The 72,089-nt window shown below is 36.8% G+C and overlaps 2 long non-coding RNA genes across 2 annotated transcripts; one reads left to right on the forward strand and one right to left on the reverse strand.

The window, feature by feature from the left end:
* The first annotated feature begins 15,609 nt into the window (after window positions 1–15,609).
* On the forward strand, window positions 15,610–41,600 carry LOC134484612 (uncharacterized). The gene is made up of 2 exons (XR_010062125.1): window positions 15,610–15,830; window positions 41,506–41,600. It is a non-coding gene; the product is annotated as an uncharacterized LOC134484612 (long non-coding RNA).
* An 8,314-nt stretch (window positions 41,601–49,914) lies between these two features.
* Window positions 49,915–58,656, reverse strand: LOC134484614 (uncharacterized). Its single transcript, XR_010062127.1, has 3 exons — window positions 57,975–58,656; window positions 52,180–52,354; window positions 49,915–50,526 (listed from the first exon to the last, which is right to left on the reverse strand). It is a non-coding gene; the product is annotated as an uncharacterized LOC134484614 (long non-coding RNA).
* Window positions 58,657–72,089: the final 13,433 nt, after the last annotated feature.

Consider the following 72,089-nt stretch of genomic DNA (forward strand, 5'->3'; position numbering starts at 1 on the left):
TTCCTCAGTAGAGAATTCTTTGTTTAGCGCTATACAGCATTTTTGAAAGGACTATTTGAGTCTTTGTATAGATTGATTTTAGCCCTCTATCATATGGAAGATTGGTAAAGATCTTTTCGTAATTTGTTGATTGTACCTTTTTCCAAATGCCACAGCCCTAGCCCTACAAGAGCTTTATGAAGTCCCATTTGTAGATTCTTGATCTTGGAGTAAAAGCCATTGGTGTTCTGTACAGGAAACTTACCCACTTTTTCTTCTATTAGTTTAAGATTATATGTCATTTTTGTGGAGAAAGTGAGGGCAAGGAAGGATTTCAAACCATAGTCAACTACATAATTGTGGACATTTGTTCCCAAAATTGTGGGTTGTTCCCCAGGACGATAATAGCTGGACTGAATCCACCTTTTATCTATACAAAATGGGGAAGCATGGACCTAATGGGAATAATGAAGACAAAAAAATAAAAAAAATATCACAAAAGCGTAAACTAATAGAAGCAAACCATTACCGCAAACTAGCACAAACAATTTTATGTTCTAACCAGAAAAGGCATCAAAACTAAAGTCACATTTGTGCACCCTACGTAAAGACAAAAGTGAGTGGGGCATGGTCTTTTTTCCCTTTTTTGTTTTTCAAGTACCTTACAGAAACAGGAATCTCATACTGCTTTTTCCATGACTTATTAAAGGTTTTTAAGCCCTCATGTATTAAATTACCATTTGAAAGTATTGATAGCTGCTGTCTAGGTTTTTTTTCAAGTTCACAAACTTCTTGGAATAATGTTCCAAAATGTAACTAGGCCCAACCCTGAGCTATAGAACTATGACAAGACGATAATAACAGATATTTTCAAGGCGCAAGCACTATAGTACTATACAATTGAGTACAGTAATCCAAATTAATTCAAATAGCTCAAGAGAGAAGGAAGATACATCTAAAAAAGGGTTAGAAAAGTGGTGAAGAATGAACTCCTTCATCGTGTATGCCAGCATTCATGGTTCTGCAGTAAGTCCTACGAGGCAGTATCCAAGTAGCAATGAGAGGAAAGAACTCAGGACAAGACAGGGAGATAAACTAGCATGGTGGGAAATGTTAGTGAAAAACTTAGATATGAAAATGTCTTGTAAAATTAAAAAGGGATTTTTTCTTTATTTTCTCATTCCAATCAAAACAGACATCCCTGAATGATTCTCCTCTAAGACTTCCATAAAAGAGGTAAAACAAAAGCCAACATAAATATTAAACGATTGAAAATGAAACAAAAGAAAAAAAAAAAAAACTTCTGTATGTTTCAGAGCAGGATCACAGGAAAATGAGCTGAATCTGGTCAAGAAGAAACCTAGAGTGGCAAGCAGGAACTAGAATTAAGAGCTGCAAGAAATAGGGAGGGGAGCAGTGACAGGAACATGGCCATGCCTGAGAGATAAGGCTGTGCCCTTTACAGGGGCACAGAATGAGGTAAGAAAATATTTCAAATAAAGCAGCATCTTTCCTTTCTGCTCACCTCAAGTATCCCATCCTCGAAAAACCCCCATTTAGGGAATAATACAGAAGAGTTGTGGTATGTATGTAACTCACTTCCCATTTCCTTTTAACCCTGTCTCCGAAGTCAGGAAATATGAGCATTTTGTATTTCCAAGAACAAAAATACCTCCCCAGGTATAAGGATGTCCTGAGGACCATGTGACAAACTGAAATATGTGAGGGCAGAGAAGGTGGAGACGTCTCATTCCACAGAGCAGAAATGTGACTGCCCAAGTTAAAGGGATAAGGCAACCATATCAGGTAAACCAGGTCTCATAACATTAACCTTATTTATATTATTATTAACTATTCTTAGTTCAAATCCCTTTTCAGCTCAATCCTCATTTTGAATGAAGCTGATTTATCCTTCAATGTGTCTGTACCATCTTCTCTTCCTAGGATTGACTTTCATCATGGGGATAATAGATGATTGTGGCACGATAGGTGTTGGTTTTATCCCTATATATCACTTCCTTTATGTACTATATGTGTAGTAACATTTAATGACTTTCATTTGGAGGTATAAATGATTGAGCTAATATATATGCTTTAAACCTCTATTGACATTATTTAGAAAATATCAGTATCCATTCTCTGTAAATAATTGCTTCTCTCATATGATAAGGAAACAATAAATTTTATTCTAGTCAAAATAATCTCTATAATTTTAATATCTAATGATACAGAAGAACATTAAGATAATGTGGAATATTTAATCAGCTGAACTGCATATCATTTATTTAAGAATAATGAGAATCATTGATATGTTTCTAAACATAATATAAGAACAAAAACCAAAGCATTAAATAAATAGTGGCAGAAGATCAGGGTCAATTTGTTAAATGTAGCTTACCTTCAGATCCACTGTTTTCTTTTATTTAGTAAAAATTTAATTTAAATACTCTTCTTCAGTATTTTTCATCCTGTCATTGACTCTATTTTCAAAGCTCTATCCGATAACTATCACGATTGTTAAATTTAAAACCAAGAATTTGCGTGTGTCAATCACTTTCTGCATTTTCTTATTTGCGGTTTACTCTGTTCCCAATGTCCATGTTCGGTAGAAGTCATGAAGAATTTCTGGCTCTTTTAATGAAAATTTTCAGAAAGCATATACTATTCATAGTTGTAAAATGCTGTGCATATGTTTAATAGTACTGGATATTATAGTTAAAATCATCTGGATTCAGAATTTCTGCATAACACACTAAAATACTAAATATGAAAACTAGAGGGGTTGGTGATTTAGCTCAGTAGTACAGCGCTTGCTTAGGAAGCGCAAGGCCCTGGGTTCGGTCCCCAGCTCCAAAAAAAAAAAAAAAAAAAAAAAAAAAAACTAGAAGAGCTAGAATTTATTACATATTTTTTTCTCTTCTAGGGTCTGTAAATTTACAAAAACTGAGCAAATGACTTCTTTCTGTGAAATTCACATTCATGAGCTATTAAATACTAATGAAACAGCCGTGTCAACCCCCATAAACTTGGATTAAATTCTAATTGCAATCTAAAATGTTTGTAGTAAGTAAATGGGCAAATAATTTGCTGAATATACTAAATAAACATGTAGTATAATCATAGGTTTGCTCTTTATTAAATAAGAACTCCCAGATATAACTTAATAAATACAGATATTGAATTAAGTTTTTTCTTATATAACAGCTAATAATGCTCTGAGTAATGGCTTAAATCACAAAACCATGTACAGTAAGTAGAAATGTCTAGTGAGTTACAGGTTCTTTCAAGCATCTTGAAGTAAATCGATCTAAAATAAATTTCTTTAAAATTCTCCTAAACCCACTTATCATGAAATATTTCAAATCAGAGTAAATAATCCCAACACCTTTTCATTTGCTCAGAAAAAAGACATGAGCTTTATTTGACTCCTGCCCTCCCCACCCTCATTCTTCTACCAAAAACATCAATTTCCAACATAGCTCTCTGATATGACTCTTTTTCATTATCACTGACACTACTTCCAGTTAGACTTCAAAAACAGCCTTCAAATCATTCTCGGTATCATTTCATAATACATAAGTAACCAGAGTCCCTTCCTATATACATACTGAGTTAAACAAACTTATTTAAAACTATTCAATTATTTCTAAGATATTTTCCATAAATAAAAATTTATATCTCTTATATTGTTTCTGTAAGCTCATATGCTTTATTTGCCTAAGCTTCAGATTTATTTCGTCCTCTCTTCCATCACTTAATCTATACAACCTTCTTTCACATTTACTTTTTGTATATGTCAAGGTCTTTTTCCTTTTATTTACCTTATATTTATTGTAATATTGCCCGAAATATAGTTCAATATTTTTCATCTTATTTAACTTAACTGTCACTTTCTTAGGACAGTCTCAATGAACTTATTTCTAAATTAGATTCTTGAATTATTTGCATACAATCACCTACAACACACTGATTTATGCATTCACTTCTTTCTTTTTTCTTATATCTTTATGCAATTTTTATAAAAGAAAGCTCATAATACTTTTTATTCATTCATAATCTATACCACTATTATGGATCCCGGTACATTAATGGAGACTTATTATTTATTACATGATTCAGAAAGTTGTAAAAATAAACTTTATGCTTTTCTTCGTTTTAATGAATATGCATTCCATGCGTTGGTTAAACCATCATGAAGTAATTAAGTGAGTTGATAAATATATTAAAATTCAATTACCTAGATGACATTGTCTAAACATTTTATTTTTCAACGATAGTCTATTTCATATTCAACAGCAATGCTTTGTTGACTGAGCAATTATCTCAGTTAGGAATACATTTGACATGTAAGAATATGATACCTTATTTTAATTCATAGCGCCCATGTAAAAATGCCAGGTGCCACTCATGTGTTGTCCAGTCTCTGAAGATACAAAGGGATGATCATTCCTAGGGGCTCACTGGTCACAGAGTCAAATTTCATTTGTGAGCTGTTCCAGTGAAAGATTAAAAATCAAGAGGACCCAAAACTATGTTTCCAGAGCTGAACCTGTACCTCACCTCTCTGTGCCCAGACACCACCAGGAAATGGCTGGATTTCCAGGAGTACTGACACACTCAAGATCAAATTAGAGACTACCACTTCTCAGAGTCCTCAGAACCCAGGAAGAGAGGGGCAGTCTGCTACAGGATACTTTTGATTTCTATCTATTCCTTGTAGCTGAACCTGTTCCACAGCTTTGGTACACAAGATGCTTCAGGAAAGAACTAGTCTCCATGGAGTGCTGACACACAGGCTTACAGGAGGATCATTCCATTGTCAGAGACAGTAAAACCAGCTAACCCCAGAGATAACGAGATGGCAAGAGGGAAGTATAATAGCCTAAGCAACATAAACCAAGGCTACATGACATCATCAGAACTCAGTTCTCACACCAACGCAAGGCTAGGATACCCTCAACAGAACAGAAAAGAAAAAGAAATGTTTGTACTTCAAATCACTTAACATGATGATGTTAAAGGATTTTAAGAAAGACATAAATAACTCCATCAAAGAAATACAGGACAACAGATGTAAAGAGATAGAAGCCCTTGTAGAGGAAACACAAAACTCCCTTAAAGAATTACAGGAGACCATAATCAAACAGGTGGAGGAATTGAACAACCCATCACGAAAAAAAATATTTAAACAGCAACAACAACAACAACAAAAACACACAAAAAGAGTCACTCTGGATATGGAAAACCTGGGAAAGAAATTAGGATTCAAGAATGCAAGCATCAAACAACAGAACATAAAAGATGAAAAGATTATCAGAGACAGAATGTACCATAGAAAACATTGACACTACTGTCAAAAAATGCAAAACACAAAAACTCCTAACCCAAAACATCCCAGAAATCTCAGACAAAAGGAGTCGATAAAACCTAAGGATTATAGGTATAGAAGAGAATGAAGACTCCCACTTTGAAGGGCCAGTAAATATCTTCAACAAAATTATACTACAAATGTTCCCTAACCTAAAGAAAGAGACAATATATGAGAAGTAAATAGTACTCCAAAAAATTAGACCAGAAAAGAATTTTCTCCCATCATATAATAGTCAAAGTATAAAGTCCACAAATCAAAGAAAAAATATTAAAAGCAGTAAGGCAAAAAGGTCGACTAACATAAAAAGGCAAACCTATCAGAATTCCACCAGACTTCATAAAAGACACAGATCCTGGGCATATATCACACAGATTCTAAAAGAACAAAAATGTCAACCCATGCTACCATAAAAACTCTTAACAACATAGATGGAGATATCAAGATATGCCACACAATAGCAAATTTAGAAAATATATTTCCACAAATCCAGTCCTTCAAAAGATAATATATCTAATGTTCCAGAACAAGGAGGGAAACTACACCCCCACACAAAGCAAGAAAATAATCTACTTTGAAAAAACACTAAAGAGTTAAAGAAGATAGCCACAGAAACATAATTTGATATCTAACAAAAAAATTAACAGAAAAAAGCAAATATTGGTCCCAAATAAAACAAAACACCAAAGGACTCAATTCTACATAAAGAGTGTGTGTGTGTGTGTGTGTGTGTGTGTGTATGCATATATATATATATATATATATATATATATATATATATATATATATATATATATATATATATATATATCCCAGCATTTTGCTGCTTAAACAACACAATCCAATGACAAAGACAAATATATGTTCAGAATGAAAGGTGGGAAAAAAATTTTCCAGCCAATGTTCCCAAGAAAGAACCTGGCGTAACCACTCTAATATCAAATGAAAGAGACTTTCAAGGAAAAGTTATGAAAAATGGTAATGAAGGACATTTCATACTCATCAAATGAAAAATATACCAAGAAAAAATCAATACTGAATAATTATGCTACAAAATGAAGGGCATACTCATTCATCAATTAAACTTTACTAAGCTCAAAGCATACATAATTCCATATACAATACCACACTGTCATAAATGCACAGATCATGGAAAGAGAAACTAAGCAAGGACACAGAGAAACTAACAAGGTATGAACCAAATATTTTTAACAAATACCAATACTACCTTTCATCCTAAAACAAATAATACACCTCCTTGCCATGGGCCAGCCCTAATATTGATCTTCTTTCTCCTGTTCTTTCTTCTTGAGGAAGCTGAGGATGAAGGGTGTTAGCTGAGGGTAAGACTTTGTCTTACGAAATATGTGGTAAGATTTTGTCTAACAAGATATTTTGGGTTGCTGTATAATAATAAGTTTACTTATCTAAGTTTAAGTTACTAAGTTTCTGTACCTGATTTACTTATCTATGTCCAAGTCACTATGCTGTGCTAGTGTAACTGGTCTGCCTTCTGAGACCAGAAACTGCAGTCTCTGGCACTTACCACCTCATTCTGAAACAGCAGGAGATAAAGTAGAGGATTACTTGCTGGAGCCTTTTCCATTTTGTCCTTATGCTTTTTGCTTGACAGGCTAGGGAGAAGCTTGGAGCCATCAACATCTATTAAACCATGAGAAGTGCATAGCAATTACAGAATTAAAAACTTTTACATAGACAAATATGCATAAATATATAATTTCACACCTGGATTCAATAAATGTGCATTGATACATTTCCATTGATTTTCAGCTGGGCCCAAATTTCATGCAATCTCACAATTACATTATTTTTTTCTTTTTTATTAACTTGAGTATTTCTTATATACATTTCGAGTGTTATTCCCTTTCCCGGTTTCCGGGCAAACAACCACCTCCCCCCTCCTCTTCCTTATGGGTGTTCCACTCTGAACCCTCCCCTCATTGCCACCCTCCTCCCCACAGTCTAGTTCACTGGGGGTTCAGTCTTAGCAGTACCCAGGGCTTCCCCTTCCACTAGTGCTCTTACTAGGATATTCATTGCTACCTATGAGGTCAGAGTCCAGGGTCAGTGCATGTATAGTCTTTAGTTAGTGGCTTAGTCCCTGGAAGCTCTGGTTGCTTGGCATTGTTGTACATATGGGGTCTCAAGCCCCTTCAAGCTCTTCCAATTCTTTCTCTGATTCCTTCAACGGGGGACCTATTCTCAGTTCAGTGGTTTGCTGCTGGCATTCGCCTCTGTATTTGCTGTATTCTGGCTGTGTCTCTCAGGAGCGATCTACATCCGGCTCCTGTCGGTCTGCACTTCTTTGCTTCATCCATCTTGTCTAATTGGGTGACTGTACATGAATGGGCCACATGTGGGGCAGGCTCTGAATGGGTGTTCCTTCAGTCTCTGTTTTAATCTTTGCCTCTCCCTTCCCTCCCAATGGTATTCTTTTTCCTCATTTAAAGAAGGAGTGAAGCATTCACATTTTGATCATCAGTCTTGAGCTTCGTTTGTTCTAGGGATCTAGGGTAATTCAAGCATTTGGGCTAATAGCCACTTATCAATGAGTACATACCATGTATGTCTTTCTGTGATTGGGCAGGATGATATTTTCCAGTTCCAACCATTTGCCTACGAATTTCATAAACTCGTTGTTTTTGATAGCTGAGTAATATTCCATTGTGTAGATGTACCACATTTTCTGTATCCATTCCTCTGTTGAAGGGCATCTGGGTTCTTTCCATTTTCTGGCTATTATAAATAAGGCTGCGATGAACATAGTGGAGCACGTGTCTCTTTTATATGTTAAGGCATCTTTTGGGTATATGCCCAAGAGAGGTATAGCTGGATCCTCAGGCAGTTCAAAGTCCAATTTTCTGAGGAACCTCCAGACTGATTTCCAGAATGGTTTTACCAGTCTGCAATCCCACCAACAATGGAGGAGAGTTCCTCTTTCTCCACATCCTCGCCAGCATCTGCTGTCACCAGAGTTTTTGATCTTAGCCATTCTCACTGGTGTGAGGTGAAATCTCAGGGTTGTTTTGATTTGCATTTCCCTTATGACTAAAGATGTTCAACATTTCTTTAGGTGTTTCTCAGCCATTTGGCATTCCTCAGCTGTGAATTCTTTGTTTAGCTCTGAACCCCATTTTTTAATAGGGTTATTTGTTTCCCTGAAGTCTAACTTCTTGAGTTCTTTGTATATTTTGGATATAAGGCCTCTATCTGTTGTAGGATTGGTAAAGACCTTTTCCCAATCTTTTGGTTGCCGTTTTGTCCTAACCACAGTGTCCTTTGCCTTACAGAAGATTTGCAGTTTTATGAGATCCCATTTGCCGATTCTTGATCTTAGAGCGTAAGCCATTGGTGTTTTCTTCAGGAAATTTTTTCCAGCGCCCATGTGTTCAAGATGCTTCCCTAGTTTTTCTTCTATTAGTTTGAGTGTGTCTGGTTTGATGTGGAGGTCATTGATCCACTTGGACTTAAGCTTTGTACAGTGTGATAAGGATGGACCGATCTGCATTCTTCTACATGTTGCCCTCCAGTTGAACCAGCACCATTTGCTGAAAATGCTATCTTTTTTCCATTGGATGGTTTTGGCTCCTTTGTCAAAAATCAAGTGACCATAGGTGTGTGTGTTCATTTCTGGGTCTTCAATTCTATTCCATTGTTCAATCTGTCTGTCTTTGTACCAATACCATGCAGTTTTTATCACTATTGCTCTGTAATACTGCTTGAGTTCAGGGATAGTGATTCCCCCTGAAGTCCTTTTATTGTTGAGGATAGCTTTAGCTATCCTGGGTTTTTTGTTATTCCAGATGAATTTGCAAATTGTTCTGTCGAACTCTTTGAAGAATTGGATTGGTATTTTGATGGGAATTGCATTGAATCTGTAGATTGCTTTTGGTAAAATGGCCATTTTTACTAAATTAATCCTGCCAATCCATGAGCATGGGAGATCTTTCCATCTTCTGAGGTCTTCTTCAATTTCTTTCCTCAGTGTCTTGAAGTTCTTATTGTACAGATCTTTTACTTGCTTCGTTAAAGTCACACCGAGGTACTTTATATTATTTGGGTCTATTATGAAGGGTGTCATTTCCCTAATTTCTTTCTCGGCTTCTTTCTCTTTTGTATAGAGGAAGGCAACTGATTTATTTGAGTTAATTTTATAACCAGCCACTTTGCTGAAGTTGTTTATCAGCTTTAGTAGTTCTCTAGTGGAACTTTTGGGATCACTTAAATATACTATCATGTCATCTGCAAATAGTGATATTTTGACTTCTTCTTTTCCGATCTGTATCCCCTTGATCTCCATTTGTTGTCTGTTTGCTCTGGCTAGAACTTCAAGAACTATATTGAATAAGTAGGGAGAGAGTGGGCAGCATTGTCTAGTCCCTGATTTTAGTGGGATTGCTTCAAGTTTCTCTCCATTTAGTTTAATGTTAGCAACTGGTTTGCTGTATATGGCTTTTACTATGTTTAGGTATGGGCCATGAATTCCTATTCTTTCCAGGACTTTTATCATGAAGGGGTGTTGAATTTTGTCAAATGCTTTCTCAGCATCTAATGAAATGATCATGTGGTTCTGTTCTTTCAGTTTGTTTATATAATGGATCACGTTGATGGTTTTCCGTATATTAAACCATCCCTGCATGCCTGGGATGAAGCCTACTTGATCATGTTGGAAGATTTTTTGATGTGCTCTTGGATTCGGTTTGCCAGAATTTTATTGAGTATTTTTGCATCGATATTCATAAGGGAAATTGGTCTGAAGTTCTCTTTCTTTGTTGTGTCTTTGTGTGGTTTAGGTATAAGAGTAATTGTGGCTTCGTAGAAGGAATTCGGTAGTGCTCCGTCTGTTTCAATTTTGTGGAATAGTTTGGATAATATTGGTATGAGGTCTTCTATGAAGGTTTGATAGAATTCTGCACTAAACCCGTCTGGTCCTGGGCTCTTTTTGGTTGGGAGACCTTTAATGACTGCTTCTATTTCCTTAGGAGTTATGGGGTTGTTTAACTGGTTCATCTGTTCCTGATTTAACTTCGATACCTGGTATCTGTCTAGGAAATTGTCCATTTCCTGAAGATTTTCAAGTTTTGTTGAATATAGGTTTTTATAGTAAGATCTGATGATTTTTTGAATTTCCTCTGAATCTGTAGTTATGTCTCCCTTTTCATTTCTGATTTTGTTAATTTGGACGCACTATCTGTGTCTTCTCATTAGTCTGGCTAAGGGTTTATCTATCTTGTTGATATTCTCAAAGAACCAACTTTTGGTTCTGTTGATTCTTTCTATGGTCCTTTTCGTTTCTACTTGGTTGATTTCAGCTCTGAGTTGATTATTTCCTGCCTTCTACTCCTCCTGGGTGTATTTGCTTCTTTTTGTTCTAGAGCTTTTAGGTGTGCTGTCAAGCTGCTGACATATATGCTCTTTCCTGTTTCTTTCTGCAGGCACTCAGCGCTATGTGTTTTCCTCTTAGCACAGCTTTCATTGTGTCCCATAAGTTTGGGTATGTTGTATCTTCATTTTCATTAAATTCTAAAAAGTTTTTTAATTTCTTTCTTTATTTCTTCCTTGACCAGGTTATCATTGAGTAGAGAATTGTTCAATTTCCACGTATATGTGGGCATTCTTCCCTTATTGTTATTGAAGACCAGTTTTAGGCCGTGGTGGTCCGATAGCACGCATGGGATTATTTCTATCTTTCTGTACCTGTTGAGGCCCTTTTTTTGACCAATTATATGGTCAATTTTGGAGAAAGTACCATGAGGAGCTGAGAAAAAGGTATATCCTTTTGCTTTAGGATAGAATGTTCTATAAATATCCGTTAAGTCCATTTGGCTCATGACTTCTCTTAGTCTGTCGACATCACTGTTTAATTTCTGTTTCCATGATCTGTCCATTGATGAGAGTGGTGTGTTGAAATCTCCCACTATTATTGTGTGAGGTGCAATGTGTGCTTTGAGCTTTAGTAAGGTTTCTTTTACGTATGTAGGTGCCCTTGTATTTGGGGCATAGATATTTAGGATTGAGACTTCATTTTGGTGGATTTTTCCTTTGATGAATATGAAGTGTCCTTCCTTATCTTTTTTGATGACTTTTAGTTGGAAATTGATTTTATTTGATATTAGAATGGCTACTCCAGCTTGCTTCTTCTGACCATTTGCTTGGAAAGTTGTTTTCCAGCCTTTCACTCTGAGGTAGTGTCTGTCTTTGTCTCTGAGGTGTGTTTCCTGTAGGCAGCAGAATGCAGGGTCCTCGTTGTGTATCCAGATTGTTAATCTATGTCTTTTTATTGGGGAGTTGAGGCCATTGATATTGAGAGATATTAAGGAATAGTGATTATTGCTTCCTGTTATATTCATATTTGGATGTGAGGTTATGTTTGTGTGCTTTCATTCTCTTTGTTTTGTTGCCAAGACTATTAGTTTCTTGCTTCTTCTAGTGTATAGCTTGCCTCCTTATGTTGGGCTTTACCATTTATTATCCTTTGTAGTGCTGGATTTGTGGAAAGATATTGTGTAAGTTTGGTTTTGTCATGGAATATCTTGGTTTCTCCATCAATGTTAATTGAGAGTTTTCCTGGATACAGTAACCTGGGCTGGCATTTGTGTTCTCTTAGGGTCTGTATAACATCAGTCCAGGATCTTCTGGCCTTCATAGTTTCTGGCGAGAAGTCTGGTGTGATTCTGATAGGTCTCCCTTTATATGTTACTTGACCTTTTTCCCTTCCTGCTTTTAATATTCTTTCTTTTTTTTGTGCGTTTGGTGTTTTGACAATTATGTGACGGGAGGTGTTTCTTTTCTCGTCCAATCTATTTGGAGTTCTGTAGGCTTCCTTTATGTCTATGGGTATCTCTTTTTTTAGGTTAGGGAAGTTTTCTTCTATGATTTTGTTGAAGATATTTACTGGTCCTTTGAGCTGGGAGTCTTCACTCTCTTCTATACCTATTATCCTTAGGTTTGATCTTCTCATTGAGTCCTGGATTTCCTGTATGTTTTGGACCAGTAGCTTTTTCCGCTTTACATTATCTTTACATTACAGTTGAGTCAATGACTTCTATGGAATCTTCTGCTCCTGAGATTCTCTCTTCCATCTCTTGTATTCTGTTGGTGAAGCTTGTATCTACAGCTCCTTGTCTCTTCTTTTGGTTTTCTATATCCAGGGTTGTTTCCATGTGTTCTTTCTTGATTGCTTCTATTTCCATTTTTAATTCCTTCAACTGTTTGATTGTGTTTTCCTGGAATTCTTTCAGGGATTTTTGTGTCTCCTCTCTATGGGCTTCTACTTGTTTATTTATGTTTTCCTGGAATTCTTTCAGGGATTTTTGTGTCTCCTCTCTATGGGCTTCTACTTGTTTATTTATGTTTTCCTGGAATTCTTTCAGGGATTTTTGCGATTCTTTCAGGCATTTTTGTGATTCCTCTCGGTAGGCTTCTACGTGTTCTCTAAGAGAGTTCTTCATGTCTTTCTTGAAGTCCTCCAGCATCATGATCATAAATGATTTTGGAACTAGATCTTGCTTTTCTGGTGTGTTTGGATATTCCATGTTTGTTTTGATGGGAGAATTGGGCTCCGATGGTGCCATGTAGTCTTGGTTTCTGTTGCTTGGGTTCCTGCGCTTGCCTCTCGCCATCAGATTATCTCTAGTGTTACTTTGTTCTGCTATTTCTGACAGTGGCTAGACTGTCCTATAAGCCTGTGTGTCAGGAGTGCTGTAGACCTGTTTTCCTCTCTTTCAGTCAATTATGGGGACAGAGTGTTCTGCTTTCCGGCGTGTGGTTTTTCCTCTCTACAGGTCTTCAGCTGTTCCTGTGGGCCTGTGTCTTGAGTTCACCAGGCAGCTTTCTTGCAGCAGAAAATTTGGTCTTACCTGTGGTCCCGAGGCTCAAGTTCGCTCCTGGGGTGCTACCCACGGGCTCTCTGCAGCGGCAGCAACCAGGAACACCTGTGCCGCCTTTTCCAGGAGCTTCAGTGCACCAGGGTTCCAGATGGTCTTTGGCTTTTTCCTCTGGCGTCCGAGATGTGTGTGCAGAGAGCAGTCTCTTCTGGTTTCCCAGGCTTGTCTGCCTCACTGAAGGTTCAGCTCTCCCTCCCACGGGATTTGGGGGCAGAGAACTGTTTATCCGGTCTGTTTCCTTCTGGTTCTGGTGGTGTCTCAGGCACAGGGGTCCTGCCGTTCCTGGGCCCTCCCCCATGGGAGCCCAGAGGCCTCATACAGTTTCCTCTTGGGCCAGGGATGTGGGCAGGGGTGAGCAGAGTTGGTGGTCTCTTCCGCTCTGCAGCCTCAGGAGTGCCCACCTGACCAGGCGGTTGGGTCTCTCTCTCACAGGGTCTGGGGGCAGAAAGCTGCTGTGGGCTGGAATCCGCGGGTGTCCGCATTGATTTTCTTATCGCATTGAAAGCACCTTCAGCTCTTGTAATCCTTTCTCAAAACCTACCAACCAGAGATGTGTTTTCAGTTCACTGGTTTGCCACTACCATTCACTTCTGTATTTGATATGCTTTAGCTGTGTCTCTCAGTAAAGACCTATATCCGTTTTTTCAAGTCATGCAATTATAAGCTTCATCAATCTTATCTACTTTTGGTGGTGATATATATATATATATATATATATATATATACATATATATATAAATATATATATATATATATCTGTATCTGTATCTATCTATATCTATATCTATACATCATATACATCATATACATCATATACATCATATACATCATATACATCATATACATCATATACATCATATACATCATATACATCATATACATCATATACATCATATACATCATATACATCATATACATATACATATACATATACATATACATATACATATACATATACATATACATATACATATACATATACATATACATATACATATACATATACATATACATACACACATTACATATACATATACATACACACATATACATATATACATATATACATATATACATATATATATGTATATATGTATATGTATATGTATATATATGAGGTTAGATGGAATTTTATCTGGATTCCTGGAAACATGGTCAAGAAAGTAGAATCCACAAGTGGCAGTGCCAAATAGACTCTCTTCTGTCCTTATGAATGTAATGAAGCTGAGGTTTCACTGTACCTCAAGCCATTCCTAATCCTGCACATGCTCCTGAATCTTGTTTGGCCTGAAGAAAGAATCATACTAAAACATCCAAATCTTTCAAGTCTCTTCCTGGGAACTCATGAAGGTAGATATTAGAGAACTGATATACACTGGGACTAAAAAAAAATTTCTTTAGCCCATGCTTTCCTTTGCTTTAATGATGTCTTGTAATTTTTGGATAAAATAAGAATTTGGCAGATTATGATTTGAAGAAGGTACACAATATTTACACTTTTATATTCACTCTATAGCTGTGCCCCCTTTGTTGACAAAATTATTGCAAAAAATCAATTGGAAAACAGAATTTTTGAGTACATATTCAGGAATATATATAATGTCTGAAGAAAGAATCATGGTAAAACATCCAAAACCTTCAAGTATTGCCCTGGGACCACAGGAATGTAAATATTAGAGAACTGATATCTAATAGAACTACAGAACCACATTCTATAGTCCATGTTTAGTAATGTCTGGTAATTTTTGGGTAAAATAAGGATTTGGGAGTTTATCATTTGAAAGAGGTACACAATATTTACACTGTTATATTCACTCTATAGCTGGGCCATGTTTGTTGCTAAATTCATTGCAAAAATGGAATTGGAAAAAATGAAATTTTTGAGTACACATGCAGGAATATATATAATGTGCACTGTCAATTAATGTACAATCAGAAAATGTAGCACAATATTCACTCATTAAAGGTCTGTAGGGAAAATACTGGCACCTGGGGAACAGAGAAAACCTAGGTAATTGAACTTATTGTCACAGGATTGGACTTGAGAAAAATTTAATATACAGAAGAATCTCCTTCCTTACGTTTTCCTAGATCATTTCTAACCATGACGAGCCCCTGACTAACTTTCTTCATTCAGAACATGTAACCACTAATGAAGCAGAGAGAAGTCTCTAGCTTTAGAGAGATGTAGCATGTAAAGGTTTCTACTGTGTCACAGGAGACACTCCTGGAGAGGCCACCTCCAAATCTGGTCAATGTAAGGAAAGCTGTTCGGCAGGTAGGCCATGGCAGTTCTCAGTGACTTCATCATTAGGCCCTGCCTGAAAAATCTCTGGTATCATGGAGAGCCCTAGCTTCATCTGTGATGTCACAAGTGTTGTCATGTCAGCCACTGCCTCTCAGATATTCCTTCCATATTTCTATGGTTTACTAATTGGCCTCTAATTCAGAGTAAAGAGCCATTTGGAAGGGAGGACAAATAGGATGAAGAGATCAGAGATGGGGAGAAGGAAGATGGCCTTCTGTCATGGTATAATAGAAAAGAAGAAATATGTGTTTCTTGGGAAAACACCCTGGTAGGATGGCTTTAGTTCTTTTTTTCTCTAGGTTAACCGAGCTCTTGGAGTAGTTGCTGAACATCCTAAAGACCTTTGGGCAGATGGAAAAGTTTCTTTTTAGATTTTGATGTTCCTGGGGATTTTTTGGCTGATGGTAAATGTTTCCCAGGAAAAATGCTAGAACCAGATTGTTTTTTAGATGCTTTAGAAGACAAGGAATTTTTCTGATATACTTTGGTTAATGGCACAATGTCTAATTGATTTTTTTTTCAGTGTGGGCTTTCCCTCAGACCGTTGGATATATAAAAAAGTTTTTGTATTTTTGAAATCTAATTTCCACAATGACAAATTACTTTGAGGATGTAGAACACTTTCTGGAGCCCTCGAGAGTGGTGAAGAAATTCCCTGAAACTCTAGGGCAGACAGTGAACATACCTTTTTGGTTGGAGGAGGAATTACGAGAGCATCTTGGGAAAATATGGAATGTCCAGCATACTCTTGTAAGGATTGGAAACTTTCCAAAATTATTTCATCATTTTTGGAAAATTTCAAGGCCCTTTGGATAGATTGAGAAGGTGTGGGACCAAACTGAGGAGTAGTTGTATCTTTTGGTGTATCTTTGAGAACAGAAGATGGCACAAGTTCCCTTTTAGCAGAAGGGAGAAAGTTGAAACTGTCTTCCTTAGAGGAGAAATTTCTCAAGACTCTTTCAGTAGGATCAAATCTTAACCCTTTGTTTCTAGAAACTGGAGGCCTGTGGTCGACTTTGGTAGAGGGAGATAGTCGACTATTTCTTCCCAGAGTGGACATGTGAAATAAATCTACTTGGGTAGATGGGCATAGTTGTAAAGCATGGTGTTTAGATGCAGTAGATCCTAAGACATCCTTCTCAGATGAGGAAGGTCTTAATGTGCTGTGTATATGTGTAGAAATCCTGACTGTGATGTCAGAATGGGGGTTAGGTATTAGAGCTACTTCTGAAGATGTGACCTCTCCTAGAGCATCATGGACATATGTGAGATGTCTGAGAGCTTCATGCAGCAGATAAGGATGATTCTAGATATTGTTGTGTAATTGAGGAAGTTCCATGAAAATTTTCTTCTACTGGAGAAGAGGAAACAGACTTTTGTATAGAAGTGTCAGGATCCCTAGGCTTCTTGATAGACAAAACAGGTTCCAAGGAACCTTCAGAAGATTAGGTAAAATCCAGAACCTTTTGGGTATTTGGCAGATGTTCTGAGTCTGCTTGTGGGTATAAAGGAGGACTGACAACCCGTTGTGCACATTTGGAAGAGTGTGAAACATCTTCTTTAGTTGGGGAAGATCTTGAGGAGATAAGGAAGTTCCTATAGCCTACTGTGAAATTTGCGGTGGTTTTATGCATTCTTTTGCACAAATGGAATCCAAGGATTCCATTTCTTCAGATGTCGAGGATCCTACAGACACTGGTGTTTGCTTACCATGTTTCCCGACTCTCGTTCACATATGGTTGGATCCGTAACCTTCTCTTCAGATGGAATATGTCCTAGAACATCTTTTGTACATGTGTCACAACCACAAGCCATTTCTAAAGATGTGACTGTGGGTAGAATTCCTTTTGTAGATGTTTCTTGTCCCACAGTCTCTTTATAAGATAGCGTATTACTCAGGGAATACTGGTCAACTTTGGGAAATTCTAGCATCTCTGATGTATATGTGGAACATTTTGGAGCCTCTCCTTTTAGGAAAGAATGACTCCAGTCCACTGAGGAGGTAGGGAATGGTTTATCTTCTCTCTACATTGTATAAATATGGAGTCTGCATGGTTCATTGACTGTGTTTTGTGATAAACTTGACTATTTTGGCCCTTATGAGAAGTCGGGAGGATCCTTTTCGGTGGTAGAGGATATGTGAATAAATCCCTGTTTTATAGGGACATTAGAAGTACTGGGTGAGATGTTGAGGGTGCTAAATCACATTTTTATGTGCAGAAGGAAGAAGAGTCTCTTGAGTGAACTCAGAATTTTGTTCCACATCTTGAGTGGGTGTGGAACTCTCAAGAGCCCCTTCTGAAACTGGAAATGGTCCTTGATCTAATGGTGTACATGCAGAAAGTTTTGTCTCTGCTTGGTCTTGTACGTGTCTTATGAGGTTCACGTGGGGATTTGTGACTGTATTTTGTACCCCTTGGACCATAAGTGATGAATTAAGCCCATTTTTAATATTGGAGGACTCTGAAGCTCCTCTTGGTTTAATAGGGAAGCTCTGAATTCCCCTTAGTCAGCAGAATCAGGTTTCAAACTCATTATACCCGAAGCAGATTGCAGAAGGGACTTTGGTGCAGATGGAGGATATCTTTGACTATCTTTGTGAGTGGACATAACTCTCTGCCCTGCTTTGACAGCTATCAAAGGTAGTAAAGTCTCATATGGAGAGGGGGCAGGACTTAATCCTTTTGTAGAACATGAGAAATCACTGAGATTACCTTTAAGACAAGAACTTTTGCAGCCCTCTTTGTCTGATGGGGCCTGTTTTACATCCCCTTGACCAGAGGGGTCTTCTCCAACACACTTTGGAGTAGAATTGGAAAGACTGGAGAACTGTAGGATAGGGAATTAACATTTGAAACAGCTTTGGAAACTCTGTGGGACAGAGAGCTGATCACCCAGAAGAGTGGGCAATACTGAGACCATAGGGAAGGAAAGATTGCCACTTCTGACCACCGGTGCACACATCCCTAGCCCAAGAGGAAACTGCAGAGTGCCTCTGGACACATGAATATAGGAGTAGTCAAGCTGCAGGAGCCCTGCAGTCCAAACTGCACCTGGATCTGAACTTGTCCAAACCGCATCCTACACCCAAATTTCGTGTGGGGTGGGGAATACATAGACCATCAGAGGGGCAGAAACCCCTGAGAACTCTGTTCACATTTTTGACTTAAGAAAAAAAAAAACAAACACCTAGCTCCATCTCGGCCTCCTGTGCATAGGGACCTAGGAGCAGTAGGGGCAGAACATTTCTGGTTGCAGCTCTCATAGAGAGCTGAAAGTCAGCCCGAGGAGCGTCTTCAGGACTGAGACCAGAGGTGAATCAAAATTTTCTACTCTAAGTGACCTGATTGGTGGACTCAGGACACGAAAAAACAGAACTCCTCTGGGAGAAGGCATTTCCAGTTTCTAGCTGGCTCCTGAGCTTTACTACTCCTGACCCAGAGCTCCCTGCTCCCAGATGCTGTGGGAGAGAGAGCTGATCACCCAGGGGTGGGGGCAATAATGAGCCTACAAGGCACAGAGACTGCCACTTCTGCCCTCCATTTCCCACATCTCTGGCCCAAGACAAAAGAGCAGTGCCTCTGGACACAGGAATATAAGAGGAGTAAAACTGCAGGAGTATCATGTGCCAGACTGTGCCTGGATCTGAAAGGAACTGGTCAAACAACTCCCTGCCCCCAAATCCTGAGAGTAGGGAACTAGACCTTCAGTAAAGCAGACACTCCTGGGAAAAGAGAGGAGTCTACACTCTGCCAAGTTCCTGACTCAAGAGGAAAACACCTTGTTCCTTCTATGCCACCTCACCAAACAGAAGGTCCTAGGAGAAATATGGGAAGTTCCTTCTGCTTCCTGCCCACAAGGACAGCTTAAAGCCAGTGGAGAGGAGTAACTGCACACATGAGAGCAGAACACTCTGTTCCCATAACAGGGTAAAAATAAAAGGAAAAAAACAAAAAAGCAGGAAGTCAAGCCACTGTCAGAAAGAGCAAGACAAGCTAAATTCAGGAGCAACCTGATGGCTAGAGGGAAGCACAGGAAATCAAACTACATAAATCAAGACTACTTGGGTTCATCAGAGCCCAAATCTCCCACCAAAGCAAAAACTGGATATCTAAAGACACCAGAAAAGAAAGATCTAGATTTAAGTTCACATTTTATCATGACGATGGAGGATGTTAATAAGGTCATAAATAACTCCCTTAAGAAAATACAGGGCAATAGAAAATACAGAAGTAAACACGTAGAATCCCATAGAGAGGGAACAAAAAGGTACCTTAAAGAACTACTGAAAAAACAACAAAACAGGAAAAGGAAATGAACAAAACCATCCAGTATTTAAAAATGGAAATAGAAACAATAAAGTAAGCACAAAGGAAGACAACCCTGGAGATGGAAAACCTAGGAAAGAGACCAGGAGTCATAGATGTGAGCGTCACCAACAGGATAAAAGATATGGAAGATATAATCTAAGGAGCAGAAGATTCCTCAGAAAACATGGACACAACTGTCAAAGATAATGTAAAACAGAAAAATCTCCTAGCCCAAAACATACAGGAAATCAAGGACACAATAAGAAAATCAAACATAATAATAACAGGTATAGAAGAGAGTGAAGACTGCCAACATCAAGGGACAGTAATAGCTTCAACAAATTTATAGAATAAAACTTCCCTAATCTGAAGAAAGAGATGTCCATAAACATACACAAAGCCTACATAACTCCAAATAGATTGGACCAGAAAAGGAAATCCTCTCATCACATAATAGTTAAATCACCAAATGCACAAAACAAATAAAAATTAAAAGCAGTAAGGGAAAGGTTAAATGACATATAATGTCAAACCTATCAGAATTACACCATAATTCTCACCATAGACTTTGAACGCCAGAAGATCCTGGACAGATGGCATACAGACACTAAGAGAACAAAAACGCCACCCAAGGCTACTGTATCCAGCAAAACTGTCAATTAACATAGATGGAGAAACCAAGATATTCCATGACAAAACCAAACTTACACAATATCTTTCTACATATCCAGTAATACAAAGGACTCTAAGTGGCAAACCCCAATACAAGGAGGCAAGTAAAATCATAGATAAAGCAAGAAATTATTCTTTTCACAACAAAATAAACAGAAGCACACAAACGTAAACTAACGTCCAATTATGAAAATAAGAGAAAGTGATCATCACTATTCCTTAATATCCATCAACTTCAATGGACTCAATTCCCCACTAAAAAGACACAGATTGACAAACTGAATACGTAATGAGGACCCATCGTTTTGCAATACAGGAAACACACCAGAGATAATGACAGACACTAACTCAGAGTAAAAGACTGGAAAACAACTTTCCAAGCAAATGGTCTGAAGATCTAATATCATATAAAATCGACTTTCAACCAAAAGTCATAAAAATCCATAAGGAAGTACACTACATATTCATCAAAGGAAAAATGCACCAAAATGAACTCGAAATCCTAAAAATCTATGCCGCAAATACAAGGACCCCTACATACATAAGAGAAACCCTATTAAAGCTCAAAGAAAGTATTGCATTGCAAACAATAATAGTAGGAAATTTCAATATCCCATTCTCATCACTGGACAGATCACAGAAACAGAAATTAAACAGAGACATAGACAGACTAACAGAAGTTATAAACAAAATGGACTTAACAGATATTTTAGAACATACTATCATAAATAGAATATCATAAAACAAAAGGATATAACTTCTTCTCACCACTTCTTGGCACTTTCTCCAAAATTGATCATATAATCAATCAAAAACCAGGTCTCAAAGTATACAGATAGATAGAAATAATCCAATTCATCCTATCAGACCACAATGAGCTAAGGTTGTTCTTCAATAACAATTAGGAAAGAACACCCACATATACATGGAAGTTGAACAATGCTCTACTCAATGATAACTTGGTCAAGGAAGAAATGAAGAAAGAAATTAAAGACTTCTTAGAATTTCATGAAAATTAACGTACAATATACCCAAACTTTTGGGACAAATGAAAGCTGTGCTAAAAGGAAAAATATCTCTGAGTGCCTGCATAAAGACAGGAGAGAGCATACATCAGGAACTTGACAGCACACCTAAAACTCTAGAAGAAAAAGAAGTAAATATGTACAGGAGGAGTAGAAGTCAAGAGATAATCAAACTCAGAGCTGAAATCAACCAAGTACAAAAAAGGGGACCATACAAAGAATGAACAGAACCAAAAGCTGGTTCTTTTAAAAAATCAACAGGATACATTAACCCATAGCCAGACAAACCTGAAGGCCCACAGTGTGTGTCCAAATTAACAAAATAAGAAATGAAAAGGGAGACATAACAGCAGAATCAGAGCAAATTAAAAAAGTCATCAGATCGTCTTACAAAACACTATATTCAACAAAACTTGTAAATTTGGAGAAAAATGACAATTTTCTAGACAAATGCCAGGTACCAAAGCGATTTAACAGAAAAACAGAAAAAAAAAAAACAGAAAAACCGTTTAAACAACCAATAACTGCTAAAAAAAATACAAGCAGTTATTACAAGCCTCTGAACCAAAAAGAGTCCAGGATAAGATGGGTTTAGTGCAGAAATCTATCCAAAATTCAAAGAAAATTTCATACTAGTACTCTGCAAACTATTCCACAATATTGAAACAGATGGAGCACAACCTAATTGCTTTTATGAAGCCACAATTTCTCTCATACCTAAAACACACAAAGACCCAACAAAAAAGAGAATTTCAGACCAATTTCCCTTATGAATATCCTTGCAAAAATACCGAGTCCAAGAACATATCAAAACAATCATCCATCATGATCAAGTAGGTTTTATCCCGGGCATGCAGGGATGGTGTTGTATATGGAAACAATCAATGTAATCCATTATATAATCACACTCAAATATAAAAACCCAATGATCCTTTCATTATATGCTGATAAAACATTTGGCAAAATTCAATACCCCTTCATAATAAAAGTACTGGAAAGTACATGAACTTAAGGCCCATACCTAAACCTATAAAACAAATACATAGCTAACATTAAACTAAGTGGACAGAAACTTAAAGCAATCACACTGACATCAGGTCTTAGACAAGGCTACCCAGTCTCTCAGAAATTATTCATTATAGTTCTAGACATCTTAGTCAGAACAAGCAGACACTGAAGGAGGTCAAAGGGATATAGATTGGAAAGGAAGAAGTCAAAATAGCACTGTTTGTAGATGATAAGATAGTATACTTAGTGACCTCAAAAGTACCAGCAAAGAATTGCAAAGCCTGATAAATAATTTCAGCAAAGTTGTCGGATATAATAATAAGTCTGCACATAAGTTAAACAAGCGGAGAAAGAAACTAGGGATATGAAACCCTTCACAATAGCAACAAATAATATAAAATATCTCAGGGTGACTTTATCCAAGCAAGTAAAAAATATAAGCATATGACCAGAACATCAAGTCTCTGAAGAATCTGTAGGAGATTTCAGAAGATGGAAAGATCTCCCATGCTCATGGACTGGCAGGATTAATATAGTAAAAATGGCCTTTATACCAAAAGAGATCTACAGATTTATTCCAATCCACATCAAAATTTCAATCATTTCTTCATGGAGTTAGACAGAACAATTTATAAATTCATCTGGAATAACAAAAAAACACAGAACAATTAAAACTACCATCAACAATAAAAGGACTTCCTTGGGAATCACTATCACTGAACTCAAGCAGTATTCCAGACCAACAGTGATAAAAACTGTACGGCATTGAGACAGAGGCAGCCAAATAAACTGGTGGAATAGAACTGAAGACCCAGAAATGAACCCATACACCCATGGTCACTTAATTTTTGAGAAAGAAGCCAAAACCATCCAATGGAAAATAAGATTGCGTTTTCAGCATATGGTGCTGGTTCAACTGGAAGTCAGCATGTATAAAAAGGCAAATTGATCCATTCTTCCTGCCTTGTAGAAACCTTTAGTCCAACTGTATCAAGGACCTCAACATCAAACCAGATACACTAAACTAAGAGAAGAAAATGGGGAAGCATTTCGAACACATGAGCACTGAAGAAATTTTCCTGAAGAAAAAACCATTGACTTATGTGCTAAGATCAAGAATCGACAAAAAGGATCTCATGAAACTGCAAAGCTTCTGTAAAGCAAAGAACACTTGGTTCGGAAAAATGGCAACCAACAGATTGGGAAAAGATCTTTACCAATCCTACAACAGATAGAGAGCTTTTATCCAAGATATACAAAGAACTCATGAAGTTAGACTGCATGAGACAAATAACCCTATTGAAAAATGGGGTTCAGAGCAAAACAAAGAATTCACAGCTGAGGAATGCCGAATAGCTGAGAAACACCTAAGAAATGTCCAACATCTTTAGTCATAGGGGAAAGGCAAATCAAAACAACCCTGAGATTCCACCTAACACCTGTCATAATGACTAAGATGAAAACTCGGGTGATATAAGATGTTGGTGAGGATGTGGTAAAAGAGGAACACTCCTCCATTGTTGGTGGGAGTGCAGACTGGTACAACCATTCTGGAAATCAGTCTGGAGGTTCCTCAGAAAATCAGACATTGAACTACCTGAGGATCCAGCTATACCTCTTTTCGGCATATACAAAAAAGATGCCACAACATATAAAAAAGACATGTTCTCCACTATGTTCATAGCAGCCTTCTTTATAATAGGCAGAAGCAGGAAAGAACCCAGATGCCCTTCAACAGAGGAATGGATACAGAAAATGTGGTACATCTACACAATGGAATATTACTCAGCTATCAAAAACAATGACTTTATGAAATTCGTAGGCAAATGGATGGAACTGGAAAATATCATCCTGAGTGAGGTAACCCAATCACAGAAAAACACACATGGTATGCACTCATTGATAAGTGGCTACTAGACCAAATGCTTGAATTACCCTAGATCCCTAGAACAAACGAAACTCAAGATGGATGATCAAAATGTGAATGCTTCACTCCTTCTTTAAAAGGAGAACAAGAATGCCCTTGGCAGGGAATAGGGAGGCAAAATTTAGATCAAAGTGAGAAGGAACACCCATTCAGAGCCTGACCCACATGTGGCCCATATGTATACAGCCACCCAAATAGACAAGATAGATGAAGCAAAGAAGTGCATCCAAACAGGATCCGGATGCTGATCTGTCCTGAGAGACACAGCCACAATTCACAAAATTCATATGCAAATGTCAGCAATAAACCACTGAACTGAGAATGGGACCCTTTTTGAAGGGATTGGAGAAAGATGTAGAAGAGATTGAAGGGTTCGAGACGTCATATGAACAACAATGACAAGCAACCAGAGCTTCCAGGGACTAAGCCACTACCCAAAGACTGTACATGGACTGACCCTGGGCTCCATCCTCATAGGTAGCAATTACTATCCTAGTAAGAGCACCAGTGGAAGGGGAAGCCTTTGGTCCTGCTAAGCCTGAACCCCAGTGAAGATGACTGTTGGGGGTGAAGGTGATAATGGGGGAAGGTTTGGTAAGGGAAGACCATATAGAAGGGGAGGGTGAGGCGTTAGGGGGATGTTGGCTCTGAAACTGAGAACGGGAATAATAATCGAAATGTAAATAAGAAATACTCAAGTTAATAAGGATTTAAAAAAAAGATTTAATGCCAGTAATGAAATAGACTTGCTAGCAAGACAGAGCAACCAGGATAAGAGCAACTTCCATGTCATTATATAGGCTTCCTTTAGGAGGAATTGCCAACATTGTAGCTGGATTAAATACCTGGATTCAAGGAGTGTTTTTGTATTTCAAGTATTCAGAATAGAAGTAGATCTTCTCACTTTGAATGAAAGTGGATTACCTCAGAGGTAGGGCCATTATTTTATGGTTTTAGATAATTCCAGCTTTAGTCAAGTAGGCAACCAAAAATAGCCATCAAAAGTCTATTTCTTGTCAACTTAAAATTACATCATATATCCTTATGTTGTGAATAATTTGTAAATGAAAATAATAACCAGATTATAATGGTGCCTTGATAAAAGAGAATGATCCTACATCCAAATAGAAATGCAATATATATTTTACAATATCATAGATATACTGATGTGATATAATCATCAATTCTACAATCTAAAACACGATACATATTTAGAATCGATGGAAATGTGTTCTACGGCACATTCTTTCAGTATCTCAAATTTGAAACGAATATGAAAACCATTGGTATCGTCTTAATTGGTATTATATTGCATGATGAAGAAATTGATGAAAGAAAACACAAAAATCTATAGAAAAACTTTGTTAACAAAATACAAAGGAATTATTGATTTCAATTATTAATCATTTTTCTACAACTGGTTATGGTTATAAAGACAACCATGTGTAAATACCTTCTTCACTACCCTGTCTTATTTGCTTCACCCATAAGAAGCACCTCATTAGATAACAATCTACATTCCTGATGGATTTGCACCCTTTGTCATTCCGCATGGGTTTAGCTATTTTCTTTGTACATTGAGTATGTGGGCAAATATTTCTCCATCTTTTCCCACATGCATCTGTCTCTGGTTTCTACCTCTTGTCCTAAAAAGTTTTGTGGGAGAGCACACAACTCTCTTCTAGAAAATGAGAGTCAAAATGACCTAGCTGACTGCATATTCTTTACTCTTATTAAACTGCATTCTTGTTTTCCCTTGCATCAGTCAAACAGGATGTGTTTTTTTTCTTGTATACATTGTCTTTACAATGAAATCTGGTAATTTGCAATTAGAGTTAGTCTATTGAAAATGTTTCTCTCCAAGCCTTGGTCATATTCAATGGTCTTTCAATTTTTACCCTATAATATTGTTAAGCCACAGCATCATCTATTTGAAATCCTAACCAGTTTGAGCAACTTATACATTTCATCATGGACTGTGACCCTGATGTGTGGAGATTTCTTCCAAGAGTGCAACCTGAGTCATTCAACTGGGATCCAAACAAAGAAACTCAACTCAGCGGTTGAGGCCCCTGTGATACCCTGGTCTAAATTTCCTACAGAAATTGTGAGCTAATTACTCACTTCCAGAAGCAATACTGGGTATAGGATATCCTTGGACTTGAACTTTGAAGAAGGAGTTAGAAATTGTTCAATTGGCACAGAGCTATATAAAGACCAACAGTTAGGGTAACATCATTTCTTAGAACGATTTGTGTTATGTATAACCTACTTAGTCATAAAGGAAATGCAAATCAAAACAACCCTGAGTTTCCACCTCACATCAGTCAGAATTGCTAAGATCAAAAACTCAGGTGACAGCAGATGCTGGCAAGGATATGGTGAAAGAGAAACACTCGTCCATTGTTGTTGGGATTGCAAACTGGTACAACCTCCCTGAAAATCAGTCCTGAGTTTCCTCAAAAATTGGTCATTGCAGTTGCTGAAGACCCAGCTATACCTCCCCTGAGCTTATACCCAAAAGATGCTCCAACATACAACAAAGACACATGTTACACTATGTTCATAGCAGCCTTATTCATAATATCCAGAAGCTGGAATTAACCCAGATGTCCTTCATCAGAAGAATGGATACAGAAAATGGCCTATATTTACACAATGGATTAGTACTCATTTATCAAAAATAATGAGTTCATGAAATTCATAGGCAAATGGATGAACCTAAAAAAATATCATCCTGAGGGTGGTTACCCAATAACAGAAAAACAAAGTATGCACTCATTTTTAATTGGATATCAGTGCAAATGCTCAAGTTACCTATGATCCAATGCACAGACCACATGATACTCAAGAAGGAGGACCAAAATGCAGATTATTCACTCCTCCCTTAAAAGGGTAAATAAAATATCCATAAGAGGGGTAAGGGAGAGATTGTTCATAGGAGACTGAAGGAATGGCCATTCAGAGTCTGCTGGACATGTGTCACACACCCACCCACCCACCCACACACACACACACACACACACACACACACACACATATGCAACAAAACTATTTTGGATAAAATAGGCTTTCAGAGATTATCATTTGAAGTAGGTACACAATATTTACACAGGGACCTAAGAGAATTCAGCTGAAGGACATTATTGTTTTCTGGCTGTGCTGAGAGCTGAAAACCAGTTGGTAAGGGTGCCTACACACTTGAAAGCAGAGATAAGACCAACTTTTATGCTCCAAGTTACCTGTCATTTGGACTCAAAGACACAATGAGAAGATCAAATGTTACAATTAGAAGTATAAAAGAGAGTGAAGACTCCCAACTTAAAGGGCCAGTAAATATCTTCAAAAAATTATCGAAGAAATCTTCCCCAACCTAAAGACAGAGATGCCGAAAAACATGCCAGAAGCCAACAGAGCTGTAAATAGATTTTACCAGAAAAGAAATTCCTCACATCACATGATAGTCAAAACACCAAATGCACAAAATAAAGAAAGAAGTTTAAAGGCAATAAGGGACAAAGTCAAGTAACATATAAAGTCAGACCTATGAGAATTACACAAGGTTTCTCACCAGATACTATGAAAGTCAGAAGATCCTGGAATACTCTAGACCATAAAAGAACACAAAAGCCATTCCAGTCTACTATAGCCAGGAAAATTCTCAATTAACACATATGGAATTACGAAGATATTCCATGACAGAACGAAATTTATACAGTATCTTTCTACAAATCCAGCCCAACGAAAGATAATAGGTAGAAAACTCTAACACAAGGAGGGAAACTACATCCTAGAAAAAGCAACAAACTAATCTTGCAATGAAACCAAAAGAAAAGAGACACACAAACATGACTCTTCCTCTAACAACAAAAATGACAGAAGCAACAATCACTATTCCTTAATATCTTTTAACAAAATGGAGTGAATTCCCCAATAGAAAGACATAGACTAAATGAATGGATACATAAAGAGGACCCAGTATTTTGTTGAATGTAGAAAACACAACTCAGAGACAAAGACAGACACTACCTGAGAGTATTAGGCTAGAAAACAAATTTTGAAGCAAATGGTCTGATAGAAGGAAGCTGGATTTGCCATTCTACTATGGAATATAATCGACTATCAACCAAAAGTTTTCGAAACAGGTGAGGAAGGAAATTTCATATTTATCAAAAGATTATCCCACCAATAGTAACTGTCAATCCTAAATATGTATGCTCCATATACATGGGCACCTCCATTCCTAAAAGATACCTTACTAAAGCTCAAAGCACCCATTTGCTCCTCACATAATAATAGTGGGAGATTTCAACACCACAATCTCATCAATGGACTGATCATGGAAACAAAAATTAAACCAAGATCTAGACAAAGTAACAGAAGTTGTGAATAAAATGGACATTACAGATATTTATAGAATATTTAATCCTAAAACAAAATAATATATTCTTCCCAGCATCTCATAGTATTTTCTCCAAAATTGATCATATATCAAGTCACAAAACAGGACTCAACAGATCGAAGAAGACTGAAATAAGTCCATGCATCCTATCAAACCGTGACAAACTAAGGCTGGTCTTAAATATCCACAAAAACATCAGTGAGCCCACACATAACTGTAACTTGAACAGTGCTCTACTCAAAGATAACTTGTCAAGCAAGAAATAAAGAAAGATTAAAGACTTTTAAGAATTTAATACAAGTGATGGCACAACATACATATGCTGTACTCAACAATAAAAGAACTTCTGGGGGAATCACCATTCCTTACCTCAAGCAGTATTACAGGGCAATAGTGATTAAAAAGCAAAGAACAATGACAAAAAATTGTATTTGTACAGATTCCTGGGAATGTTGATAAGTGGAATAGAATTGAAGACACCAACACAAACACACACATAAATGGCCACTTGATATTTAATAAAGAGGCTAAAACCATCCAATGAAAAACGATAGGATTTTCAACAAGTGGAGGGCAGCATGTAGAAGTATGCAAATCGATTCATTTTTATTGCCCTATACAAAGCTTAAGTATGAGTGGATCAAAGACCTCTACATCAAACCCAATAAACTGAAACTTATAGAAGAAAAAGTAGAGAAGAGTCTTGATCACATGGGCACTGGGAAAATTTTCCTGAACCAAACACCACTGGTTTGTACTGTAAGATCAAGAATCAGAAATGAGACTTCATAAAACTACAAAGCTTCTGTAAGTCAAAGGACACTGTTATTAGGACAAAACAGCAACCAAATGATTGGGAAAAGATCTTTTTCAATCCTACACCTGATACAGAGCTAATATCGAAAATATACAAAGAACTCAAGAAGTTAGACACCAGAGAGCCATACAATCCTATGAAAAATGGGGTGCAGAGCTAAACAGAGAATTCTCAACTAAGGAATAACAAATAGCTGAGAAGTATGTCAAGAAATGCTCAACATCCTTAGTCATCAAGGAAATAAAAATAAAAACACTCCTGAGGTTCCACCTCACACCAGTCAGAATGGCTAAGATCAAAAACTCAGGTGACAACAGATGTTGGTGAGGTTATGGAGAAAGAAAAACACTGTTCCATTATTGGAGGGATTGCAAACCTGTACGATAACTCTGGAAATCATTCTGAAGTTTCCTGGGAAAATTGGATAATGCCCTAACTGAGGACCCAGCTGTACCTGTACTCTGCATAGACCCAAAAGATGGTGCAACATTCAACAAAGACTCATGCTCCACTATGCTCATAGCAGTATTATTTATAGTAGCCAGGAACTGGAAAGAATCCAGATGGTCTTCAACTGACGAATGGATACATAAAATGTGATACATCTGTACAATGTTCTACTATTCCGCATTAAAAACAATGAATTCATGAAACTCATAGGCAAATGGATTGACCTAGAAAGCGTCACCCTGAGTGAGGTAACCCAATCACAGAAAAGGTCACATAGTATGCAATCTCTGATAAGTGGATTTTAGCCCAAAAGTTCGAATTCCTCAAGATATAATCCACAGACCACATGATGTTCAAGAAGAATAATCAAAGTATGGAAGCTTCACTCCTTCTTAAAAGGGGGAACAAAAAACATTCACAGGAGGGTATGTGGAGGCACAGGTAGAAGCAGAGACTGAAGGAATTCATGCCCCACCTGTGGCCCATATACATTTATACAGTCACCAAATTATATAAGATTGTTGAAGTTAAGAAGTGCATGCTGACTGGAACTGGATATAGCTGTCTCCTGAGAGACACAGCCACAACAGGTCAAATTCATATTTGAATGCTAGCAGCAAAACATTAATCTGACATTGGAACACCTGTTGGAGGAATTACAGAAGCGATTGAAAGACCTGAAGGGGCTTGCAGCCTCATAGGACAGCAATGCCCAACAACGATAGGTCCCAGGGAGTAAAGCATCACCCAAAGTATATACAAGGATTGACTCATGGCTGTAGATGTATATGTAGCACAGGATGGCCTTTTTGGGCACAAAGGGGAGGAAAAACTCTTAGTCCTTCCAAATTTGGACTCCCAGTGTAAGGAAGGTCAGAAAGACTAGACGGGTGGATGATGTGGATGGGAACTCCATTATCGAAGAAGGGGAGGGAGAGCAGATAGATGTCTTATGAACAGGAAACCAAGAAAGGGTATATTTGAAATTTAAATTAAAAAATCAAATAAATGAAAAGAGGATACTCAGATTCCTTTGAATAGGTGGAAGCATATCTAATTTCCTTGTGTGCAGGAGAGGAATTGTTGCTGTCCCTCTAGGAAAATGTAATAGATTTTTGATGTTCTAAAGTAGAAGGGTGAAAAAGGATCTCCCCTAGACTGTATGGAATGTGCATAGCTTCTCTTCCTCTTATGTCTGGAGCACTACTGAGCAGAAGTTGAAGGTTAATTGATACCTTGAAAATTATAGAACATTACAGCCAAACACTACTTCAGCAACTCCAAACTGGAAATCACAGTAAAGAATACACATTTGAATGTCCATGGTAGGCAGTCAACAGTCTTAGAAGTCTTGTACAAGGCTCTAATGGAGTAGTGTTGGGTTCAGTGTCTTATTCAAATATATATCCATTTACACATTCCTCTGCATGTGAAAGGACATCTCTGTGTAAGGGAACACAATGAAGACAGTAGTCGGATTTATGCTTGCTTTTAGACTCTTGTTTGAGAACTCAGTCCAGATTTCTCTGAGATCTCTTCGGTCAGAACAGTGTTTCCCAGGACAATAAACTTAGAAATTTAAGAGAGGAAATACATTTGGCATATGGGGAATCTGTGGTAATTCCTTGGCCTCCTGGAGTCTTCTTAATTGTATAAGTCTAAATCTTACTGGGTAAGATGGTGGAGGTAGGGAACTTGAACAGAAGTAGGACTGTTGTGTCAGTCCTCAAAAAGGTAATATGCAAGACTTCATGGGAAAAATTTGTTATTGCACCGTGGACATCACCGGGATTTCTGAGAAAATGTGCAAAGGAGATATTCTATACCTGTTTGTTAGAACTGTAAAATCTCTGTAAAATTATTTTAAAATAATAAGAAAGACCATTTCATGCTGGAGAAAATGTAAGTACCTCGTGGAGCAGAGGAAGATCCAGTATTGCTTGATCTGCTTCCTATTCTTTTTCAGTATTTAGAATGTCCATATATTTTCATGCCATTTGAAAGTCCAGGTAGTAATTCTTGCATCAGTCCTATAGGTTGCATTTTATTCCAACAGTTGTCTTTGGGCTTTGAAGACTTTTGTCAGACAAGAAAAGATCAAAACCCCTTTCTTCCATGGAGGAATGTCTCAGAATACCTTTAGCAGGAAGAAGTTTGTATGTAATCCTAGACAGTTGGGATGTAGCAGGCTCACAAAATCAAGAGAAGAAGTGCTGAAGATGGCCAATAGAGAGTGCAGGCATGAGTACCCCTTGGGCAAAAGAAGATATTTCAGGCCAATGTTGTCCTTTGGTGAAAGTGTTCTTGCCCACTATACAGAGAAAAAACTTGAAATACTTTGAGTAGTTGTGGAGTGTTGATACTCCCATAGGGAAAAGGAGAGACACTGAATCTCTTCTTTGAAATGATGACATTTACAGACCTCTTGGACAGAAGATGTGAATTTGAGAACAACTGGAGCAAAAGGTATCATTCTGATGTCCTTCCTAGAGGAAGTTTTGAATATGAGACACAGTTAAGTGTAAATTTTGTGCCATCTTTCACCAAAAGTAGAATAGTTCAGAATCATTCTTTGTCAAATAGGTTAGCTACTGAGGACCTTTTTGACTAGAAGTGGAGTTTTAGACCTGGGTGCCAGAGATGATCTCAGGAACTGCCAGTCTTATAAGACAGATAGCAGACACTTATATACAGAATATACATTTGATATATAGTGGACATAAATTGGTGATTTAAAGTAATGATGTTTAAGAGTAGAATATTAAAGAAGACGTAGAATCTGCTTAAAGTGACAAACCTATTTTAGGATAAGGGAGTTTTCAAGCCTAAATTGAGCAGGAAAGCTAGGGCTACTTTACATATTCACATCTTCAGTTACACCATGGTAGGCTCTAACCGGGGTCCAAGCATTAGTATTATTCAGCAGTCATGATTTTCAGTCTCTAAGTCCTCTTGAAGCTAATCATCAACGACATGGGTATAAGCATGAAGGATGGTATATAGGAGAGATAATGAAAGTTTCACGATTTGCTAACACAGATCATAATTAGGTGAAGTACCTTTGGCCAAACCTATATTTATTTAGTGGCCATTATTAGATGAACATGATCTAAAGCTCCCTATTAGAGGGTTATACTTGATCTAAAGCTCCCTATTAGAAGATTGAGTATGCTCTAAGGACTCTTTAATCTTGGTCCTCTTGGGCAAAAAAAAAAAAAAAATCTGAGATCTCAATAGTAAACTCCAGTCCTTCTTATAACAGATCTTATACAGAAGGGGATGGTGTAAAGTATTATTTGTCAAAAAATAAAGACCTGAAGGCCACCAATCAAAGTGAAGTGCTGATTCCCCTTCATCTAAAGGGGATGGTGTTGAGATGGCTAGGAAATAGGTGCAGTTTTAGTAACCTGTGTTCATAACTGCAACTTATGGAGTCATCCTGAACTGCTTTGCTAAACAAGAAAGTGCCTGGCCATTTTTAACCAATTACAAAGATCTAGTCACCTAACTTTGAAGAAGGAAAAATTCTAGCTCACCTTTGGTGGTGGGAAAACAGTATGGTATTGCTTAATTTTCTTCCGATTATTCTTTCCAGTTTCCATTATGCTCTTCCATCAGGGTAAGTGATTATCTGAACTCTGATGCTCCATCGATACATATATATATATATATATATATATATATATATATATATATATATATATATATGATGTATAAATGTATATATATCATATGTGTATAAATAAGATGTATAAATGTATACATATGATGTATATATATTATGTATAATGTGTGTGTATATATATATATGTGTGTGTGTGTGTGATGTATATATGTGCATATGATATATATAAGTATAAGTGTACATGTGTACACATCCATAAATGAGAGATGGAAAAATTGCATTTCTGACAACCATCTGTAGTAAGATTGCATATATGTTAATTTTAGCTTTCTATACTCTGCCCTCTGATCTACAACAAGTATCTTATGATGTCCCACTGCGAAATCGCAATCAGGATTGCCTGGTAATCTTGGTCAAGATTGGCACTTAAGTAAAATGAGTTTAAATCAGGTATAAGATGTCCTTGTAATTAAGTGATGCTCTTGGGACTTCCAGAGCTAGAGGCTACAACTGAAACTCCTCACAAGTATAGATGGAATCAATGAGACTTGCCCTTAGGAGCCAAACCTGACATATCTCGTGAGCATCATTCCATAGCATATACAGCCTTGGCCATGAACTGACTGCCTATAGTTTTTGTGGTTGAAGGTCCCATTTTGTACTACATTGAACTACATGTTATTGAATCTGATTCTGGCTTCTACAGAGGTATGCCATGAGACCATGGGGCCTCTTTAGTCAGAAGTGAAGTGACTTCTGCCCACTTTCAAATAATCAAAATTTGGGGGTCTTTCCTTTATATGAGTACTTGAGAAGACATAAGGCAACCAGGGAATGAGTAGAGTAGGCTCAGTTGTAGGAGGGAGGTCTGACATTCTGTTCAATGACTTAGGTAACTGAGGGAAAAAGGAAGATCTCGACGCCTTTAAGAAAGAGAAAACTTTGAGATCTGATTGTGCAAAGGTACGTGTTAGAAAACCCTTGGAGTTGGGGTTGGTAGCATGAAACATCCTGTGACACATGGATGTCATTGTAACCTGATTTGGTGAAGGATTTTCTCCAACAATGCCCTTCAATTTCTATACTTCTTTAGTTGGTAGAAATTTTACATCTTGTATTAAATCTGGGGAAGTTTAGGTAACAACCCAAGCCTTTTTTAAACAGCTTGGATGACTGTCTCTGGATCTGTTGCTCATTCAGTTTGTCTTAATATGTCCATATATGGGTAGCAACAAAGGGTGCTCTTGATTTCTAGTGATTGGCTTGATTGGAATCAATCAATGATTCTATATATAGGACCTGGGACCTCAAACCCGATGGAAGAACATATTTCCCTATCCACCATGGTAAAAGGTAAAAGCCTTGATTCTCTATTATTTAGAGTATATCCATGTGAGGTAATTCAAAGTCATGAGGGACTGCTTTAGAATACAAGCTTTGGCAAACTATTATTTGAAAAAGCATGTCTCATGTCACCTTGTGAATAAAGCAATGTTTGAGTTTCATTTGGTCAAAGGCAGTGTACACCATCAAGAGGTGAGCAAGATCCAAGGCCACACTGATGGGGAAGGAGTCACATCATCATTCAGGGTAGTTCTCAGGGCCTCTTCAAAGAGGAATGAGTCTAGGATGTATCTCAGAACAGGAGATTTCTGAGAACAGATTTACAGAATGGGAAGTTCTGAGAAGATCTTTAGCTAAAGTGAAATCCTGAATGTATTGGTTCACAATGTGGAGGACCCTAGTCATATTTTGAAGAAAAGAATTATCAACTTCACCCATGGTCAGCAGGGGAAGGTTATCGGCTACACTGGGCCTTGGAGGAATGTTCTGACTCTGTTTCAGTAACTTCTAAGTATGTTCCCTATACGTATACATATATATCTTTTAGTCCAGGCAATGGTCACAACAAAAGTATAAGTGGTTCAGGAAGCGGTGATGTTTCTTCAAGGATGTGTTCAGCTGCAAACATATGTGAATAAAATATAGGAATATTTTGATGACCTACTTTAAGGCACATGGTATAAGAGTCAATTTAGCGTTGTGTCTTCTGAACTAGGATTTAGAAGCAGAGAAATATAAGATACCATTGTTTGCATATGTGTTGTATGAATACATTGAATAAAGAGGTTAGTTTTAAGCAAACTTTCTTTATAGGGGTGTTGAGTGGCATGGGCCGAAGGGCAGCTCTAGTAATTCTTTAGTTCCACAGGTACTCCAAAATTCACATAGTACACAGGGAGGAGTTCTGAGACAATTGATGTGCACTGAGAATAATTTTTAGAGCCCTTTCAATAGAATTTCATTTCCCTAGCCCCCATTCGCAGAAGCTGAGGGTCTAAAATCGACTTAGTGGATTGAAATAGACAATTGGCCCACAATCCTACTGGAAAGACAACGAATGCTAGATGGTCTTTCATGTAGGATGCGAGGTATAACACTCCCTAGGTCTGGCAGACCTTTAAGGAGAAAAGACAAAACCACTTGATGGGTATAGGAAAATAAAAGGCCCATGTAAGGCTTCAAACAGGTTTTAAGCCCCTTTATCATAAAGGGTCTAGGGCAATGCTATACTTAGGCGAGTACTAACATGCTCTACAATATAATCAGAAGGAGTAGGTTAACACTGGGTAAAGTGAACCCCATGTAAGAGAGGAAAACTCTAAAGCCCTATTGAAAATGAAGAGAAACTTCTTCAGGCATAGTGTATATAGGTGTCATACACACTTCTGTCAAGAGAAAAGCTTCCTGGTACCTTATACAGTGGATAAAGTTTCCAGCCGTAATCATAAGTTTCAAATTCTCATTCAGAGGTTTATATATTCATAATTTCTGTTAATGCAGGAGAGAAAAGACAGGAACATATTTCTTCTGCCAAAGGCTTTGGATAATTTTTTTTGGCTAGGTTAATTCTTCTGGTTTGTTCAGCTGTTAAGATCTAAGCAGAAATGTTGAAATTATTACATTTCTATTGATTTGTCTTATTGCAGTTTGCAAGGGTTATATACTCTGATTCTAAACTACGACTCTGGGAATTCAAACCGGAGTGGAGCAGAGTCATTGGATTATAGAAGGAGTCACTTTTGAAAATATGTTTAATCAGTTAGGGATACGACTACTTTGTTGGAAAGTCAAGGGCCCATTATTCAGAGAGAACATTTTAGGAGGATTGGGAAGAGTGAGAAGGTCACAGAATCCTTCAGGCAAAAGTTTACCTTGGGTACTGGAAGAAGGCAGTCAAGTGCAACTGTTTTCACAGTCCAGAATAACTATGTGTCGGGGTACTCTGAGGCGTGCTGGCCAGAAATTAGGGAATTTGCTCTTACATATTGGGTGGTAATCTCTGGATTTATGTTTTGCACAAGCTGTTCAGAAGCAGGATAATCATCGACAACAAAGATGAAACTGCTCCATTTTATGTGAAAAACCTTAAAGGCAGAACTTAGGTTAGGGCTCAGATTTGCACTGACATGTCTGAGGACATCATGTCCACGTGGTCTGCCATTCCTTCAAACATTTATCTATGCCTGGCCATCCAGGTAAGAAAGGAAACATTAAGACCTCTTAGAAGAATAGAACTGAGATCCTATGGATAGAAGTGGATTCTCGGAAGAAACCATTGTCAGGGGATATTAATTTAAAGTTTCATTAAGAAAAAAAAACTGTGTGAGATTTCATTTCATTTCCTTCTCTGTATGTTCTTCATCAAAATAATTTGTATTAAGCCCCTTTCAACTTACAGGGTATTGCTAGATTTTCTTATTCAAAGAAAGTAGAATATATTCATCTTACTTTGCAGAATATGTTTTTCAGGGGCTCTTCATTGCATCCCAATTGAAACCCAAGTTTACCTTGAACTGAAGGAGAAACCTGGGAAAAATTAGGAAACATATCTGTGGCACAGTCCATAATATCAGGAACTAGTGTGGGTTTCCTCACCCTAAATTAATATCTAAACCTACTTTGGACAAACTAGAATGATCTGAAGTAACCTTTCCTTCAGGGATAACACATGATGCCTCCTTAATCAAAGAAAGAATGGATGAGTACCACCAAGTAAAGATGAGTTGCTGATGCCCCTGTAGCAGGAGAATTGATTAGAGTATTCATATTCCCCTTGTATTTGAGAAAAAATTAAATTGCTTACAATAGCTCAGGAGGTCCTAGCATTGCATCATCTTCTAATGATACCTCACAGTCTAGCATATCCACATCTTTAGCTGAATATGCAAGAGCCTGAATATAGATTACATGATTCATGAAAAGTTGAGGTGTCCTAAGCATGATTGCCCCCTAAAAGTATATTCAACCAAAACGAAATGAGCACCAGACTGATGACTTCACAACATATCATGTGACTTTACTCAAGGAAGTAGCATAAGATTCCAGGATTTGCTCCCTCCTTTTGGATTTCAGTGAACCTTCACCAGAGGGATCAATGCTCCTTGGTCCGAGGTAAAATATCCCATGGGCCCCAAGCAGAAGGGATGGTTCTGAGAGACCATTTTGTCAAATGGGTAACTCTAAGGCCTATAAAAAATATCAATGTTTTTGAAAGGAGAAAAGTCTTAATCTGGTTTGATAGTAGGGGAAAATCCATGATTACCTTCTATAAAAAACAATGATCCCATCACTCCAGGCCTCTACATTTTCAGAGAACTCCAGAAAATTCTTATCTCCAAGGACTCCACTACAGACGTGACAGCAATCTGAGGTTTATTCTGAAATCTTGTGTGAAGTCACTGTCTCTAATCCTTTTTTAAACTTACTATTAGCAGCACAGGTATGGGTGTGAGGGATATTTACCTTTCTGGTGAGTATCTTAGATAAGTGGCCTTGGATCCAGGGTGGAACTTTTATTCATTGGCCATGGGACGTCAATCCATTGTTCTTGGAGATTTTTGGGGGTCAAAGTTGTATTGGCTATGCAATAAGGTTTGAGGAACAAGTTCTGGTCTTTATTAGTTGAATGGTATACCTGAGTCAGCCACGAACAAAGTGAGAGTCTCCTATGGATTCTTGTTCACAAGGATTCAGTTTCAGGTACACTACAGCAGAGGCTGACTTTTTGAGACACTCCTCAGTCACAAGGTCAATTCTAGATTTCGTTCCATCAGATAGCTATGTCTCTGACCCCTCCATTGCAGACAGAGGAAGAATAAAGTGTTTCTATTCCAGGGCAGTTGATTTCTAGTGTATGTCGTTTCAGGGGCATTTGAGTCCTTTGATGTTTAATGATATCAGAGACAAATGATTGGATTTGTCTATTATTTTTCTTGTTAGATGTCGAATTATGTTTCTGTGGCTACCTACATTATCTTCTTTTGTGTTTTAAAAGTAGATTGTGTTCTTTCTTTTTCTGGGTGTAGTTTCCTGCCTTGTACTGGAATTTTCCACCTTTCATCTTTTGTAGGACTGGATTTGTGGAAAGATATTGTGGAAATTTACTCTTGTCATGGCATATCTTGGAATCTCCATCTATGGTAGTTGAGAGGTTTTATAGCAGCCTGGGATGACATTTTTGTTCATTTATGATCTGTGTGATATATGCCCAGGACCTGATAGCTTTCATAGTCTATTTTAAGAAGTGTGGAATACTGATTGGTCTCCCTTTTTATGTAACTCAACCTTTTTTCCCTTACTGGTTTTAATATTTTTTCTTTGTTTTGTGTACTTTATATTTTAACTATTATGTGATGGAAGAAATTTATTTTCTGCTCCAAATTTTTGGGAGTTCTCTTTGAATTTTGTACGTGTAAGGTTGTCTCTTTCTTTAGGTTAGGGAAGGTTTCTACTATAATTTTGTTGAAGATATTTACTGACCCTTCAAAGTGGGAGTCTTCATTCTCTACTATACCTATTATCCTTAGGTTTTATCTTGTCATTTTGTCTGGGATTTTCCGGATGTTTTGGGTTAGGAGTTTTTTGTGTACCAAGAACTGTGGATCAGGTTCAGCTATATGGAATAGATAGAAACAAAAGTATGCTGTAACAGACTACACCTCCATTCGTGGGTTCTGAGCACTCCAGGAAGTTACCTCTGAGAAGAAGTCTCTCCTGTGCTCTTGAGTGTGTCAGCACTCCTGGAAGTCCATCTATTTCCTCATGGGATCTCATTCTTTCATGTCAAATATATTGCCAGATGAGATAATTGCTCAGTGAACACAGTATTGTGTTGAATATGACACAGACTATCTGTGACAAATTAAAATATATAGGCAATGTCAACTAGGTCATTGAATTGTAATATATTGAAGAATTCACATAATTACTACATGTTGGAATAACCAATGAATGGGATGCATATTTATTAAAATGAAGAATAGTATAAAGTTTATTTTTGAAACTTACTGAATCATGTAATAAATAATAAGTCTCCATTACTGTATCAGGTCCATAATAGTGGTATAGATTAGGAATGAATAAAATGTATTATGAACTTTCTTTTATAAAAATTGCATTATAGTTCAAGAAAAAGAAAGAAATGAATTCATAAATGAGTCTGTTACAGTTGATAGTATGCAAGTAGTTGAAGAATCTATTTTAAAAATATGGTCATGGAGATTGTCATAAGGAAGTGACATTTAAGTTAGATTAGATGAAATATAGTTGATCTATATTTTGGGCAAAATCACAGTAAATAGAAGGATGATAAAAGGACAAAGAGCTTGACATTTCCAAAAAGTAAATATGATAGTATTTTGTATTGACTAAGAGATAGAAGAGCGGTCCAAATAAAGCTGAAGCTTAGGCAATGTCTCATATGGGAATATAGGAAAAGTATTAGACATATAATTTTTATTTACTGTAAATGTCTTAGAAATCATTGAACAGTTTTAAATAAGTTTGTTTAACTCACAATGTATATAGAAGGGACTCTGGTTACTTATGTATTATGAGATGATACAGAGAATAATTTTAAGGATGTTTTTGAAGTCTATCTGGAAGTACTGTCAGTGATAATGAAAAAGAGTCATATCAGAGAGCTATGTTGGAAATTGTTGTGTTTGGTAGAAGAATGAGTGTGGTGTGGGCAGGAAGAAAAGAAAGCCAATGTCTTTTTTTGAGCAAAAGAAAAGATGTTGGTGTTATTTACTCTGATGTGGAATATTTCATGATAAGTGGATTTAGGAGAATTATAAAGGAATTTATTTTAGCCCCTTGAAGATGCTTGAAAGAACCTCTAACTCACTAGACATTCCTACTTACTGTTCATTGTTTGGTGATTTAATCCATTACTAAGACCATTATTAGCTGTTATATAACAAAACTCACTTTAATATCTGTATTTTTTAAGTTATAAATGGGAGTACTTATTTAATGAAGAGCAAACCTATGATTATATTACATGCTTATTTAGTATATTCAGACAAATTATTTGCCCATATACTTACTACAAACATTTTGTATTGCAATTATAATTTAATCCAATTTAATTGGTGCTGACACACTCTTTGATTAGAATTTAATAGCTCATGAATGTGAATTTCACAGAAAGAAGTCATTTTTCAGATTTTGTTAATTTACAAACCCTAGAAGAGTAAAAACATGTGATAAATTCTAGCTCTTCTACTTTTAATCTTTAGTATTTTAGTGTGTTATGATATACATGCAAAAATTCCTAATCCAGATGATTTTAACTATAATATCCAGTACTATTAAACATATCAACAGTATTTTACAAATATGAATAATCTATGCTTTCAGAAAATTTTCATCAAAGGAGCAAGAAATTCTTCATAACTTCAACACAACATGGCCTTTGGGAACAGAATAAAACACAAATAAGGAAAGGCGGAAAATGATTGACACATGCACTGTTCTTGGTTTGAAATTTAACAATCATGCTAGTTATAGGATACAGCTTTGAAATTAGAGTCAATGAGAGTTTGAAAAATACTGAGGAAGAGTAGGTAAATTGAATTCTTGCTACATGAAAGAAAACACTGGATCTGAAGGTAAGGTACATTTTAGATGATGACACTCGTCTTCTGCCACTATTTATTCAATGCTTTTGTATTTGTTACTATATTATGTTCCAAAAACATATCAATGATTCTAGTTGTTCTTAATTAATGAACATGCAGATCAGCTGATTTAATATTCCACATTATCTTAATATTCTTCTGTATCTTTCAATATTAAAATAATAGAGAATTATTTTGATTAGAGTAAAATTTTATTTTTTTATCATATGAGAGAAGAAATTATTAACCAAGAATGGATATTTGATATTTTCTAAAAGATGTTAATAGAGGTTGAAAGCATATATATAAGCTAAACCATTTATACCTTCTCCAAATGAAACTCATTGAAATGTCAGTACACATAATAGTACGTATATGGAGTGATATATAGGAATAAAAACATCCCCTATGCATCCAGAATCATCTATTATCCCCATGATGAAAGCCAATATTAGGAAGAGAAGATGGTAGAGCCACTTTGCAGGAAAATCAGCTTCATTCAAAATGAAGATTGAGCTGGGAATTGATTTGACTAAGTGTAGTTAAGAATAATGTAAATGCCCAAAAATTGTAACCTCACTAGGTGGTATGTCCTTGTTGCAGGAGGTATGTTGTTCGGGGTAGGCTTTGAAGTTCCAAAGGATTGAAGCTATTTCAATCTAGTTTTCTCCACCTTCCGCTTATGGTCAGCAACCTCTGCCTGTATATCTTTGCTCTGATATCATCAATCACTGACTCTGATATTCTGGTTTATAAGCCCAAATAAAGTATTTCTTTTATAAGGAATGAATAATATAAATGAGTTTAATGCTATGAGAAGCAGACCTTGTTTACCTGATATGGTTGCCTTTTCCTTTCTTAGCTTGGGCCGTCACACTTCTGCTATGTTGAATGAGACATCTCCATATTCTCTACTCTCACTAACTGCAGTTTGTCATTTGGCCCTCAGGACCTCCTTATACCTGGGGCTGTATTTTTGTTCCTGGAAGTTAGAAAGTTTGGATTTCCTGACTTTGGAGGCAGGGTTAAAAGTAAATGGGAAGTGAGTGACATACATACCACAACTCTTCTATTTTAGTCCTTCAATGGGGGATATTAGAGGATGGGATTACTGAGGTGAGCAGAAAGGAAAGGTGCTGCTTTATTTGAAATGTTTTCTTACCTCATTCTGTGTCCCTGTAAAGATCCAGCCTTATCTCTCAGGCCTGGCCATGTTCCTGTCACTGCTCACCTGCCTATCTCTTGCAGCTCTTAATTCTAATTCCTGCTTCCCACTCTACGTTTCATCTTGACCAGATTTAGTGCATTTTCAGTGTTCCTGCTCTGAAACGTACACAAGTTCTTTTACTTTTGTTTTATTTTCAAACTTTCAATGTTTATGTTCTTTTTCGTTTTACCTCTTTTATGGAAGCCTTAGAGGAGAATCATTCATGGATGTCTCTTTTGATTGGAATGAGAAAATAATGAAAAAATCTTTTTTTTTAAATTACAGGACATTTTCAGTTTTTCTTTTCCATATATGTGCCATGCTAGTTTTTCTCCCTGTCTTGTCCTTAGTCCTTTCCTCCCCTTGCTACTTGGATACTGCCTCTTAGGACTTACTGCAGAACCATAATTGCTGGCATACACAAGCAAGGTGTTGATTCTTCATCACTTTTCTAACCTTTTTCTGCTTCTCTCTTGAGCTGTTTGAATTAATTTGGATCACTCTACTCAATAGTATATTGCTATAATGCTTGGGCCATGAAAATATCTGTTATTGTTGCCTTGTCATAGTTTTACAGCTCAGGGTTGGCCTAGTTACACTTTGGAATCTTAGTCCAAGAAGTTTGAGAACTTTAATAAAACCGTGTCAGGAGCTAAAAATACTTTTAAATGATTTCTTAATACATGACGCCTAGAAAACCCTTTCATAAATCATGGACAAAGCAGTCTGAGATTCTTGTTTCTGTAAAGTACTTGAAAAATATGAAAGGGAGAAAGGCCATGGCTCGCTCACTCTTGTCTTTAGATGGGGCGCTCAAATATGACTTTAGTTTTCCTGCGATTTCTGGTTGGAACATAAACATGTCTTTGGTAGTTTGCATCACCGGATTGCTTATATTAATTCCTCCTTTTGCTATTGTTTTGGGTTCTGTCTTCATTGTTTCCAATAGGACCATAGCTCCACACTCTGTGTAGATAAAAGGTGGGTCCAGTCCAGCTGTTATTGTTCTGGCACACAAACCACTTTTTGGGAACAAATGTTCACCATTGTATAGTTGACAGTGGTTTAAATTCTTTCCTTGTCCTCACAACATTCCTCTTCTCATCTTCTTCAATTAATTGTATTGACCTCCATGTAATCCTATTATGTATCTGTGTGTATGGAAGAAAGTTTTTCTTTAAATATTCTGTGGTTTGTGGGTTTATTCTTCCATCAACTATTCCCAACAGCACATGACCTCAGGCCATTACTGGGAATTATTGTATTCTGGGAACATTGGGGGAGGATAGTGTGAAATTCATCACTGTCCTTTGTTTCAGAGATTTTTATTTTTTAATAAGTAACCCATACTATACAAATATCTAACTAACTCTTGTGTTCCCCTTCCTGTAAGGCTGCTGGTATAAATAAATTGCATTTTTTCATTGATAAACAATAATAAAATCACATAAAGACAAAAACATACTTAAAGACAGAAAATATTCACAAAGGAAAATCCATTTAAAATGGAGATAACATATAAACAAAATGAGATCAAAAGATCCATTCAGGAACCATGATATTAAAATGTAATTATCAAACTACAAATTTGTAAGATGAGATAATAATAATATATATTTAAGAAAAGATGAAAACCATTAAATGCACAGTGTGCCCAAAATGCTCACTCAAAATGTAGAATATATCCAAGAATGGAATGGAGCTCTCTCTCTTGCTACTATAGAGGCAAAATGGAAGGATTACTACTAGGCTAAACCCAACCTAGATTTCATAGTGCCAAACTATCAAGAAAGCTGGTGTTTCAAAAATACCACATTAAGCAAATATTGATAATAAAAACAAATATAAAAATAAGAAAGTATTGAAGACCAGCACTAGTCCATGATAATCTGATAGGGTGCATGGGATTATTTCAGTATTCTGGTATCTATAGGGACCTGTTTAGTGACAGAGTATATGGTAAGTTTGGAGAAGTTACTTTTAGGTGCAAAAAAAAGGTATATTCTGTAGTTTAGGATGAAATGTTCTTTAAATATCTGCTAAATCCATTTGGATGATTATTTCTGTTATTTTCACTGTATCAATTTAGTTTCATTTTCCACAAACGGTCAATTGATGAACTTGGGTATTGAAGTCTCCCACTATTATTGTGTTGGCGCCAATATATGCTTTGAGTCTTAGTGATGTTTCTTTTGGTGAATTTAGGTGCCCTAGCATTTGAAACATAGTTGTTCAGAATTGATAGTTCATCTTAGTATTATTTTTTCTTTGACAATTATTTTGTCCTTCCTTATCATTTTTGATATCTTTGGTTGAACGTCAATTTTATTCAATGTAAGAAAGGCTATTTCTGTTTTGTTTCTTGGGACCATTTGCTTGGAATTTCTCTCCATCCTTTTACCTTGAGATAGTGACTGTCTATATAAGTAAGGTGTGTTTCCTGTATGCAGCAAAATGTTCGGTCCACTTTATTTATCCAATCCCTTAGTTTATATCTTCTTATTGGAGAACTAAGTCCATTGATGATAAGAGATATTAAATAAAATTTATTGTTCTTTCTTGTTATTTTTATTGTTAGGAATGGAATTACGTTTGTGTGGCTATCATCTTTTGGGTTTGTTGAAAGATTAATTCCCAAATTTTTCCTAGGTGTAGTTTCCTTCCTTGTGTTGGAAGTGTCCATCTACTCTCCTATGTAGAGTTAGATTTGTTCAAATATGTTTTGTAAGTTTGGCTTTGTCATGGAGTATCTTGGTTTCTCCATCCATGGTAATTGAATGTTTTACCAGATATCCAAGCCTGGAGATCCAGAAATGAATGCAAAAACCTATGGTCACTTTATCTTTGAAAACTGTGCTAAAACCATTTAATGGAAAAAGGACAGAATTTTCAAGAAATGGTGTTGGATCAACTGGAGGTCAGCATGTAGAAAAGTCAATTATTTAAACAAACTCACAGGGTGGGGGAACAAATGATCATCTTGTTAGATGGTGACAAAGAATGAAAACAATCAATACCTCTTCATGTTAAAAGATTTGGTACATATAATAAATTCAAGGTCCATACATAAACATAGTAAAAACAATATTACAAAAAAAGTACCCAACATCAACATAAATGGAGAGAACCTTGAAGCAATTCAACAAATATCTGGGAATAGAAACGGTTGCCCAATCTCCACTTACTTTTTTAATATAGCATTAGAAATCTTATTCACAGAAATTAGACAACCAAAGGAGATCAAAGGGAATTCAAGAATTGAAAATATCATGATTTGTATATGATATGATAGTATATTTTAGTGACCCCAAAAATTCAACCAGAGAACTCTTTCAGCCAAAAACACCTTCAGTAAAGTCCCTGGATATAAAATTAACGCAAACAAATCATTACACTTCCTCTACTTCAAGGATAAACAGGTTGAGAAGAAATTAGGGATATGACAACTTTCACATTAGTCACAAATAATAAAAAATACCTCAGTGTCACTTCAACCAAGCAAGTAAAAGATCTTTATGACAAGTACTTCAAGTCTGTGAAGAAAAAAATTGAAGAAAATCTCAGATGGAAAGATTTTCCATGCTTATGGATTGGTAGAGTTAATATTGCAAAAATGGCCAACTTGCGAAAAGCAATCAACATATTCAAGGCAATTGCTATCACAAATCCAACTCACTTCTTCATACAGTTAGAAAGAGCAATTTGAAAACTCATTTGAAAAAACAAAAACCCCATGACAGAGAAAACTATCCTCAACAAGAAAAGAACTTCTTTATTTTTTTTCTGCTTGTAAAATTTATTCACCACAAGGACACCCGTAAAAGAAGAAGCAGGAGCTGATATCTGATCTGTGTTCCTCTTGAAAGCCTTGCATTGTAACACAGCATAAAGATATCAAAAGGATGGGAAGGTTTGCTTTTCATTTGTGGAACATTTCGTACATGTAATACAATGTGCTCTGATCAAGTGCACCCACAATCCCTCCTGCTCCTTCTAGACCTGCCCGCATCTCATCTCCCTTCCAAATTTTTGTAGTCTTTCGCTTAATTTTTTGTGCATATTTCTAACACTGGATCCTTTCATTTCTTTTTTTTTTAATTAACTTGAGTATTTCTTATTTACATTTTGAGTATTATTCCCTTTCCCGGTTTCCAGGCCAACATACCCCAACCCCTCCACCTCCCCTTCTTTATGGGTATTCCCCTCCCCATCCTCACCCCATTGCCACACTCCCCCCAACAATCACGTTCACTAGGGTTCAGTCTTAGCAGGAACAAGGACTAACTTCCCTTTCCACGAGTGATCTTACTAGGATATTCAATGCTACCTATGAGGTCAGAGTTCAGGGTCAGTCCATGCATAGTCTTTAGGTAGTGGGTTAGTCCCTGGAAGCTCTGGTTGCTTGGCATTGTTGTTCATATGGGGTCTTGAGCTCCTGCAAGTTTTCCAGTTATTTCTCTGATTCCTTCAACGGGTTTCCTGTTCTCAGTTCAGTGCTTTGTTGCTGGCATTCACCTCTGTATTTGCTATATTCTGGCTGTGTCTCTCAGCAGATATCTACATCTGCCTCCTGTCCACCTGCACTTCTTTGCTTCATCCATCTTGTCTAATTGGGTAGCTGTATATGTACGGGCCACATGTGGGGCAGGCTCTGAATGGGTGTTCCTTCTGTCTCTGTTTTTATGTTGCCTCTCTCTTCCCTGCCAAGGGTACTCTTATTCCCATTTTAAAGAAGGAGTGAAGCATTCACATTTTGATCATCAGTCTTGAATTTCATGTGTTCTAGGCCTCTTGGGTAATTCAAGCATTTAGGCTAATAGCAACATATTAATGAGTGCATACCATGTGTGTGTGTTTTTTTTTTTTTTTGTGATTGGGTTACATCACTCAGCTTGATATTTTCCAGTTCCATCAATTTGCCTATGAATTTCATAAAGGCAATGTTATTGATAGATGAGTAATATTCCATTGTGTAGATGTACCATATCTTCTGTATCCATTCTTCTGTTGAAGGGCATCTGGGTTCTTTCCAGCTTCTGGCTATTATAAATAAGGCTGCTATAAACATAGTGGAGCACGTGTCTTTTTTATATGTTGGGGGCATCTTTTGGTTATATGCCCAAGAGAGGTAGAGCTGGATCCTAAGGCAGTTCAATGTCCAGTTTTCTGAGGAACCTCCAGACTGATTTCCAGAATGGTTGTACCAGTCTGCAATCCCACCAACAATGGAGGAGTGTTCCTCTTTCTCCACATCCTCGCCAGCATCTGCTGTCACCTGAGTTTTTGAACTTAGCCCTTCTCACTGGTGTGAGGTGAAATCTCAGGGTTGTTTTGATTTGCATTTCCCTTATGACTAAAGATGTTGAACATTTCTTTAGGTGTTTCTCAGCCATTCGGCATTCCTCAGCTGTGAATTCTTTGTTTAGCTCTGACCCCATTTTTTAATAGGGCTATTTGTCTCAATGCGGTCTAATTTCTTGAGTTCTTTGTATATTTTGGATATAAGGACTCTATCTTTTGCAGGATTGGTAAAGATCTTTTCCTTCTTTGGGAATCACTATACCTTACCTCAAACTGTGTAACAGAAAAATAATGATAAAAATTTAATGGTTATGGTACAGAGACAAATACCCAGATCAATGGAATAGAATTGAAGAGCCAGAAATGAAGGCACACACCAGGAACTTGGTATTTGACAAAGGAGCCAAAATCATCCAATGGAAAAAACATAGCATTTTCAACAAATAGTGCTGGTTTGACTGGAAATTAGCATGTAGAAGAAGTGAAATCAATCAATTCTTATCACCGCATACAAAGCTCAAGTAAAAGTGGATCAAGGGTCTCCACATAAAACCATATAACCTAACCCTAGTAGAAGAAAAATGTCAAAGAGTCTTGTACACTTGGGCACTGGGGAAATTTCCTGAATATAAAACCAATGGCTTATGCTCTAAGATAAAGATTTGACAAATGGAACTTCATAAAATTGTAAAGCTTTTGTAAGGCAAAGGGCACTGTCATTAGCAAAAAGAAGCAACCAACCGATTAAGAAAAGATCTTTATCAATCCTCCAATTGATAGAGGGCTAAATTCAATCTATACAAAGACTCAATGAATTATGTTACAGGGAATCAAATAGTCCTATCAAAATTGTGTATAGAGCTAAACAATGAATTCTTAACTGAGGAATATCAACATCCTTAGCCATCGGGTAAATGGAAATCAAAAAAAAAAAACAAAAAAAAAAAAACAAAAAAAAAACAAATCAAACAAAACAAACAAAACAAAACAAAAAAAAACAAAAAACAAAAAAAAAAAACCCTGAGATTCCACAGCACACCAATCAGAATGGCTAAGATAAAAACAAATTCAGTAGACAAATGATACTTAAAAGGGTGTGGAGAAAGAGGAACACTCCTCCAATGTTGGTGGGATTGCATGCTGGTATAACCACTCTGGAAATCAATCTGGAATTTTCTAACAAAATTTGTTCTACATGAGGATCCTGCAATACCACTTCTTGGGTATTTACCCAAAAGATGCTCCAACATATAACAAGGACACATGATGCTATATGTGGAAAGCAACTATATATATATATATATATATATATATATATATATCTGCATAAATACTCACACATATATTGTATGTATAAACACACACACACACACATATATACATATATACATATATACATATATACATATATTTGCCAGAAGCTGAAAAGAACCCAGATGTCCCTCAACAAAGAAATGGATAAAGGAAATGTGGTATATTTACACCCTGTATCCTAAGCTATCAAAAACAATGTTTGCATAAAATTCTTAGGATGGAATTAGAAATTATCATTCTGTGTGAGGTAATAACACAAATAATATAAACTAATTGGAAGTGTGTATCAACCCAAAAGTGTGGAATTCATAAGAAAGAATCCACAGGTCATATGAATCCCAAGCTAAAAGAAGACCAAAATGTGGATGCTACATTGTTTCTAAGAAGAAGGAACAAAATATTCATGGGAGGAAATACAATGATAAAGAGTCAAGCAGGGACTGAACAAAGGGTCAACCAGAGACTGCCCCACGTGGGGATCCATCCACTATGCCGCCACCCAATTCAGACTTCATTGCTGATGCCAACAAATCCTTGCTGATAGAAATCAGATATGGATGTCTCCTGAGAGGCTCTGACAGATCCCTACTGATATAAATGAGGATGGTTGCAGCTAACCATTGGATTATACATGGGGGTTTCAATGGAAGTTTTAGAGAAAATACTTAATGAGCTGAAGGGATTTGCAAAACCCCAGGAAGAACAACAATATCAACCAACAAGACCACACCAGAAATTAGGGGGATTAAACAACCCACTAGTGAGTACAGTTTGAGGAACCAATGATTCCAGCCACATGTGTGGCAGAGAAATGCACTGTCCAGCATGATTGGAATTAAAATCCTTTAATCCAGTGAAGACTTGTTTCCCCAGTGTAGGGTAATGCCAGGGCATTGAGGTTGAAGTGAGTTGGTGGAAATGGGAACATCTTCAAAGAAGCTGGAAGGGGGGTTTATGGGAGAGGGAGGAAAGGAGATACCATTTGAACTGAAAATACATAAAATATTCAGGAAAATTATTAAATAAAAATGATATTATGTCTCCTTAAATTAATAGTAAAATATCATTCCCCTTTTCTGATATTGGCTCAAATATTAGAGTTTGGCATTAATTTCATTTGCTCTCTTTTGCTGTCTATAATCAATATGTCCCCTTTTGTTATGACTTATTTAAACAAAACTGTATTTTACAATTTAAAGAAATATAGAATGAAAAAAAATACTGACATCATTTGTGATTCAAAGACAGTAACAATTTTACTATATTTCTCTTTACTAAAAGTTAGACATTTCCTTGAAGAAACTCAGATGGATAATATCTAAATTAGTTTATAGGAATGGTACATCAAGTAATTTTTGTTAATAGCGTCAGTCAGGAAATGATTCTAATATTTATGCATTATGGTAGTTGATTATGGAAGACACTGAATGTTCTTAGATTTTGTAATAATGTATATAAATCATTAATTCTTAATGTTTGTTTACAGAAGGAAGTTATCAACAAATACATATATATATGTATAATGTGGCACACGTTTCTAATATAAATAGAGCATATTAAATATATAATTTATGAAGTAAAGGTGAGAAAAATAAGATCTATCATTGATTCTACCTACAGTTGGAGTTAATATATGATTCAGGGATCCATATATTTCTTTCTAGACATCTAATGAGATAAAATTAGTGTGGAAAAAGCTAAAACTGCAATTAGCATGTTTGATCTAGTATACATATTTAAAAATTGCTTTTGAAAAAATACTCAGAAAATATTTTCAAGGTTATATATACGGCATATACAAAAATTCACTGTGTCTATAAATTATCAATATCACTCAAGCTACTTTCTCTGGTCTTATTATATTTGAATTATAAAATATACATGTATATGTATGTATGTATACTCACACAGGCACACTCACACACACAAACACACACACAACAATACTTCTAAAAATTTGAAACAAATTAGTAAAAAATAGTCTTTCAGAGAAAAGTAATGAAAAAGGATGAACTAAATTCCAGTACTCCCAAAAGTGTACATTCTAGCATATAAAACTTTGCCTTATAATTTTTAGAAAAATACGTATGTGGCCAATATATGTAATCAGATCCCATTTGGACTTATTACTCAGAGTTAAAGTAGATATTGAAATTGAGTTGGAATAATATTAAATAACAAGATTTAGCTATACTTTTTCAATTATACAAAAAAATCCGAGAAATAGTTAAATGACACAACATGTAAAATTGCTTTCTATTAAGCATTGATATCTAAGTGTTAGTCTTCATAGTCTATATAATAGAGAGAACTAAAACTCACAAATTGTGTCCTGGCTTAAATACAATTTTCTTGGCTTCTGAATATACACAGAACCAATCAATACAATGAAAATGGATAGATGTTGTGTTACAAAAAGTAAATGACCTTTTGTTTATTTATTCTGTATGAATTTATATTTGTAGCATTTCTTCCCATGTTTCTGTTGGATATTTTATAAATCCTTACTTTGGTGTGCTTGGTGATTAAATTTATCTGAACATGGCTGAATATGTCAATATAGTAGAATTGGATTCTTGGGGCAGAGAATACCTTTGCGTTAAACCTGGTTAAAATGAAATGGTGGTCACAGTGTGCACAACCAAATAGAAGGTAAGAAACTGTGGCTTCGGGTACCCATTTCTTTATGAGATTTCACTTTGTAGTGTTGGAAGAATTGTTCCGTGATATCAAGAGATCGTGCAGTAAACAGTCCTTTTCTTTATTCCTGTTATGAAAGCAAAATTTGTTGTTTTCAGTTCCTTCATAGAGCTTGCTAGGTGACTAGATCAATCAGGAATTTGGGAAGAGGGACTTAGATATGCAAAATATATTTTTGGTATTGGAGTTTTTCTAGGTACTTTAGGGAACTAACTTCATAAGATTTGGAATATAATCAGTCAAGAGCATGTTAAAGATGTAGACAAGAACGGGGTGTGGTGGCACAGGCCTTTATTCTTAGCACTGGGGAGCAGAAGCAGGCAGAACTCTAAGTTCAAGGCCAGATTGGTCTACAGAGAGAGAAAGAGAGAAAAGGTGAGAGGGAGAGTGAGTTCTGGTACTGCCAGGGATATAAAAGAAACAGTGTCACAAAAATGTTCAAGAATAAGTTCTGAATTATACAGAGAAAAATTCTCATTTTATTTTAGTAAGATGTTAATAATTTTTTCTTGATTTTAATGAAATCTCTTAGCTATAAAATAATGTGAGGCACCAAAAATGTAAGAAAAGATGTTATACATCACTATTCCCCTTACACTATAAGTTGAATTATTATTAAATAAACCTATGTAAATACACTTTGAAGGCTTTTCTGTGATTAGCTAAAGGGCTTTTACATTGTGAATTAAGAATGTTGGATTTCAGGCCAATATTGAATTGTCATCACTAAGGTGTAGAAGCATATTAAGCATACAAAATAATATATAAAATTTTGCACAATAAAGAATGAGAACCTTTAATTGGTTTTCCTCTAATGTCAACACCTTCTTTTTGTTGGAGTGAAGATTGGATGATTTGAACTAATTTTATGAGAAATACAACCTGCTTTCAGAAGATAAGTAACAGAGAAAGATGAGGAAAAACATATGCTAAGGAACAATGAACTGGGATAGAGTATTCTATGTAATACATAGAACAATAAATTTGACCCATCTGTTACTGGTAAGGTGGGGACTTCATTACGCATATCTATGTACTTAAAAATGTTTTCTTTTCTTCTTAAGTTTGTATGGTTGCTATGAAAACTATGGGTTTTGTGTTAAGATCTTTGCATATTTAATGATAGTTTTGAAATATTAGTGTTATAATCAAAAGCCGTGCTTTGTACATACTTTTTAAGCAACAAAAAAGAGAAGTGTCTGCTTGGGTATTATGAAGAAAGTTACTATGTTAAACATGAATTAATTTTTCTGACATATACCTTCTCTTCATCTACCATGCTTGTTGATGGAACCTTAACGCATAGGAATGAATAGTAACCATCTTAGTATAGTTTCAGGATTTTATTGTTTCTTGTTTGCCATGTGCCTTTCTATTAAAAGGCTCTCTTTTCTAAGTCTCTGAATTTAATTGGAGAGGTTTTCAATAACTTCTAGTCCGTTTTTAATTCATATAACCGGTCTTTGGTGTTGTTATTGAATTTTATGACAGTAACTTCTTAATGTTATTTTGAAGGTTATATATATATATATATATATATATATATCTCCAATATATTTTATAAAAATATTAAATTTTTAGTGTAAGTAACACTTAGTGATGGACAATTTTATAAGCATTCTCTAAAGTATTGAATATTCTACAATTTTAATTTTTATTAAAACATTATAAATACCACATCCTTTATTAACCTTAATGTACACTGATCTAGTTAACATAACCACAAATTTTTATCTTTGAAATTTTTTTCTTACTTTGTCAGTAATTAATCTTGACTTCTCTATCTGAGCTTTCTCATCATTATTCACAAAAAATCTATTGTTGTTTTATTGAGAATAGTAAGGAATGTTCATTGATATGTAGATACATAAGAATATGACAATATACGAAATGGCATTTCATTAAGCCCTAGGAAAACTAAACTATCATGGTTTCAGGAAAATAAATGTAACTAGAAAATATACCGAGTAAGGTAGCAAAGACTCAGAAAGGCAAATACCATGTGTTCTTTCTCATATAGATCATAGAATCTCCTTCTAATATACTTGTATTTATGTGAAGCTGTGGATGGCTTGAGTTTATTTAACTGATATAGGTCGCAGACATTAGAAAGTTGGGTTTTATACAGTGTGCTATGGAAGATATTGAACATGTGGGATATGGATGTAGATGTAAGAATAATGAAGAGAGACTAGTATAAGTGGTGAGGGACATAGGCCAGGAAGGAACAAAGAACTGAAAAATCAAGGTTGAGGTTGAATGTCAACAAGAATAAAATAAGACAACCTGTTACTTTATAGGTTAGGTTAAAATAAAAATTAAAATTTAAAAATAATACCATTATGTTTAATGCTATATACATCGTGTTTGAGGAAAAATGCCAGCAAGTGATATCAAAATGGAAATAATATATTTATCTTATTTGATCTTAGTCAAATTATCCATAATTATTTGGTAAAAACATCATTTGTCTGCCAAATTTATTGTACCACTTAAAAAATTGCCTGTGATATAATCAAACTTTATGATAGTAGACAATTTTATTATTAGGTCAACTTTTAAAATCTGTGATTTGATCTATGTTTTAAGTTTCTTTTTACTTAAATTTGTTCCTCCGGACATTCACACATATTAAATTATCATTTTCAAAGTTGAATACTACTATAAAAATATGATCCAGCAGGGTTTTTGAAATTGCTCAATTATAAGTAATATTACCCGTAAACTACAGGACATTCTCCACTAAGCTCATAGATACAAAGAAGATACACAAGAAGAATGCCCCAAGTGCATAGGATTGAGTCTCATGTAGAATGGGCATAAAATTGTCTAGGAGGCCGATTGAGGGAAGGAACTAGATGGGAGATGGAAGGAAGAGGAGAATGGATCCTGTGTGGGAAGGGACAGGAGATATGATCCAATAGTCAGGAGAAGGAAAGGAAATCTTGAACTTTTAGAGATGAGGAGGTAGGGGAAATCTCCAGGAAGAGAAAGAGTCCAGGATAATGGAGGTACCCACGAATCAATGGGGGTTACCTAAGCTGTGACTTACATTGGAGATATGGAACATTTAGAGGCCAACTCCTGTAGTCCGGAAGGACACCAGTGGAGGGATAAAGACACAAATACAACTACAAAATTTCTAGGCAAAATTTTTCAAGCCTAAAAGAAATTCAGGACCGCATTCTAGGGTCTATGTTCTCCTTTGCTTTATTGATGTCTGTTAATTTTTGTATAAAATAAGGATTTGGGAGATTATCATTAGAAGTAGGTATACAATATTTATATTGTTATATTCACACTTTAGCTGGGCCCACTTTGTTGCAATATCATTGCAAAAAATAAAATTGGAAAGCAATATTTTTGAGTACACATTCAGGAATATATATATAAAGTCCTCTTTCAAAGAATGTACACTAAGAAAATGTAATACAAAATTCCTTCAATTAAGCGTCTGGAGGAAAATATTGGACTTTGGGAAACCGAGACAAACTAGGAGCTTGACCTGTATGTCTCAGGAATGGACGTGGAAGTGGAATTATTATCCTGAATAATCTCCTCCACACCATGTTCCTAGATCTTTTTTACCCATGCCAAGCCCCTGACCAACATTCTCTATTCTGAACATGTAAGTACTAATGAAGCAAAGAGAAGTCTCTAGCTTTACAGATATATAGTATGTAAAGTTTTCCAGTATGTCACAGGAGACACTATTGGAAAGGCACCCTCAAATCTGGTCCGTGGGAAAGTTCAGTGAGTCTTGGGTAGGGAATGAGTGGGTTCTCTGAATAAATAGCCTTGATCTGAGCCTTCCACACATTGGAATCATGAGCTGCGATCTTCTCAGAATCATCTGGACTTCCCTGCTTGATATGGTTCTTGTAAGTAAGAGAGTTTATATAATCAATTTATTCATTACAAATGCCAGTTGTTGGGAAGGGCACAGTTGTTCTTCTCAGAGCTTGTGGCTTTTACTCTTTTTGCCCTGAAGAAAAGGTCCAAAGAAACAAAGGAAAGACAAGTATTATCTCCTCAGCTCAGTGTAAATGCCTCCATGCTTTGGATTCCTATTGTGCAATTTGTTTATGACACTGATATCTGAAAGAGAAGAGCTTCTAGTTAAGACATCATCATCTCAGTCTTTCCACTAGTATTACTCTGAATACCATTCCCTGACAGTGACTCTTTAGATTTCTGACTCAATAGGTTTGATTAGCTGGCAGATTTCTTTTCTTTTTTTCATTTTTTTTAATTTCTTATAAAATTATATTGCTTTTTTAATTGGATATTTCTACATTTGCATTTCATATGTTATTTCCTTTCCCAGTTTCTTTTCCATAATTGCCCTATCCAATTCTGCTCCCCTTCTTCTATAACCCACCTTACTGCTCCCTGACATTGCCTTGAACTTGGAGTCAAACCCAATGGCTTCTCCTTCCATTGGTGACCCCAAGACCATCCTTTGTCACATATGCAGTTGGAGCCATAGTTCTGTCCATGTACAGTCTTTGAATATTGGTTTAGTACCAGAAATCTCTGTTTTTTTTTTTGTTTGTTTTTTTTTTTTTTTGCATTGTTGTTATTATGGTGTTGAAAGTACCTTTAGCTCTTCTAATCCTTTCTCAAATCCTACCAACAAGATGTCCATTTTCAGTTCACTGGCAGCATAGACTCCTTATCTTCATCACTCTTATCTACATTTGATTTCGGAGACAGAGAGAGAGAGAGAGAGAGAGAGAGAGAGAGAGAGAGAGAGAGACAGAGAGAGACAGAGAGAGACAGAGACAGAGACAGAGAGTGTGTGTATGTGTGTGTGTGTTTGTGTTTGTGTTTGTGTGTGTAGAGCTAAACAATGAATTCTCAACTGAGGAATATCAACATCCTTAGCCATCAGGTAAATGGAAATCAAAAACAAAATCCTGAGTTTCCACAGCACAGCAATCAGAATGACTAGGATATAATTGGTCCCTTGTACAGCTATGGTGTTTGGTGGATTTTTAACAAGTATTCTGCACAACTAAGTTAAGAATTTAGAATCCAAAAATGACGAAGCCATATAGACTCCATTCTATTCTTATGAACCTACTGAAGTAGAAGATTCACTTGACTTCAAGCCACTCCTCTCCCAGTCCATGTAATGAACTTTATGTTTGGACTGAATAAAGAATCATGGTAAAACATCCAAAACCCTCAAGTCTGGCCATGGAAACACTGGAAGGTAGATATTAGAGAACTGCTATCTAATGCTACCGCAGAACCACATTATAGTCTATGTTGTCCTTTGCTTTACTAATGTGTGGTAATTTTTGGATAAAATAAGGATTTGGGAGTTTGTCATTTAAGTAGATACAGAATATATACACTGTTATATTCACTTTAGTACTGGGCCCCCTTTTTTTCAAAATCAGAGCAAAAAAATGGAATAGGATAATAGAACATTTGAGTACACATTCAGCAATATATATATAAAGTCCACTATCAAGGAATGTATACTAAGAAAATGTAATAAAATATTCACTCAATTAAAGATCTGTAGGGAAAATACTGGCTATTAGAAAAGAAAGATATCTGAGGAAATTGAATTATAGGCCAGAGGAATGGAACTCGGAATAAAATTATTATCCAGTAGAATCTCCTGCACTCCATATTCCTAGATCTTAGGGACCCATGCCAAGCCCCTGACTAACCTTCTCCATTCAGAGCATGTAACCACTAGTGAAGCAGACATAAGTCTCTAGCTTAAGAGAGATGGAGTACGTAAAGCTTTCCACTGTGTCACAGGAGACATACCTGGAAAGGACACCCTCGAATCTGGTAAATGTAAGGAAAGCTGTTTAGCAGGTAGGAGATGGCAGTTCTCAGTGACATCATAAATAGGACCTCCATGAAAAATCTGTTGTAACTAGGAGAGCCCTAGCTTCTTCTGTGATGTAACAATTATTGTCCTGACAGGAACTGACTCTCACATATTACCTCATTACCTCTCTGGTTTGCTAATTTGCCACTAATTCAGAGTAAACAGCCATTTGGGAGTGAGAACAAACAGGATGAGGAGATCAGAGATGTGAAGAAGGAACCTGGCCTTCTGTCTTTGTATGAAAAAAATGAAGAAATAAGTGGTATTTTGAAAAGTTCAGAGAGCCCTTGGAAGGGTTGGAGTGGTATCGCTGAAGAGATAGACTTGATCTGAGACTTACACATATGAGAATCAAGAGCTGGAAGCGTCACAGAAGCATCTGGAATTCCCTGTTCTTATGGTTCCTGAATGTCAAAGGGTTTATATCATTCATTTCTTAATTGCAAAGAATAGATTTTGAGAGGGCACAGTTGTTTTTCTGAGAGCTATGGCCTTTATTCTTTTTGCCCAGAAGAAAAAGGTCTTAAGGAAGGAGATAAAGACAAGTATTGGGTACTTAGCTCAGAGTAAACTCCTCCAAGCTTTGGATACCTATAGTGCATTTTGTGTCTGACACGGATATTTCGGAGAAAGAAGTGCTTCTAGTTGAGACTTCATCATCTTTGTCTTTCCACTAGTATTACTCTGAATACCAATTTAGAGATCTGAGTAAATAAGTGTGATTAGTTGGCAGTTTTCTTTACTTTTAAATCTTTCTTTTTTAAATTTTTATCAAATTATAGTGTTTTTAAACTGGATGAGTCTATATTTACATTTAAAATATTATGTCCTTTCTCAATTTCCTGCCCATAAGATCACTACCTGTTCACAATCCCTTCTTCTCTAACCATAATTCTGCCCCTTGAAATTCCCTTGAACTGGGAGACAAACCTAGGTAGGACCAAGGCTTCTCCTTCCATTGGTGCCCATACTCTGCCACATATGTATTTGGAGCCATAGTTCTATGTTCATTGTTTGAATATTGGTCTAGTACAAGAAAGCACTGGGTCATTGACAATATTGTTCTTTTGGAGTTAACAACACCTTCAACTATTGTAATACTGTCTCAAAAACTACCAACAAGATGTCTGTTTTCAGTTCACTGGTTTGCCACTAACATTCACTTCTGTATTTGACATGCTCTAAATGTGTCTCTCAGGAATTATCTATATCCAGTTCCTGGTAGAATGCACTTCTTAGCTTCATAAATCTTATCTAGTTTTGGTGGCTGATTTCATATATATATATATATATATATATATATATATATATATATACACATATATATATACACATATATATATATCATATACATATGAAATATATATGATATATATGTATATACTTTTGGTGGCTCCAACAGTTATGAAGTTAGGGGGAATTTTAAAATGGATTCAGTGCAACTAGGTCAAGAATGTAGAGTCCACAAATTGCATTGGCAAATAGATTCCCTCCTGTCCTTATGAAACTATTGAAGTGGGGGTTTCCCTGGTCCTGAAGCCATTCTTATCAATTCCCATCCTTCTCTATCTTATGTTTGGCCTCAAGAAATATTCATGGTAAAACATTCAAAAATCTCAAATCTAACCCAGAGACACTGGAACAGAGATATTGAAGAACCGATATCGAAAGGGACCTGAGAACCAAATTCTGTACGCCATGTGGTCCTATGCTTTACTGATATGTGGAAATTTTTGGATGAAATAGGAATTTGGAGTTTACCACTTGAAGTAGATACACACAATTTACACTGTTATTATCACTCTAGAGCTGGGCGCCATTGTTGCGAAAATCATTGCAGAAAATAGAAGTGGAAAAGAGAATTTTTGAGTACACATTCAGGAATATGAATAAAGTCACCTATCAAGGAATATACAATAAAAATTGAAATGCACATGCATTCAAATAAATGTCTGTAGGGAAAATACTGGCCTTTGCGGAACAGAGAAAACGAAGAAAATTGTACTGTGTGCCACAGGAATGAACCTGAGAATGAAAATATTATCTAGAAGAATCTTCTACACACCTGTTCCTAAATCTCATCGACCCATGCCAAGACACCTGACTAACTTTGTCCTTTCAGAGCATGTTACCATTAAAGAAGCAAAGAGAAGTCACTAGCTTTAGAGAGATGGAGTATGTAAACATTTCCACTATGTTACAGAAGACATACCTGGAAAGGGCACCCTCAAATCTAGTCAATGTAAGAAAAATTCTTTAGCAGATAGGCCATGGCAGGTCTTAGAGACATCATCATTAGTTCATTCATGAAAAATCTCTGGTATCCTGGAGAGCCAAAACTTCTTCTGTGATGTCACAAGTTTTGCTGTGACTGCAACTGATCTTCAGATGTTCCTTCATTACCTCTAGGGTTTACTAATTGTCCTCTATTTCAGAGTAAACAGTCATTTGGGAGTGAGAAAAAAGAAGATGAAGAGATATGAGAAGGGGATTAAGTTGGCTTTTTGTCTTTGTATGAAAAAAAAGAAAGATCTGTGTGGTCCTTGGAAAGCTCAGTGAGTCCAAGATAGGAGTTGTGTGGGATCGCTAAAGAGATAGTCTTTATCTGAACCTTCCACATATGAGAATCATGAGCTGCGAGTCTCTCAGAAGCATCTCAACTTCCCTCTTCTTATGGTTCCTAAAATTCAGAGAGTTTATATCATTCATTTCTTTATTACAAAATCCAAGTGTTGTGAAGAGCACAATTGATTCCCTGAGCTCCTGACCTTTACTGTTTTTCTCAAGAAGACAGGAACTAACGAAGAAGGGAAGTACAAATATTGTGTTGCTATCTCGGAGTAAACACCATGCTTTGGACACCTATAGTGATTTTTTTGTCTGACACTAATATTACGGACACAGAATTGCTTCTAGTTGAGATTTCATCATCTCAGTCTTTCCACTAGTATTACTCGACCACATCAGATTTACGAGTAAATATGTGTGATTACTTGGCAACTTTTACTGTCTTTTACATCTTACTTTTTTTATTTTTTAGCAAATTATATTGTTTTTTTTAACTGGATGTTTCTATATTTAAATTTCCAATATTATTTCCTTTCCCTGTTTCCTGCATATAAGATCCCTACACATTCCCATTTCCTTCTTCTCTAACCAGCCTTTCTCCTGAATGACATTCCCTTGAAGTGAAAGATGTACAAGGGAGGACAAAGGCTTCTCTTTCCTATGTTGCCCAAAAATTCCATCCATTGCCACATATGCATTTGGAGCCATTCCTCAGTCCATGTACTTTCTTTCTATATTGGTATAGTATGAGAAAGCCCTGGTTCATTGGCATTGTTGTTCTTAAAATGTTATACAATGGTTTTAATTCATAATTAGGTAATTTTAAATGACATCTGACCCAATTAATATCTCCTAGTAATTTTTCAAATTTTCAAAATCATTAAGAGTCTTAAGATTATCTTTCCTCAATTCAACCTTCTGGGGGATAATGTTATAAGGACTTAGTTTTGCTCTTAAATAATTTACAAAATTGCCCTTTCATACCTTTTCTGGGGCAGTAATCAAATCCCCTACCTTCTAGCAATTTAAATAAATTTCTATATACTAAATCTAAAATCTCTTCATTCTTTGCAGTTAAAAGGATATCATCTGTAAAATGGGGTGCAGGAAACTTCTGTCTTATTGGGGCAATGGCATTGCCCACAAATGTTGACACATAGAAGGCTATTGGCCATACCTTTTGGTAAAACTACCCATTTACAGGAAGAAATTGAAATACAATATTCATTCAATTTAAGGTTGTAGAGAAAATACTTGCCTTTGGGAAAGAAAGAAAACACAGAAAATTGAACTTTATGTCACAGGAATGAACTTGGGAATAAAAATATTATCTAGAAGTATGTCATACACTCCATGTTCCTAAATTTTTTCTACCCATGCTAAGCTCCTGGCTAACTTTCTACATTCAGAGCATGTAACGACTAGTTAAGCAGAGAGAAGTCTCTACTTTAGAGTGATGTAGTACATACAGGTTTCAACAGTGTTTCCGGAGATATACCTGGTAAGGACACTCTAGAATCTGGTCAATGTAAGGAAAAGTGTTCAGCATGTAGACCACAGTAGTTCTCAGTGACATTATCATTAGGACCTCCCTGAAAACTCTCTTACAACCTGGTGAGTCCTAGCTCCTTCTGTTGTAGTTACTGCAACTGCCGCTCAGATTTTCCTTCAATAACTCTAAGGTTTACTAATGGGCCTAATTCAGAGACAACTTTGGAGTGAGAAAAAAGAGGATGAAGGATATGAGATGGGGAGAAGGAAGCTGGCCTTCTGTCTTGGTATAAAAACAAGGAAGAAATATTTGGTGCTTGGGAAAGCTTAGTGTGTCCTTGTTAGGTGTTGAGGCATATCTCTGAAGAGATAGCCTTTAACTTTGCCTTCCACATAAGGGAATCAGGAGCCAGGAGCCTCTCAGGAGCATCTGAACTTCCCTGTTCTTTTGCTTTCTGGAAGTCAGAGAGTTTATATGATTCATTTCTTTATTCCAAAAGTCAAGTGTTTTGAATGGCACAGTTGTATCCCTGACAGGTCATGGACTTTATACTTTTTGTCAGAAAGAGAAAGTTACTAAGGAAGATGGGATGGAGAAGTATTATGTCCTCAGCTCAGAGTAAACTCTTCAATGTTTTGGGTACCTATAGTGCAGTTTCTGTCTGATACTTCTATCTGGGAGAGAGAAGTGCTCTAGTTCAGATTTCATCATCTTAGTCTTTCCACTAGTATTACTCTGACTATCATTGTAGATTTCCAAGTCAATAGGTATGATTAGTTGGCAATTATCTTTTCTTTAATATCTTTAATTTTTAGCAAATATTATTGCTTTTTTTAACTGGATGTTTTTATATTTACATTTAAAATGTTATTTCCTTTCCCAGTTTCCTGCCCATAAGATCCCTAACTGGTCCCCCTCCTCTTCTATAACCCTCCATACTACCCCTTGACATTCCTTTGAACTTGGAGTCAAACCTAGGGAGGACCAAGGACTTCTCCTTCCATTGTGCTCACCAAGTCCATCCTCTTCCACATAGGCAGTTGGAGCCATAGCTCTGTCCATGTACATTCTTTGAATATTGTTCTAGTATCAGAAAGCTCCGGTTCATTGGCATTGTTGTTCTTATACTGTTAAAGCCCTTCAGCTCTTGTAATCTTTCCTCAAAATCTACAAACAAGAAGTCCATTTCCACTTTACTGGTTTGCCACTAGCATTCACTTCTGTATTTGTATAATCTAGCTGTGTCTCTCAGGAAATATTTATATCTGACAGAATGCACTTCTTACCTTCATAAATCTTGTGCAGTTTCAGAAGCTGATGTATATATATGTACTTTTGGTGGCTCCTGAAGCTATAAATTTAGCTGGAATTTTAACATGAATTCTGTGCATCTAGGTCAAGACTGTAGAATTCACAAATGGCAACACCAAGTAGACCCCATCCTGTTCTTTTGAAACTACTGATATTGAGGTTTCACTGGTCCTCAAGTCATTCCACTCGCTGCCCAGCCTCCTATATCTTATGTTTGGCCTTAATAAAAATCATGGTAAAATATCCAAAACCCTCATGTGTGGCAACGAAACACAGGAAGGCAGATATTGCAGAAATAATATCAAGTGGGAATAGAGAAACAAATTATATAGTCAATGTGGTACTTTCCTTTATTAATGTCTGGTAATTTTTGGATAAAATAAGGATTTGGTAGTGTGTCATTTGAAGTATGTACACAGTATTTACACTGTTATGCTTACACTGTAGATGGGCCCACTTTGTTGCCAAAATCATTGCAGAAAATGGAATTGGAAAAAAGAATTTTTGAGTACACATTCAGGAATATTATAAAGTCCCCTATCATAGAATGTACAATAAGAAAATATAATGTAATATTCATTCCATTAAAGGAGTATAGGGAAAATCGTAGTGTTTGGGAAACATATTTCTGAAAAAATTGGACTATAGGCCATAGGAATGGATCTGGGAATAAAAGTATTATCCAGATTAATCTCCTCCACTCTAGGTTCCTAAATTTTTTCTACCCATGCCAAGCCCCTAACTATCTTTCTCCATTCAGAGCACGTAATCAATAATGAAGCCAAGAGAATTCCTTCGCTTTAGAGAGATATAGTAGGTAAAGTTTTCCACTCTGTAAAGTGCACCCTTTTATCTAGTCAATGTTAGTAAAGCAGTTCAGCATGTAGTCCATGGCAATTCTCAGTGATATCATCATTAGTCCCTCCTTGAAAAAACTCTTGCGTCCTGGAGAGCCCTAGCATCATCTGTGATGTCATAAGTATTTTCATGTCTTGAACTGCACCTCGGATATTCCTTCAGTACCTCTAGGATTTACCAATTAGCCTTCTATTCAGAGTAAACAGCCATTTGTGAGGAAGAACAAAGAGGATGAAGATATCAGAGATGGGGAGAAGGAAGCTGGCCTTCTGTCTTGGCATAAAAAAAAAAAGAAAAAATATGTGGATCTTGGGAAAACATCCTGGGAAGATAGCTTTAGTTATTTTGTTCTATGGGTTCACCAAGCTCATGGAGAAGTTGCTGAACATCCTAAAGACATTTTGGCAGATGGTAAAGTTTCTAGATACACCTTATTAAATTTGATGGTCCTGGGGACTGTATGACTGATTGTAAATGTTTCCCAGAATGAGTGCTAGAACCAGATTGATGTTTAGATGCTTTAGAAGACATGAAATTTTTCTGATATACTTGGGCTAATGGAACAAGTTCTAAATGATTTTTTTTTCGATGTGGAGTTTCCCTCAGACCTTTGTAAATATAAAAAAAGTTTTGTATATTTGAAATCTAATTTGCACAATGACAAATCACTTTGAGCATGGAGAACACTTTCTGGAGCACTAGAGAGTGGTGATGAAATTCCCTGAAACCCTAGGGCAGATGGTGAACATGCCTTTTCGGTTGAAGGAGGTGTTACTTGAGCATCCTGGGACAATATGGAATGTCCAGCATGCCCTTGTAAGGATTGGCACATTTCCACAATACCTTCGTCATTTTTGGAAAATTCCACGTCCCTTTGTACAGAAGGAGAAGGTGTGGGACTCACCTGAGGAGTAATTGTAGCTTTTGGTGTCTCTTGGGCAGCAGAAGATGGCACAAGATCCCTTTTGGCCGAAGGGGGAAGGTTGAAACTGGCTTCCTTAGAGGAGAAATTTCTAAAGACTCCATCAGAATGATCAAAACTTAACACTTTGTTTCTAGAAACTGGGTGCCTGTGGTCCACTCTGGTAGAGGGAGAATGTCAACTATTTCTCCCCAGAGTGACATGTGAAATAAATCTACTTGGGTAGATGGGGATAGTTGTAAAGCATGCTGTTCAGATGCAGTAGATCCTAAGACATCCTTCTCAGATGAGGAAGGTCTTAATGTATCGTGTATATTTGTGGAAATTCTGACTGTGATGTCAGAATGGGGGGAAGGTATTAGAGCTGACTATGAAGATGTCACCTCTCCAAGAGCAACATGGTCATATGTGAGAGGTCTGAGAGCCTCATGAGCAGATAAGGATGTTTCTAGACAGCGTTGTGTAATTGTGGAAGTTCCAAGAAAAATTTCTTCTGCTGAAAAAATGGAAAGAGAATTTCGTATTGAAGAATTGAAGTGTCATGTTCCGTAGCCTGCTTGATAGGCAAAACAGGGTCCAAGGCCCCTTCTGAAGATAAGGTAAAATCCATATCCTGTGAGGTATTTGGCAGATTTTCTGGGCCCGCTTGTGGGTATAAAGAAGGACTGGAACCGCATTGTGCATGTTTGGAAGGGTGTGGAACATCTTCTGTAGTTGGGGAAGATGGCTGATCTTGAGGAGATTAAGAAGTTCCTATAGCCAACTGTGAAGTTTGCGGAGGTCATATCCATTCTTTTGCACAAATGGAATCCAAGTAATCCCTTTCCTCAGATGTCGAGGATGCTACAGACGCTGGTGTTTGCATATCATGTTCCTCTACTCCTCGTTCATGTATGGTTGCATCCATAACCTTCTCTACAGATGGAAAATGTCCTAGAACATCTTTTGTACATGTGTCACATCTACAAGCTATTTCTACATATGTGGCTGTTGGTAGATCTCCTTTTGTAGATGTTATCCCACAGTCTGTTTATGAGATAGAGTACTACTCAGAGAATCCTGCTCAGTTTTGGGAAATTCTAGCATCTCTGATGTATGTGTGGAAAATTTTGGAGTCACTCTTTTCAGGACAGAATGACCTAGAGTCCCCTGAGGAGGAAGGGTATGTTTTATCTTCTCTGTACATTGTATCAATATGATGTCTGGATGGCTCATTGAGTGTGTGTTCTGATAACCTTGTCTCTTTTGGGCCTCATGACAAGTCAGGAGGGTCCTCTTTGGTGGTAGAGAATATTTGAATAATTCTCTGTTGTATAAGGGACATTGGAAGTACTGGTGGAGATAGTGAGGGTACTAGATCATATTTTTTATGTTCAGAAGGCACAAGAGTTCCTTGGGTGGACTCAGAATTTTCTAACACATCTTGTGTGGGTGTGGACTCTGAAGTGCCCCTTCTGAAACTGGCAATCGTTCTTGATCTAATGGTGTACAAGCAGAAAGTTTTTTCTCTGCTTGTGCTGTTATGTGTGTTATGAGGTTCACTTGGGGATTTGTGACTGTATTTTGTTCCCGTTGGATCATAAGTGATGATTTAAGCCCATTTTTAATAGTGGAGGACTTTGAAGTTCCACTTGGTTTAATAAGGAATTTCTGAAATCCCCTTTGTCAGCAGAATCAGTTTGCAACTCATTTTACCCGAAGCAGATTGCATAAGGCACTTGGGTGGAGATGTGGGACATCTTTGAGTGTCTTTGTGAGTGGACATAGCTCTCTGCCAAGATTTGGCAGTTGGCGAAGGTATTAAAGTCTCATGTTGAGAGGGGGCAGGACTTAATCCATTTGTGGAATATGGAAATCACTGAGATTACCTTTAAGAGAAGAAGATTTGCAGACCTCTTTGTTTGGTGGGGCCTGTTGTACCTCCCCTTGACCAGAGGCGTCTTCTCCAACACATCTGGTGGAGAATTGGAAAGATGGAGACAGGTAGGTTTGGGAATGAAAATTTGAAACTCCTTTGGAAACTCTGTGGGACAGAAGAGTGGGCAATACTGAGAACTCAGGGAAGGAGAGACTGCCACCTCCGCCCACCTGTTCCCACATCCCTAGCCCAAGAGGAAACTGCATAGTGCCTCTGGACACACACACATATATATAGGAGCATTTAAGCTGCAGGAGACCTGCAATCCAAACTGCACCTGGATCTGAACTGGTCCAAACAGCATCCTATACCCAAATCTCGTGTGGGGTGGGTCAGTCTGAGACAATCAGAGGGACGGAAACCCCTGAGAACTCTGCTCACATTCCTGACTTAAGAAAAAAAAACCACATAGCTCCATCTGGGCCTCCTGTGCATATGGATATAGGAGTAGTAGGGGCTGGAAGTTTCTGGTTGTGCCTCTCATAAAGAGCTGAAAGTCACCCCGATTGTACCGTATTGGCTGTAAACAAATAAGTTTCTGTGCCTTGGAGAGGGTTTAAAATATTTTCATTAACTTTTGATATGATATTAGTTAGGACTTTGAGAAAAGGGGGCAGAAAGACCCTAGAAAATATGTTTTTAAAATTCTTTTGCTTTCTAGAGTCTAACTTCTTAAGTATTCCAAATGAATTTCCAAATTGCTCTTTCCACCTCTATTAAAGCAGTGAGTAGGAATTTTGATGGAGATTGCATTGAATGTGTACATTGCTTTTGGCAAAATGGTCATCTTTGTTATATTAATCCTGTCAATCCATGAGCATGGAAGCTGTTTCCATCTTCTGAGATCTTCCTCAATTTCTTTCTTCAGATACTTGAACTTCTTGTCATACATATCATTCACCTGCTTGGTTAATCTCACACCAAGATATTTTATATTATTTGGGACTCTTGTGAAGTGTGTGGGTTCATTATTTTCTTTCTCAGCCTGTTTATCCATGGAGGAGAGGATTGCTCCTGGTATGTTTGAGTTAATTTTATATCCTGATATTTTGCTGAAGTTATTCATCACGTTAAGAAGTTCCATGGTGGAACTTTTGGGTCACTTAAGTGTATACTATCCTATCATCTGCAAATAGTGATATTTTGATATCTTCCCTTCCAATTTGTATCCCTTTGACCTCCTTTTGTTGTCTGTTTTCTCTGGCTATGACATGGAGTCCTGTTTTGAATAAGTAGGGAGAGAGTGGGCAGCCTTGTCTAGTCCTGATTTTAGTGAGATTGCTTCAAGTTGCTCTCCATTTAGTTTGGTATTGGCTAGCAGCTTGATGTACATTTCTTTTACTATGTTTAGAAATGGGCCTTCAATTCCTGATCTTTCTTTATTCTGAAGTTTCACGCCCACCTCGTCTGGCATGGAGACACAACAAGGTCGCATTCTTCTCTACAGCCTTTATGGCAGGACCACCTCTTTGTTGATACAGGGACCTTGATTGCCAAAAGCACTTGCCTTATATACACAACAGGCTGTGGTTATGCTAATTGTCCTTCAGTGATTGGTCGAGCATGAATCACCCCACTATCACACCTGCTACTTTTCCTTCAGGGATTGGCGGCACATGAATTCCTCATTACCTTATTACCATCCCTTCGAACTGATGCAGGTGGAAAAACCGCTCATGTGCAGTATCGTTGATCACCACAGGGGGGCCCCGGATCACCTCATTATCCTACAGCCACCCTGGCAAGGGGAAAAGGCTGTGCATGTGCAATAAATCATTTACTACCAGACAGGACTGGATGTCGGCACCATTTATGTTTTACCTCAACGCTCCCTACACTGAAATGTTGTTGAATTTTGTCAAATGCTTTCTCAGCATCTAATGAAATGACCATGTGTCCTTATATTTGTGTTTGTTTAGATGTTGGATAACATTGATGGTTTTCTGTATATTAAAACATCCCTGTATCCCTGATCATGATGGATGATTGTTTTTTAGATTCGGTTCATAAGAATTATATTGAGTATTTTTGTGTCAATATTCATAAAGGGAATTGGTCTGAAGTTCTCTTTCTTTTTTGGGTCTTTGTGATTTTTAGGCAGTTGACATGATCTACCTGTGTCTCTCAGGAAATATCTATGTCTGGTTGCTTGCAGAATTTACTTTTTAGCTACATCAATCTTATCTAGTTTTGGTGGCAGATATATATATATATATATATATATATATATATATATATATATATATATATATATATATATACTTTTGATAGCTCCTACAGCTATGTGGTTAGGTGGAATTGTAACATGGATTCTGCACAACTAGTTCAAGAATATAGAGTACAGAAATGACAATGCCAAATAGAATCCCTCTTGTCTTATGAACCTATTGAAATTGAGGTTATACTGGTCCTCAAGCCATTCTTCTTTATACCCATCTTCCGGTATCTTATGTTTGGGCTTCAGAGACAATCTTGGTAAAACATCCGACCCTCAAGTCTATTGAAGGGGACACAGGACGATAGATAGTGTAGTACTGATTCCAAAAAGGACTAAATAAGTGAATTCTATAGTCATTTTGTCCTTTGCTTTGATGAAAATGGAATTAGAAACAGAATTTTTGAGTACACATACAGGAATATTAATAAAGTCTCTTATCAAGGAATGTACAATGAGAAAGTGAAATACAATATTCATTCAATTAAGGTCTGTAGGCAAAATACTAGCCTTTGGGAAATAGAGAAAACCTGGGATATTGAACTGTAAGTCACAGGAATGAACCTGGGAATAAAATATTATCTGGAAGAGTCTTCTCCACTCTATGTTCCTAAATCTTTTCTAGCCATGCTAAGCACCTGACTAACTTTGTCCATTCAGAGCATGTTACCACTAATGAAGCAAAGAGAAGTCTCTACCTTTAGAGAGATATAGTATGTAAAGGTTTCCACTGTATCACAGGAGAAACTCCTGGAAATGGCACCCTCAAATCTGGTCAATGTAAGGGAAGCTGTTTAGTAGGTAGGCTATGGCAATTCTCAGTGACATCATCATTAGTCCTCCCTGAAAAATCTCTTGTATCCTGGAGAGCCCAAGCTTCTTCTGTGATGTCACAAGTGTTGTCATGACTGCAACTGCCTCTCAGATATTCCTTCAGTACCTCTAGGGTTTACTTATTGGCCTCTATTGCAGGGTAAACAGCCATTTGGGAGGAAGAACACAGAGGATGAAGTGATCAGATACGGGGAGTAGGAAGCTGGCCTTATGTCTTGGTATAAAAAAAAGAAGAAATATGTGGTCAATGGGAAAGCTCCTTGAGTCTTGTGTAGGGGTTGAGTAGGTTGACTGAAGAGATAGCCTTTATCTTAGCTTTTCACATATGGGAATCAGGAGCATTTGGACTTTCCTGCTTGTTACTTTCTTGGGAGTCAGATAGTTTTTGTATTTCATTTCTTTATCCCAAATGTCAGGTTTTGGTAGGGCACTCTATTTTTTCCAAGGAGCTCATAGCTTTTATCCTTTTGCCAAGAAGGAAAAGGTCCTAAAGAAGAAAGGTAAGGCAAGTATTGTGTTCTCAGCAAAGAGTAAGCTCCTCCATGCATTGGATTCTATAGTCCATGCTCTCCTTTGCTTTAATGATGTCTTGTAATGTTTGGATTAAATAACTGATTGGGAGTTTATCATTTGAAGAAGGTACACAGTATTTACAATGGTATACTCACTCTATAGCTGTGCCCCCTTTGTTGACAAAATAATTGCAAAAAATTGAATTGGAAAACTGAATTTTTGAGTACACATTCAGGAATATGTATAACGTCCCCTCTCAAGGAATGCAGACAAAATAATTAATACAATATTTATTCAATTGAAGGTCTGTAGGGAAAATACTTGCCTTGGAGATACAGAGAAATCCTAGGAAATTCAAGAGTATGTCACAGGTTTGGACCTGGGAATAAAATTATTATCCAGAAGAATCTCCTCCACTCCATGTTCCTAAATCTTTTCTTCCAATGCCAAGTCCCTAACTAACTTTCTCCATTCAGAGAATGTAACCACAAATGAAACAATAGAAGTACTTAGCAGTGGAGAGAAGTAGTATGTAAAGGTTTCCACTGTGTCACAGCAGACACTCATGGAAAGGACACCCTCGAAATTGGTCAATGTAAGGAAAGCTGTTTAGCAGGTAGGCCATGGAAGTTCTCAGTGACATCATCATTAGGTCCTGCCAGAAATATTCTTGTATCCTGGAGAGCCCTAACTGGTTCTGTGATGTTTCTAGTGTTGTCCTGACAGCAACTGCCTCTCGGATATTCCTTCAGTACCTCTAGGGTTTACTAATCGGTCTCTAATTCAGTGTTAACAGCCATTTGGGAGGGAGAAGAAAGAGGTCAAGAGAATAGAGATATGAATGAGCTGGCCTTAAGTCTTGGCATAAAAGAAAAGAAAAAACTATGTGGTTCTTGGGAAAACACCCTGGGAAGATGGCTTTAGTTCTTTCGTTCTGTGGGTTAACCAAGCTCATGGAGAAGTTGCTGAACATCCTAAAGACCTTTGGCAGATGGTAAATATTCTAGATACCCCTTTTTAGATTTTGATGGTCCTGGGGATACTATGGCTGATGGTAAATGTTTCCCAGGAAGAGTGCTAGAACCAGATTGATTTTTTGATGCTTTAGAAGACATGATATTTTTCTGATATAGTTGGGCTAATGGCAAAAGGTCTAAATGATTTTTTTTCGATGTGGACTTTCCATCAGACCTTTCAAAATATAAAAAGTTGTTTTTTTATTTTGGAGTCTAATTTTCACAATGACAAATTACTTTGAGGATGGGAGAACACTTTCTGGAGCTCTAGAGAGGGGTGAAGAAATTCCCTGAAATC

This window comes from Rattus norvegicus (genome assembly GCF_036323735.1).
Source record: "Rattus norvegicus strain BN/NHsdMcwi chromosome Y unlocalized genomic scaffold, GRCr8 chrY_unlocalized_19, whole genome shotgun sequence".
Classification (NCBI taxonomy): Eukaryota; Metazoa; Chordata; class Mammalia; order Rodentia; family Muridae; genus Rattus; species Rattus norvegicus.